The 72,089-nt window shown below is 35.7% G+C and overlaps 2 protein-coding genes across 3 annotated transcripts; one reads left to right on the plus strand and one right to left on the minus strand.

The window, feature by feature from the left end:
• The first annotated feature begins 251 nt into the window (after positions 1-251).
• LOC121409346 (retinoblastoma-like protein 1) lies at positions 252-27,693 on the plus strand. Its single transcript, XM_041601281.1, has 21 exons — positions 252-561; positions 3,176-3,309; positions 5,631-5,828; positions 6,636-6,700; positions 11,044-11,169; positions 14,241-14,401; positions 15,940-16,004; positions 16,636-16,798; positions 17,379-17,627; positions 17,926-18,057; positions 18,553-18,635; positions 20,310-20,430; positions 20,864-21,134; positions 21,981-22,127; positions 22,595-22,762; positions 24,145-24,323; positions 24,707-24,883; positions 25,339-25,507; positions 25,995-26,140; positions 26,459-26,689; positions 27,457-27,693. Exons 1-21 carry the CDS (start codon positions 421-423, stop codon positions 27,691-27,693), a joined length of 3,363 nt encoding a protein of 1,120 aa, XP_041457215.1. The 5' UTR covers positions 252-420.
• A 3,880-nt stretch (positions 27,694-31,573) lies between these two features.
• On the minus strand, positions 31,574-41,393 carry LOC121407127 (protein O-linked-mannose beta-1,4-N-acetylglucosaminyltransferase 2-like). Of its 2 annotated transcripts, none has more exons than XM_041598060.1 (3): positions 41,094-41,393; positions 35,202-35,314; positions 31,574-34,801 (listed from the first exon to the last, which is right to left on the minus strand). In XM_041598060.1, exon 3 carries the CDS (start codon positions 34,695-34,697, stop codon positions 32,853-32,855), a length of 1,845 nt encoding a protein of 614 aa, XP_041453994.1. In that variant the 5' UTR covers positions 34,698-34,801; positions 35,202-35,314; positions 41,094-41,393; the 3' UTR covers positions 31,574-32,852. The 2 variants fall into 2 exon arrangements, with proteins under 2 accessions (XP_041453994.1, XP_041453993.1); XM_041598059.1 differs by having other exon boundaries at positions 41,082-41,393.
• Between the last annotated feature and the right edge of the window lie 30,696 nt (positions 41,394-72,089).

The raw sequence follows: 72,089 nt of genomic DNA on the forward strand, positions 1-72,089 counted from the left end.
TTAGCTTATTCACTACTATCAGTCCGCGGGATGCCACTTTCTCGAGGTCAAATTGTCTATTTGGGAAATTAATCCGAATTTTATAGTAAAAATTCTTTATCATATGAAATTAGGATTGTATGGTTAGTCGAAAATGTTCATCTTGTTGTTATTCATAATAAAACTGTGAGAAAACATTCTAACTAGTTGTTTTGAGCGCGGACTGATATTGAATAATCTATGCGCAAACAGTTTCCCGCCCTTTTTAGCTTGTGATCAATTTTGCGTTGCGGGTGAACGAACCCAAATTCACCGTAGTCCCACATGCGCAATTTTGTTGCTAGGCCGATTTCATGGTGTTTATCATCGCTCAACAAGGAGGTAGAATACTCGCAATTTGTTTATGAATTTATCCCAGTTTTACCATACATTAAATGAATAATGACGGACTCGCCAGAGGAGATCATTTTGACGACAAAAGACCGATTTGAAGAATTATGTATGAGTTTAAATTTGGACGACGCCACGAAGAAAACGGCTTGGGAATCATACGAGAGGATATGCGAAAATTACACGCTAGAGGTCAGTGTTTCGTCAGTCATGTCAGTTGTTATTTTTGTTTTGTGTGTGTCGATATATGCGACAAAACAGATCAATTGCTTCCGACGTTCCCATTCCAATAGTCCCACCAATATTATGTTTTGCAATTTGCATTTCTCTTGCCTTGGTTTTGCTTTTAGTTTTACTTTTAGTCAAACAGAACAAAATCCGGCAAAATAGCCAAAGCAAAAGCCAAACATGCCAAAGTTATACTGTTTTTCAATTCTGCTCAGGCTTGAGTTAGTAGTTAAAACAGTCTAGGCCTAATTCTAAACAAAGTGGCATAGGCCCTAAATAAGACTTAACGTTTATAGACTTGATGACTGTTTTTGTTAGTGAGACTTTTAAATGGCAATATTGTCTGATTGTCAAATAAATCATGGGAAAGTTGTTTTTTTTTTGCTTACAATTAACTTTACATTATCAGGTTGTTTTAATTCTTATTCTGCTAAGCTTAGCTAAGGATGCTGTTTTTTAAGATGCAACACTAGTTTTCCTCCAGCATGGTCAACTCATTTTAAACACAGATAAGATTCTTTTTGGTCAAGCAAACATTTTGAAATTGTCTGACATCCACGCCCGCACTGTACTTGTTAGACTTTTAATTATGCATCAAGTGTTTACGACGGGGAGATCAACAGAGTACTAGTAGTACTACAGGACTACCTACCCTCCCGTATGATGATGATGAAATGAATTGATGATGATTTTGTTTGTTTGTGAGGCTGTTGTTGATATGTCTTGTAGGCCTATGCAGAGATGCCAAGTTCAAAGACCAGCTATGCGTGAGATTTTCTGTGAATCTGAGTGAGATCACAGACATTGTGTACAATATATATGGGGATAGGCTGTGATAGTTGCGTGAGACAGAGATTTGAGGGGATGAACAAGAGTAAAAAAATGCTTGAGTCTCACGCATAAATGCTTGAGTCTCACGCATAATGCGTGAGACTTGGTAGCTCTGCCTGTAAAATGGTGGACTGATATTGATAAATCTGCTGTTTTTGAGGAGTTTTTCAACATATTTTTTTGGTTGTCCTATTGACGTAGGGGATGCCGCGGAGCCAGACAAAGTGTCAGCAGAGCATATCCCTGACATAGGTCTATTAAACTTTAGACCTATATTGGTCTAGTTAAATCAAATGGCAACATTGTTTAGACTATTATCAAATAGATCTAGACAATAATGAATATTTTCATTTTATTTTATTTCTAACACTAGTAGTACATGTAGATCAAGACTATTAACCAAGAAGATATTTGTAAGTAACTTGCAAATAAGCAACTGATTTGAAAAAAAATGAAGAAAAAATGGAACCTAATTTACTTTGTAATTATGATAGACTGACCATAGCTTGTAATTTCAATTATTTTGTGAAAGTGAAAAAAGAAAAATATTTTGGACAGGATATGCTCTTCTGACTGAGACTCTTCCTTGCTTCATGGCAGGAGAACTGGAAAAAAAAATGAAGATTTCAAAAACTCTTTAGAAACTGCAAATTTTTCAGTCAATGTATGCTGTGTTTGCTGAAGACCTAAATTGAACGTTAGTGTCTGATATTTTTTGGAAAAACTAACGTTAAAGTCAGACCAAAGGTTTTAGTCTGTCTGGAATGCTTATAGCCTAAAAATATCTTTCTCCATGTATCAATGACAAATGTTTTGTTTTTTATCAAGTATAGAATTGCAAACAAAATCAGATTTGAATGGCAATAAATGAGCCCAGTTCATGTGTACCAGTATACTTTTGAAATTTGTACAATTTTCTTAGGCATATTTGCTCTATTTGTGCTGTTATTTTCCCCCTGGATTCTCTCCTACAATTTGAGTTAATATTGTTCCTAGTTATCATGATGGAGTCCATAAATTGTGATTTTGTCTAATAAAAGAAAATGTTTACAAATAAGTTAGTTGTTACTAAAATAAGAAAAGACAATACATGTAGTTGTGTCAGAACTATTTTCTGTCATCCATGTTTTAAAATTTTACTGAAGACATGTTTATCATAAATAACTGAGAATGATGGTCTAATATTAAAGAGAGGATATTTTTCATGTTCAAAGATATACTGGTACTGAGAAAGAGAAAAAGATCTGAAAAAATTGATGAATTGTCCTCATGGGGCACCTACATGTACATGTATACTGGCAGTTGATTTCATATTGAAATTTCTTTTGCTTCATATTCTTTGGTGTTTTTTAATGATTAACTTTTAACTTTGTTTTTCCCCCATTTTATAATGATATCTACTGATATGTGATTTTTACCTAATAATAAATGAATTGATGTAGTCTGCTTTTAAGAAAACCTATATGACATTGGATGAAGTCCAGTGGATGTCATGGACCTGGCCATGGAAGATTAGGCTATCTAAATACTGGGGGTGCTATGACAATGCTCAGCACCCCCAGTAACAACAGAATAATCCTCCATGGACAGGGCCATGGTGGGCTTACTCTTCAATATACATTTGGGCACACACATTTGGCTTGCCTTAGTCCAGTTGTTAAATTAACGTCTATGTAACCTTACAAACATCTTTAGGGATCATTGTACATGTATTTTCATTCCGAATTCTAATCTATTTCTGTTACAGGGAGATAAAATCCAATGGCTTTCCTGTGCCTTGTATGTGGCATGCAGACGTAGTGTAGTACCGACTGTAAGCAATGGAACAGTAGAGGGCAATGGCGTGTCTCTAACTCAACTGCTTCGCTCTGCCAAACTGAGGTAAGATGCTCTTCTAAAATCTAAATTCTCTAATCATCATGTCTTGTACTGTCAGTTAAGAATCAGTATAGGTGTAAACTATCCCCAACAAAAATGGGGGAGAAAATTATATATAAAATCTGCATGTATGTATGAATACAAAGTCGGAAAAAAAAAAGATTACTAGGTAATAAAGTAGTATACAATTATGTATGTTCCATTTTTAACCAGGGTTCGACTTTATTTTGAAAAATCTATCAACTATATGATATGATTGTAAGTACATTCGTCATTGACCCCTCAAAAATTTGTATTTTTGAACAAAGAATTTCCATTACTAATTGTTAATTTATACATGTAGCAAAATTGACCAGGGGCCTGTTTCATAAAACTTGCTACATAATTTTATGGTTTAAAGCTACCAAAATCCTGTAATTTGGATTGGCTGATACTTGTTATAGAAATTATTATAACAACATTGACATTCTGCAAAAAAATAGAGTTTTTGTCTCACCTGCATAGCAGAGTGAGACTATAGGCGCCGCTTTTCCGACGGCGTCGGCAGCGGCGTCAACATCAAATCTTAACCTTAGGTTAAGTTTTTGAAATGACATCATAGTTAAGAAAGTATATGGACCTAGTTCATGAAACTTGGCCATAATGTTAATCAAGTATTACTGAACATCCTATTAGAGTTTCATGTCACATGACCAAGGTCAAAGGTCATTTAGGGTCAATGAACTTAGACCATGTTTGGGGAATCAACATCAAAATCTTAACCTGAGGTTAAGTTTTTGAAATGTCATCATAACTTAGGAAATATATGGACCTAGGTCATTAAACTTGGACATAAGGTTGATCAAGTATCACCAAACATCCTGCATGAGTTTCATGTCACATGACCAAGGTCAAAAGTCATTTGGGGTCAATAAACTTTAGCCAATTCGGGGGTATCTATTGAATTACAATCAAAACTTTAAAAGTTTTTGGATCTGATTCATGAAACTTGGACATAAATAGTAATCAAGTATCACTCAACATCCTGTGCAAGTTTCAGGTCACATGATGAAGGTCAAAGGTCATTTAGGGTCAATAAACTGGCTGAATTGGGGGTATTTGTTGAATTATCATCATAACTTTGAAAGTATGTTGGTCTAGTTCATAAAACTCGGACATAAGAGTAATCAAGTATCACTGAACATCCTGTGTGCATTTTAGGTCACATGACGAAGGTCAAAGGTCAATTAACTTTGGCCATAATGGGGGTATCTGTTGAATTACCATCATAACTTTGCAAGTTTATTGATCTAACTTTTGAAACTTGGACATAAGAGTAATCAAGTATCACTGAATATCCTGTGCAAGTTTCAGGTCACATGGTCAAAGGTCATGTGAGGTCAATGAATTTTGGCAACATTGGGGGTATTTGTTGAATGACCATCCTATCTCTGTAAGTGTATTGGTCTAGTTCATAAAACGTGGAAATAAGTATCACTGAACATCTTGTGCGAGTTATAGTAGTTTTCAAAGTCGGCACTGCTGCTATGTTGAATCGCGTGATGCAGGTGAGACGGCAAGAGGCATTCCACTTGTCTTTTAATTGCCCCCAACTTAAGTCATAATCATCTTTGCATCTTTGTGATTGAAATCAAGCAAAAGACATGTCAATAACAATGTGGGCAAAAAGACTCTACTATTATGTTCCAATATCATGATTTGCTTTGTCTTTGATTGTGTCAAGAGAAGGATAGGGGGCAAAATAACCGAAATATGGGGTTTTATGAAAATAGTGGTAATAAATGAATTATTTATCAAGTCACCTCTAATTAATACTCTCGCTTTCCTCCATTTAATTCCTCTTTTTTCTCTCTTTTTTTTGACTATCAATTTATGACGGCTGGGCTGTTGTCATGGAAGTATATGAGTGTATTGTTTTCAAACATTTTGATTTTGACACAAAGTTGTACTCTGGGAAAGGTGAAACATCCTTTGTTTAGCTTTAAGGTTATCTTGGTCTTTGGAGATACATGTACATGTAATTCTACATGTATATAGGCCCTCTGCAAATAATTATTGTTAGATGCCCTTCGGAAATACATGTATGATAGATGGGTTTGTAGTTGCATACATGTACATAAATTACTATGTGTTGTGCATGGAAAAGAATGAACTCTGGATACATATGTTATGATTATTTAAATTCTGAGCTTAATCCTGAGGAAACAAAGAGCTGCATGTATTGCTATCCTAAATCTTTTGCTATCCTTAATCTTTTGCCACAAAAGAATTCAATCGTTCAAATTTTTTATTCTCTATATTTTTTTCTTTTTTGTCGTTGACAGTGTTATCCAGTTCTTCAACAAGATGAAAAAGTGGTCAGACATGGCCAACCTTCCGCAGCAGTTTAGAGACAAGGTGGACCGTCTGGAGAGAAACTTTGCCGTCTCAACGGTCATCTTCAAGAAATACCAGCCAATCTTTTACCATCTCTTCAAGGAAGGAGACAACACACCCAGGCCACCTAGAAGTAGAAAACATAGGTAGGTTTCTATTAATCTCTCTTCAACAACAGAAATCATTTGAATAAATAAAAAGGGTACTCAACGCTAAAAATTATATCCTTCTAAGATTCAATAAGCGAAATGCTGAAAATTTGATGACAAACTTAGACAAACTACTGGTATTGAATTTTAAAGTTAGGCAACATTTGTGAAAAGCAGTTCTATTAATGCTGTCACGAGTATGCAATAGGTGAGCTAATGATGTCATGTCCCCATTTTCCCTTTTTTATGATATGAAATCACATTATTTCATGTTTTCATATGTTTGTGTACAAATGTGTGCCCCTTGTAACAAATGAAATTCAGCAGTTATTATCTTATATAGTATACCAGTAACTAATCTTGTTAGAAATTCTAGGAGGAAATTTTATTCAACATAAACAATGAATTAGGATATGACATCATTGGCCAGCTCACTGCATATTCATGAGGACATATTTTTAGTGTTTTGTTTGTGTAATTTTACTTAATCTTCTCAAAGCATATTCAACCTGAAATATGTACTGCTTTATTAAAGAATACTATAATTTTTATATAAAAAAATATCAATAAAGATTACGGTAAAATATTGATAAAAATATGAATAAAGATGATACTAATACAATGGGAGAATTTACATGTAAATTCATGAATAAGTGAATAAGATGAATTAGTTTGATGAGGCATGATGCAAATTAACTTTACATGACTTCATGAAACAAATGGTTATTGAAATAAAACTGATTATTCCCAAATAGACTGTATATTTAATAGGTCTAACAATACTACCTGTATTTTACCCAACAGGCGACTGCCTTGTACAAGCCAAGATGTGTTTTCGTTCTGTTGGACCATCTTTGTATTAGTGAAAGGTAAGGGATATTTATACTTTGAAATGTACATGTTTTTTCCGTCATCTTAGATTCTGTTATGAAAACAGTTATGCAATGTCAATGGCTGGATAACTCAACGACACATTTGAAAAATTCAGGGAATAATTTTACTTGACAAATTTGATTAGAATTTTGGTATTAACCCTATCTAGGCTGGGATATTTTGGGATTTCCTATGGCCTGGTTGGGCCTCCCAGGCCCCCCCCCCTTAAGATCTCGGCCGTCGACCTCGCGATCGCGCCGAAAATTGGCACGCGGGTTGCCTGGGACATAATTCACAACATTGTATAAAAATTTATTTCATGCAAATTGCTATTAAGTTATTATGCTAATTTATGCGTAATTAGTATGCGAAATCATACTTTTTACTCTAACTCCCTAAATAAAGCTCCAAATGTACTAATTTTGGGTATAGAAACTCTTTGTGGTGTCCTTAGCAAGTGTACATGAAAAAAATTGTGATATCAAATCATTTTCTTATGTATTATATTGTTTTTTGCAATTTCTTATGTATTTCTTTGTTTTTGGACCTTTTGTTTTTCATTGTTTTTTCAATGAAATTTGTTGGGGACTCTTCTGTGATCATAAAAAGCATAAAATTAATACATTTAGACTAGCAAAACTAAAAATAAGTATTTATGAATTTTAGTTGGAAACACAATTTGCATTGACTTTGTACACGAAATCACGTTTTTGAGCAATTTTCGGTCTGACATGCACTTATATAATGTTGCGTAATTTCGGAACCACGTACCCGGGTGACACAAAATTGGTCTCAAAAGTTGCGCAAGACTTGAAAGTAAAAAGTCAGCGAGCGGCGCGGTCAAAAAATTTTGCACGGCAAAAATATCGCGCAATTTGTTGAGGGGGGCCTCCGAGGCCCCCCCCCCCCCCCCCGGCCTAGATAGGGTTAAGAGAAACGCTTTCAAATTAGTTTTATACATTCCAATGTAAAATCTGCTACACATATGTATAAAAAAAATATTTGTGCATTGGTCTTTGAAAAAGTAAAGTGCAAGGAAAAATTATTCTCTGAATCATTGCATGGTTTCAATTTTCTCATTGAGCCAATTGTGCACTTGCTTCCCTGTATTATTGTAGCTTGTTATGATATGCTGACTTTGTTTAGATCAAATAAAAGACAAACAATCTGGCTTGCTATTTGAGTCACAGAAAAATGGTAAAATGCTTGCAAAATCAGGAAAACTAATGTGCACCTTAAAAACTTCGCATTTTAAACAAAAATGGTTGCCTGAGGTAAATTTCTAGTAGCACCAGATACTGCTAATGTTGAGCCCGAACTAGTGTTTTTGTGGTTACTTATATAATCTTGTAGAATAGATTATTATTATTTTATTTGTATTTCTTTGTTTTTTTAACCTTTGTTTTTCCCTATGAACTTTGTCAGGACTTTTTTGCGATCATAAATAGCATAAAATAAATCTATTTGAACCAACGAAAGTAAAAAATAATCATACATTTATGACTTTTGGTTGAAAAATACAATTTGCATTGACCTTGTACATGTAATCATGTTTTTGAGCAATTTTGGGTCCTACACGCACAAACAAAATGTTGCGTAATTTCGAAACCGCGCACACACAAAAATGCGTGATGGTGTAGTGACGAAATTTCTCGAGGGGAGGCTGAAATTGACCCCCCCCCAAGTTTGATAAAGATTAATATTGCATTAGGGGCCTACAATAGGCCTTAAATGCACACTCAGACCTAACTGATGAACAAAACAAGCATGGTATACAGTACAAGTTCAGAAGAGTGTGACATATTTTATGTATTTTTTCTCATATCCAATGTGTTATTCATTATTAGATTGGGGGTAGTTCAAGTGATTATCTACATCCTGGGTCCCGTAACACAAAGGTTAGCGATTAATCGTACGCTTGATTTTAACAATTGATTATACATCGTCAATCAAAGAAAAGTGTTCTACTATTATTGCTAAGCTTTGTAAATTACAGGCCCCAGGTGTAGATAATCACTTGAACGCATCCTTGTATACATATGCCCATGATGATGATCTGTCCTACTGACCTTTCAAACACACCCATTAACGTAGTAATCTTTTTCCCAGTGTGATACTATTATTGCTCTATCTATATACTTTAATACAATTATGCATGTGTGTCCATTTGTGAGAGGAATAGCATGAAGTTGTTACAGGCTTCAGAGATCTGTTTTATTGAAATGCTGCTTTCGCAATTTGTAGGGTGTAGAGACTGTGGATTTTGTTCTGTTGTATGGCAGTGACGTATGTATTGATATTAGTAGTAGGCCTACCTATTTTGTAGGATCTGATTACATGATGCTTATCTGACCTAAACCCCAACAAAAAATTAATTTGATGTTACATGTAAATGGAGAGTTGGAGACAAATCAAACTGTTAAGATAATTGTGACAATTTTATTAAAATCAGATGTAAAAGAGAGATTTTACATGGAATTGAATTTTGAAGTTTTGCCCATTTTCACAAAATAGTTATTTTATACATGTACTGGGAAATATGTGAATATAATGTGATTATGTCACTCACTCACTATTTCTCTTGTTTATGGCTTTCTGAAAATTCCATTTTAGTATATATCTCAAATAAGCTCCTGATTTAATCATAGTTTTGAATTTTGTTATTACATGCATGGCAACAATTTTCCTTATCATATTTTAAAATACACAACCATCGTTGTGCAGATAATGGTTTTGTGAAACTGAGCAAAACTTCGAAATGATATTTTGAATTTGACAAATTTACAACATACAGTACTGTATATTTTATCTTGAGGAAAATCTTAAACGTTGAACTTGTGTATTTGGGATGGAATTGTACCTTGTTACCGAAAGAAAAATGTGCTACATGTTTATCAAATGACCATTGGTTTGGATTAGACTTATATCTGTTAGATGATGCGATATTTGTTCTGAATGAGTCTGAAGTTTTTACCCCTCATCCCAATTCCCCCTTCTCATTCACACCAAAATGTAGTATAGAAACTTCCAAGATGACAACATCCCCTGGGATGCTGTTCTTATTTACCCCTACATAATTGTCATTTGGCAAATGAAAATGGCAGATAGATATTGATAAATATTCCTGTTTGTGTGTTTTTTTTTTGTTTTTTCGAGAATTTGGTGACTTTTTTTAATTGATAGTTTCATATTACCCATTTGCTTGCCAAAGGAGGATAAATTATGATACCCCCCCCCCCAGTGTAATTAATACTCAATCTCTATCATCGATGAATCTGGAGAATCACCTTAGGCATAATTTTTTTCGGTAACAGAGATAAAAGAATTGGTCAGTCGGGGGGGGGGGGGTCAAATTTGAATTAAAAAATAAAAGTTGGCAAGTTTGAGAAGGGTCAGTTGGGTAATGGCATATGTAAATTTATATCTTATGCTGATATTGATAGTCAAATTAAGAGCATATCAAAATCTCTTAATATGTATTACTTTACAAGGCACAATATGTGTATTAATTATTGCAATTTACAAGAATGAAATTACAAAGGCTGAAATAACTTTATTACAATTATACAACAAATTGTAAAATAACCAGAATCACATTACCAAATCTAAGCCAGAGATTCATTCTCATAGGCCTGATGTACTCTGTGATTGGTCTGTTGTCAATTCACACTTGAGTGGGCGGGTCCCATTCACCAGCATGTTTCATTCATATGCAAACAATGCTAGTATCACTCTGCAGTAGTGGCGGGCATACCTGTTCATTGTCTGATCTGATATTCGCAAGTTAAGACTTGTCTAACTTTTAATGAGGTCAAAGAGATTAGTAAATATGAAACCACATGGTAAATTTCATTCACCATAAAGCCATTTACATATGCACTTCCTTCCTACTAGCATGTTAAAATACTACCGGTCTACAATAGTTTTACAAATCCTCGCTACTGGTCTGTGATTATATTTACTTCTGACTGAGGTAGCCATTTGCTATTTTACTGATAGTTTTCAGGTTTAACAAAGCAAGATCTGGGAGAATGGCATTCTTGTAGTTTATTTTAAATTTGTCTTCAGATGAACTTTGTTCTTGGCTATTAAAGTCCTTTTGGGGAATTCCATTTTCTTCAGTTTGGAATTAGAAAAAGAACAATGATTATTGTGTCATTTTGTGGCACTATGCTGAAGCAGGTAGATTCATTTCTGAAGATATTTTCCAGGTTTTTTTAAATGCTCCTAAAGTTTACTCTTTTGGCCAGGGTCGCAGTTTATTATCTGCCTGAGTGAATTCTCATTGAAAGTTCTATATTCATCAGATTTCGTTTCACCGTTTCTCTTTCTGAACCAGGTAACTTCCCAGCGATAAGTGACGATCTTGTGAATTCCTACCACCTCCTTCTGTGTAGCTTGGATCTCATGTTCGCCAATGCTGTGCTGGCAAACAGGCGTGACCTTTTGAACCCTGATTTCCAAGGTAAGTCTGAAATCAGATCCCTGACCTCGATCCAGGGTTGCCATAGAAACTTTGTGATTATTGTTATCCTTCAGGAGGGGGGGGGGGGGAGTGGGCTGGACTTACAATACACAGAAGTTTTCCCTTTTTTATCATTTTCTTAATTCTTCCAAGTTCCTTTACAAAATTATTATCATTTTTCATATTCTATAATCATCATCACCACCACCATCTGATCTTTATGATTCCCATTACTACTTACCCAGACAAAAAGTATATGATATATTTTTGGTGGCTACGTAATAGCAACTGCATAAATCTACAGGATTGGGTGAGCTTTAGAGTGGGCATTGTCTTGAGCCCTATTCATTTTCATTTTCCAGGGCTGGTTTTAAGCATTTTGGAGACGAAATAGCCCCAAGCCCCCAAGCTTTCTGCTGCTTCCACTACTTCTACAATGATGATTGAAATATTGATAACTGTTGTTGATAGTGTTGATAGGCATGTGAACATGACACAAATACTCAGAGCTTGATCCCAATAGTTCTGGATGACATTCAAACTGTGGAAAATGGTAGTCTACTGGGAGTTGTTTTAGGTGAGGTATTTTAGTAATCAAATTGCTGAGTAGCATTGTCAGACCAATCTGTTGTTATTTTCATTATTATCTTACAATTTTGATTTTGTCCATTTGAACTTTCGGGAAATTGATGTGTTGAAACCTGAAATATTCTCTTCTTTTTTTAACTTACACACAATACAAGTAGATATTTTCCCTCTTTAGGGGTATCAGTTTAAAAGATCTGACTCTTGAGTATAGCAAAGAAATACTGGAGAGGATAATATTTCATGCAGCTGTCATTGTTTAGAGCTGCAAATCTTGACAGTCACAGCTGCAAATCTTGACAATCACAATCTCATTACATTTTAACCCTAAAAAGAATGGGTTATTTTTATACTTTAATATGTAGGAGAGGGGTGGGGACTGATATTACCTCCCTCCCTGAAGTTCTAGGCTGTGAACTGCACGTCACCCACAACATTATATATTCATTTACCAGTACTGTAATTGAATTGTTTAAAAACTATTCCGATTTTAAAATTATTCACTGCTGCATGTAATTTATGCTGCAAGGAAATAAAATATTTGGCTGTAAATCTGGAAATAAAGTTATAACGCTAATTTTGGGTCTAGGCACTCGTTTTAGAAATCGTATCAAACATTTTTTTTAAGGGCAGTATGATATTTTCTCATTTTTTGTTTAAATTTTGTTATATAAATATTGAATCCATGAAATATCCAGCTATCTGTATCTTCATTATACTGAAATTGTTCCAAAATCCAGATGATTACGATAGTTTGTCAGATCAGAAATAGCTGGATAAATTTGAAAACTTGGCTGTGGTGGTAATGGGCCCAATCTGAAAGTAATTTTATCTACTGCATCCTACATGTATTTCATACAATGTTTATTTTTATAATGTAACCTTTGTCTTGTAACTGATCCTATTTGCTTGAATCCCTCCTGAGCTGCTGTATACAGTGCATGATAATTCTATGTTCTAAAAGTAGTTCACTGAGCCCTGACACAAATGAGATGAGTGTGATTGAATTATTCAATTCAAATCAATATTGACCTTCTGTTCAGTTGTAACTGATCTTGTAGGTTTGAATTGCTCTTTGGCTTATAGTCAGGGAACCAGAGTATACTCTCTCTTCTATAAGAAATAGTTATTTCAGTTTAATATATGTAGCTTTGACTCAAATGTGAGGAGCGTGATTTTCAATGCAATTCAATTCAATTACTGGTTTATTCAACATAAATATCAATAAATGATATACTGTACAGCCAAAATGCTGAATTTTAACATGTTCACAATGAAATTATGTTAAGTTCATCTGTTAGCAACGCTAAAACAAAAGGAAAACAATGGGGTAAATGGATGAAATTGTGGTAAACTTTACATAAGTAAATAAATACATTTAGTATATAAATACATTTTTAGTGCTGTTCAAATACATGAAATTGAATGTACAGAATTACTTACAGTTTAAAAAAGTAATCAAGCTGATAATATGATTAAAGTGTGATCAAGTTATTTAATTCGAATCAGATTTGATCTTAGTCTTCCAAATTGTAAGTTATTTCAATTCAGATAAATCATAGTACTTTATTTCACTTGGTACAAAGTTTTAAAAAAAATATGATGGTGTAGTCTAGAAATAAGAGGCCTAAGCATTAGCCACAAGAACAGTAACGGTAATCAATTCAATTAAAATGAACAATTTTTAAAGAATTATTTATTTGACATAGTATAAGATATTATCAAAGATAATCCATCCAGGGGGAAAAATTACATTTTGGCCCACAGTGATTTTGCTCCCCCCCCCCCAAAAAAAAATAACCTGGAATTTATTAAATTTAAAAAAAGAGCTCTGGAAAATGCCCATTCACTTCATTGTTTAGCTGATCCAACATTGCTGATTTATGCAGTAGGTTGTAGAAGGAGCCCCTAAAAAGAAAAAAAAATTGCCTGCATCTAACCCCATTTGTCCTCTATACCTGATGATCTTATTTTGAGTTAAAATCAAATATATATTCAGTCAGCACCAGCATTTTTAAAAATGACAATTTGTTGCTTTTGTTTTGCAAGAGCTGCTCACATGTGAAATAATGATAATCACAAAAAGGAATTATAATATAACCCATTTTATTCATTTAATTTTCCCTACACTTTCACAACTATTTTTCTGCCTTTATTAAAAAAAAACTTGATAAAAAGGGATTTCCCCTGTAATCATTTCTAGTATGTTTTAGATTATGTTACTTTGAGGCAAGGGAATAGGATCACATGAAAGAAAACATCCGGTACCAGCATTTCTAACTTAATATAACCCAAAAAACAAACATGGGATGAAATAAAATCGTGTTTCATATCTAGATTGTCATCGATAAAAACATGTTTTTTGGGGTTTTCTTCATGCTTACATTTTTTTTCTAAATAAAGACAAATGTTGATTAGTCTGAACATATTATTCTTTCTATTACTCAGGAAATGTTTAATGTCTGTTTCCCCCTCCCCCTCCTCAGGTCTCCCAGAGGGCTATGCTAGTCGTGATTACAGGGTGCCGTCTGAAGCCCCATGCATCATAGACAAACTCTGTGAGGTCTACGGTGGACTGGTGCTGGAGGCCAAGTCTATCAACGAACACTGGTGGAAACTTCACATACAGAAACTCATAGATGAAGAGGTAAGCAATGGTGATTCTGCTTGAAATTACACTTTTGATCAGAGGCCTGTTTCACAAAACTTGTTACAATAGCAGTAACAGTATGAAGCTGCTGCAGTCATTCATTTTGATTGGCTAGTAGTTGACCTGTAGGGGAAGGCGGGGTAAGTTGTGACAGTTTTTGCTTTTTGCATGTTAGAATTGATATGATTAATAATCTTGTCGAAATAAGTACCTTGCCTTGAAATTTAATTCTTCTGAAATATTTTCCACCTATATATAACTTTCTATCCCCACACTGAAAGTCATCGTGACCTTTGAAAAAAAACGATGTCAAATGGCTCAACTTGCCCCATATATGGGGTAAGTTTGAGCCACATTCTGGGGTAAGTTGAGCCACAAAAACTATGTACAAAATGTATGAGGGGAGAACCAGCATGTCAATTTTTTGTTTAAAGTCTTTTCTCTTGCTAATTCTCTATAAATACTAACATCCTTTAAAAGGAAAAGAGCAGTCATGTAAATTTGCTCCTTTCAGCCAGCATTTCAATCGATTTTTATGGTTTGTTTGTTTTTTAAGATACATTACCATAGGAATTACCATGGCTCAACTTGCCCCATGCTGTTTGGCTCAACTTACCCCAGTCCGAACTTAGTGTGATAATTTTGTATCCACACATTTGTTATGCATCCATCATATAAAAGACTATGACGAGAATGAAGATCCATACCTGGACTAATAAGGTTGTTATCATGTCTTTATTATTTTTGCTGAAATTCATGTTTTTCCCTCTAAAAAACTACTTTTTGTTTCAAAGTTGAAAACAATGTGGTGGGGTTAGGGGTTATGCTATGGGTCATCAATACATGACACCACCACAATGTCTGACTCATTCATTATTGGCCTGGGGCTGGTGGCTCAACTTGCCCCTATGCTCAACTTACCCCGCCTTCCCCTAATAGAAATTGTGCATTTGTTATGACAAATGTGTATGTAACAGGACCATAGTGTCATATCAATCTTGGTTAGGGTTGATATTAAAAGGAAGTGTCATATTTTTAAAATCTTCTGTTGAGATGAAAAAACAAATTGACTAATTACAATAGCATAAACTAGGTTAATGAATACCTTTAACATAGCTCTATAATACCTCTCTAATAGCTTGTAAGTTCATTCCAGGCTAGTACCTGTCTTATCATGACATGTACTGCATTTCTTCAAAACCAGGCATTTTTTGTTTAAAAGTGATCTTTAATGATATGGTGGTAAAGATAGTTGGGAATTCTTTATCTGGTGCACTCTACTCTGAATGGGATTGATTTTTTTGCGTGGGTTTTTTGTTGTTGGTGTGTACATACAAAGCACACTGTCAAATACCTGGGGGGGGGGTTTTTTCTAGATTTTGTAAGTAAATACAAAAGTATAAAATCAAAATGAATAACAATTCTTACAGGTTTACTTATGATTCTTTGTCAATAAATATTCCATCTTTCCAGATTTTACCCTCTTTGCTTTTCATCTTTTTTTTAAAATTCCTTTCAACTATCTTATCTTTCAGGATTTGGAAGGGAATCTGGAAAAGCTTTCCAATCTGCTGGATACCAATAACTTTGAGTCAAACAAGTGAGTATTCAAAGAATGTTTTTATTCAAGATTTCTCGACAAATCATGTAATAAAATGCATGTAATACATTATGTACAATTGAGTAATGGTTATATGAGGCATCCACTTGGTCTACGAGCAGTGTAAGATTGTCTAATGACAATATGGCTAATCCCACATGGTCTACTGCTATCTGTTAGGTATTATTGCTGTTCGATCCAAGTATCAATTGGTCTAATACTCACTTTGTCATTTAGTCTAATGCCAAGACTGTCTAATTTCCACTTCGTCTACTTTGTAGTGTGCACTTGGTCAAATGAAAAAAAGTCTCCATTTATTGACATTTTATCTAATCAGGTAGATTGAGTGGTGTTTCTCGCGCCCCCCTCTCTTTCTATAGAATAGAAATGAATAAAATATGTATGAATTATTATAAGAATGCATCAAATTTGAAATGATAGAAGTTAGTAATGGAAAATATTTAATTTCAGTTCATGAAGATCAAGTAAATTATGAATATATTGTGTTTGTTTATCTTTCTCAAGAGTACAGTATGTGCAAGCATTAGGACAGTACATCCTAAAAATATGATCCACTGATTTACATGTAACTAATAAGCCAATTCCTAAAATCCTGTTGTCTTCCTCGCAGCAAAAACATCTGCAAGAAATATGAGGAGTACGTTTTAACGATTGGTGACTTTGACGAGAGGATCTTCCTGGATAAGGACGCCGATGAGGAGATCGGGACACCATCAAAATCAGCTGCACTCAGGGAGACAGAGGAAGCCATGAGAAAACCAACAAGCCGAAAGGTAACTAAAAAAAATAAGTGAATAAACGCATCCCCAATGTCAGAAATACTTTGTACTCAAAAGATAATTAGCGAAAAGATACAAAGAATAGTATTTCAAAGCCATTTAAATAAATGAACTGTGATAGATCAGAAAATGTATGAAGAATTTGTGCTTTAATTTTTTTTTTCTTTTGAGCAATAAATCAATTATTTCTTTGTAGAATAAGTCCTATGAAATGAATGTTATCGAATATAAAGAGATAAAGTTAGGAAAAATTTGAGAGAAGAAAGGAAGCAAGGAATGAAGAATAATGGACATTTTTTATGTGAACGTCAAGTGAATTTGCCAAAGTGATATGAGTTTATAGCCATCAGAATATTTATGTTGTTTTTTTTTGCAGCCAATGACTTTATCTCTTCTCATCATTATTTCATGCTACTTCAATATCTGATCTTGTCTCCTGTATAGGTTTTGTTCAAACCCTATTTAAAGAAAGAAGTTTATCATTCAATTATTAATCATCATGGTCAGTGATAGAACTCTACTCATATGTTAAAATTTCTCATGCTGATTCTCCTCTTCTACCCGTCTTTCCCAGACCAAAGACCTTTGTCCAGCAACACCACTGACCAACAGACGCTACCTCAAGGAGAAAGATCTAAAGATCACACCAGTGTCCACTGCCACACAAGCGGTCAGCAAGCTGCAGGCCCTGCTAACCGGTCGTAAGCTAGAGGCCAGCGAGCTCCTGGATGGTATCTTCAAGGAATGTTCAGAGAATCCTGCGGAAGGAATCGCCAGTCGAGTCAAGGAGATGGGAGAGATCTTTTGCCAAAAGTACACCCAGGTGAGTCCATACATCTCTTACTGTCCGAAATTGATGATTCGTCAACGTTTGATTCGGTTTATAATTCACAACCCTCACCGAGAAATTCGCTTCCATGAAAAAAGATGTTTTTAGTATAAGAACAAGCCACTAATCATGCGTAAAGATCTCCAGACAGCTCTATGATACGCCACCATGTAGTCTTTTTGGAGCTTAAAATGGCAGCCTGATTTTTGCTCTGAACTCCCAACACCCAGAATGATCACCCAACACGATATCGGAAATAATCCAATATGTCTTGAATTTTGTTCTTCTGTAGGCGCATGATGAAGGAAACTCTGGATCACCTCAAGACTTTGCTAAGCGAAGGTTAAAACTAGCTGAAAGTCTTTATTACAAGGCTCTTGAGAACATCATGTTGGCGGAAAAGAAGAGATTAAAGAATCTTACAGTAAGTATGAAATCCACTGTTTTCATCATAATTATAAACAATGCCAGCTAGTGCTAAACTTTACATCTAATTACAGTGGTTTGAAATATGACATTCTTTCAAATTGCTTGTGTAAACATGATGGTGTAGTTCATTACATAAAAGCAGGATTTATCATTCAGCAATTCTTTAGTGTCCATTTCATTTTATTCTGTTCTTTCTATTTATTTTCTCTATTGAAAACATACAAACTAAAAACAAAACAAAAAGTATGGTCCCGAAGGTCATGTCCATTTTCATTTTTAACTTCAAATTTACATGAATACATCTAAGCTTTTGATTATCTGTTATCTCCACAAACTGGGAAGCAAGGTTTTATTCCTCATGTCTTGGATTGTCATTGTTACGATGTACTGTGATCCAATGAAGATGCTTCGTATTGTCAAATTTGCCTAAATTAAAATATTTTACATCTTTATATAATCAGAGACATCAAAATCTTCTTTTTTCTAATAGCATCTCCTTGAGCATGACCTGTTTCACAGATCTCTCTTTGCTTGCTGCGTGGAGGTCGTTATCTTTGCATACAACTCACAGAGGTAAGACATTAATCTAGTCTTCTGTGCATACCCTTCAGTCCAGTTAAGTGGCCTGAATGCATATTCTACAATTATTTGTGTATCGAAGGCCCTTTTGCTCAGAAAATTGAAACATCAAGTTTAATTTATTCTAGTCTTGAGTGAAGACCCACTTGTCAGTCAAACTTTCAATCAGATTGAAACAACAAGTTTTATATGTGCCAGATGTGTGTGAAGACCGACATATTTCAATCAGGGTCTGTGCGTGCAGACTATATTTAATCTGAGTAAAGCACTAATCTGATACGTCATATTGTGGATAGGAATATAGATAATGATAGACAGTCAGACCGCAGGTCCCTATGCTAATGAGCAAAAAGGCCAGATTCATCCAAATCATCTCGTGGCTGAATCCTCCTTGCAAAATCTCGTGATTCGTGAGATTTTCTTTCTTTAAGAATTTACCTGTTTTAACTTCAAGTTTAATGAAATATTTTTGCACCATCAGATAGAGTAAAAGTTACTCTTTCATATTGGTCATTTATTTTGTATACAATATTTTGTTAAATAAGTAAATTTCTGGCCTGAAAATGTGCCTCAAAACTGAATTTTCTTCCTCTGTTTTCTTTTGCAAATTGTGCAAAACTTTTTATTTTGAGCCTCAATGATATCTATATCACCATAAAGCTGAACTTCTGTACTTTCTCACAATGCAACTCTTGATATGCGGCACCTTTTAATCGGGTCAAGATCACACTTTTCCCACCAAGGTACAAGACGAGATTTCTGAAATTTTGTACTTGCATGAAATCCAGAGTTCTGATTGGCTGGATAAGGTTCACAGAACAACAGGCGCGGGGTATTTGAGGAGATTACCACATGGGAAGTGTGACCTTCCCACGAACCCAGGCACTGGGACCGTTGGAATTTGCCATTGTGTGGTCTCTTTGACCAATCAGAGTGCAGTATTCTTGTTTTCAAACTACTTTATGTACTTGGCAAATGAAAAGTGTGATCTTGACCTGATTAAACCAATTCTTATTTTGAAACCTATATCATTTTAAAGCATACATATTCAGCTTTATCATGATATAAAAATCATTTGGGCTCAAACAAAAATAAAGTGTGAAAATAGCAGCTTTTGTCAGGTGAAAATATTTATTTTGTAGCATATTTTTGATCAAACTTTTTACCTATATTACAAAATCTTTGAATAAATCCAAACACATGACATGAAAGAATGATTCTTCTTCTTTACAATGGTACCAAATTCATGAAATTCGATGCACAATTTTAGCAGCAATGACCGAATGAAAAGAGGTGTTTTGGTCCGCATCAAGCTCATTAAATATGCAAAACATCTCAAGTCATGAATATCACTTGGATGAAAGAAACCACTTTCTTGGGACCTGCAGTCTGACTGTAGAACTGAGAAACTAGGTCTATCACAATATTGATTTTCGTGTAAAGTTTTGAGTCCTGTAATGCATTTATTACACACACAAAAATTGTAACGTAGAATGAAGCAAAATATGAAAATAAAAGTAACCGGATGTGTAAAGGGTACAATATTTGAAATTAAATAAAGAATAAATGGTATTAGATCAAACAGTGAAGATTTGATTTATAGTAGGGTTTCCTTGGCTTATTGTGTTTTGTTTGATATAATTTTTCTCTGTAACTTGTTCCCCTCAGGACATTTCCATGGATACTAGAAGCATTTGAGATCCCTGCATTCCACTTTTACAAGGTCATTGAGCTCATCCTCAGAGCAGAAGAAGGACTATCAAGAGACATCGTCAAGCATCTCAACTTTGTAGGTTTTCAATTAATCTTTTTATTGATGATCTCTGGTTCACACTGCGATGAAACAAAAATTTGACCAATTTTGGTTATTTATCGTATTATCATTGAATACATGCATTTTGACGAATGAAATATGTTTTGATTCATCTTGTTAATAAAACAATATATGAATACGCTGAATATGAATTTTGTAAGAGGTTGACCTTAAATCTGGTATAAAGGCCAAATCAGCAATGAATTGAGATGACATCACTTCGATTTGAAAAAAAAATCTTTTCTCAAACATTAATTTTGGTTATATTGCCTATATAAACATATTTTAGAATCTTTGAGAGGTTATGCTTCTTTTTTTTGTAAATCTTTTTGGAACAGCTGGTTGACACACGTGTAGATAGTGTCATTAAAAAGTTAACAACCAATCATTTTGTTAATGTGTTTCTTAGATTGAGGAGTCAATTCTCCAAGACTATGCATGGCGGAACGATTCACCCCTGTGGGACCTCCTGAAGGATAGCAACCAGGGAGTGCCTACCTGCGAGGATGCCACCATACCCGGTCAGACAGATGGAGGGGTATCAGGAGGAGGAGGTGGTGTGAAGGGGGCATCCACCGGTCAAACTACCTCATCCTCAGGGTCAACGAACTCTGGTGGTCAGAGTCAAACACTCCTTTCACCCATCGTCCATAAGAGGGTTGTCCAACTGGGTGGAAGAAGTGAGTTTGCTTGATCTTTTTTCGGTCGCATTAACGAAAGTTGATAATAGATGATGAAATTAAGCTGAATATCAAGTTTGCTTGCTTTTTCTGTCATCTAAAATAGACAATATATATTGATTTTGAGATTGCTTAAAACTCCCAAAGGGGGAATTATCCCATGATTTGAATTATAGGAAATTTTGAAAAAGATGAATTTAGCATGTTCCAAGGGATGTTTTATGAACAAAGATATTTAAATCATTTCAAGATTTATGAAGAAGTAAAAAGCATTTCAACAATTTTTTTAATGATGAGGAAATGAAAGTATCTTCATTTGAAATGATAGAAGTTAGTAATGGCAAGATATATGATTTCAGTTCATGAAGATCAGAAGGATCTGAATTCTATGTTTCTTTGATAAGGGTTGTGTCAGGCCATTTCTTCTTATAATTTTTTAAGGAAAACCCATAGATAGTTATGTCAAATTTATTCTTTAGCATCACAAGATATAATTGTACATATAGAGCTGATGAATAAAAAAGTTAAGTATTTACTAAATCGGTATCTGGCTGCTTATGGCTGGGGTAGACTGTTAATTCCATGAAGTACATACCTCTGATCATCTGTATATGAGACCTTCTTGAAATTATTTGTCTCTGTTCTCTAGTTCATCTAAAAAGTTGTAATGCTCTCAAATGATTCATGGCCTGAGCTCTAGAAATAGGGGGTTGGACATTAAGCAAATTGAGTGCTTTATGAAAGTGCCTTTATACCATGTTTGCACTTTCAGTTGTTACTTTTATCAATGCTCAAAAGTGAAGAAGCTCTTTATCAAAACCACTTGGAATTATTTGTTCTTTGCAGCGGAATCTATCCTTCAGTCGCCCACCTCTGCTCACGATAGATTCAGCTCTCCATCTCCAGGCAGTGCCAGGCGTCGTCTATTCACTGCTGACGCTCCGCCGACTACATCATCAACGTCCTCGACACCAACTGAATCAACAAATAAAGGTAATATATTTGATATAGACAAATTTCCAAAGCCTCTTAAAAGGGGGAGCTCATTGAGCAACACTGTTTGTGTTATAAATAGCTAATCTTAAAATGAACATTTTTATAACTATTTGTAATATAGAAAATAAATAAGCCTATAATTATACATGTTTTGAGATGAAAAAATACTGAGTAGTGAATATTATTTGTCCAAATTAAAATTGATTTATGCATTCTGGATCGTTTTCCTGCTACTCTTGAGATTGGTTTCATCAATTACAATTCTTTGTTATACAGGAGCTTGACTGAAAAGGGCACACATTTTACTACTCAATTACTTTCATTTTCTTTCACATAGTCAAGAAGGCATGCATAATAATAAAAACTAGATCTTAAACCTTTGATTTAGTCAGCACATGCTCTGAATTGTAACAATATTCATTTCACTTTTTAATCAACCTCTACAATGATATCTTTACTTGTAGCCACACCCTCTCCAGCAGTGATCAGCCAATCATCGGCGTCGAGAGCCATGAAGTTCACTGAGATACAGTCTTTAGCAACCAGCCAATCAACATCGTCTACCTCAACGTCATCCTCGAGCAACGCCAACACTGTCCTCTCACCAAAGAAACAATTTGTTGTTGTCCATGGTACATCAATCTCTTGCTTTTTCATTTGTTTTTCCACCAAATGTAGGGCCACAGGCACTAAATTTATTGTAACCTGTCTTCACAAAATTCTACTCTTCATGCACAAGAATCGGCTCTTTACGTGTTCACATGATGGAACTGCTGTTCACTTTTCAAAAATTGTATCTTGTCTCTATATACCAATAAACTGGAAATTTGATAATTGAAAAGAGAACAAATTAAAGAGATTTGCAAAAACACATTTTGACAAAAAAAAACATTTAAAGTAGATGGAATAGCCAGTGAAAATTGAAATGGAATTGTAATTTTGGTTCTTTGTTATGAAACTATTTCTTACATGAAAAGATTATGTTAGGGTTGATGTAATATTGTACTCAGAAATAACATCAAATTCATGGAAAATTACTTAACGTCAGATTACTTGACAGAATGTAATACTGATAGGTAAACATAGCAGGAAATGTTTCTGTGATATGATGATATGCCATGCTAATACTGAAAGTTTGTTACCCTTTCGAGGGTTCATTGAACTTTGTGAGTTGAAAGCTCTTCATACAAAAGGAGGCGTGTAGTCTCCGACCCACTGATCACAGAAACAGGTTGTTTGATGACAATTATGGTGATAGTCCCAAAATTAGTTTGATAATAAAAAAATGATGAGTTTTTCTAATTTGCACTTCCTGATGAATAATCACTCAAAGGAAATGAAGGGGCATTAATTCAAGAAAACATTCAGGTGTTTCTTACAGCTGTTTGTAAGTTATGAGTGACTGTACAAATGACTGGTGATCCTTTCTTTGGCGCTGAATCATCATGTATGAATACCTGTTGTATATCATTTACCACAAGAAAAAAAAATGTCCAGTCTTTTATAGTCGCTTGTCAATTACAAACAGCTTTATGAAACACCCAGCAGAGAAAGATAAAATTAGGAGAGTATAAAATATAGTACTTGATTCTAGAATGGAATACACCATTTTGACTCTTGAATTTTTATAACATTCTATTCATTTATTATGGAATCAAACTGATACCTAACCAAAATAGAGGGTTCCATGGTAGCTGACCACATAAGTAGGTTTATTTAAGCAATAGAACTTTGATGGAGAGTCGGTAATGTAATCTCAGAAGAGTGTTTAGTGCCATCATGGGGTTTGAAGTCAAAACCCCTGGACCCAATGGCTTACAGTTGTTATTCTTGTACTTTGTTTTCATGTATTTCTTTTGAATTAAAGAATTATATTAGGAAAACTTGGATAAATTTTGGAAACATGTGCACTCTTAAAACTAGATATCTTTTTTTTTTCTTGATCTTCAGAGGTTACAGATTTGCTCTTATGTTCTTTAAATTTGTATTCTACACTCTCACTCTCTCTTCACAGGCATTCAAGGAAAGGATGGTACCGGTAACCACAGACTCATTGTCAGTCCCGTCAAGGTCATCTACACTTCCCCAGCAAAGGCCAGGACTGCAGAAGGAGAACCTGGATCCAGCACAACCATTGCAGTACCGGCCCCGAAGCCCAAGAGGACCGGGTCTGTAGGGATCTTCTTCAGGAAGGTGAGATTGGTTGTAAGGTCAAAGGTCATCTGTTGTTGAGGCCCATTGCAGAATGAGTTAGATCAAACTTAAATGCAAAAATCAAATGCTAGTTGAAATTCAACTAATGAAATGCGCATATTAGGTCCGTTAGGGATTTGCGCTTGATTTCATGAGAAGTGTTTAAACACAAATCTTTCTGCAACTGTCTCTGATCTGATTAATTTCACATTTCATATTCAATTTTTGCACGATACTAAGTTTGAAAACAACAAAGACGATCTGCTCACAATTTCTCAAGTTTCATGCTTGAATTGTTTTTCTAGCATAGCATGATTGACCATGACAACATTCCGATAATAGCATACATGCCTTATGTTTTTTTATCAATTCTTTGTTTGCAGGTGTATCATTTGATGAACGTGAGGCTCCTTGACCTTTGTCATCGTCTAAAGCTCCATGATGACCTGAGACGTAAGATCTGGACGTGTCTGGAGCATGCCATCGTTCATAAGACAGACATGATGAAAGACAGACATCTTGATCAGATCATCATGTGTACTATGTATGTCATCTGCAGGGTAAGTTTGTCACCATTGGCTATTGTTATAAGCTACCAAAATCCTGGCAACTGATTGGCACAGAGTAAATTTGTTGGTTAAAATCACAAACTATTTTGTCCTCTGAAGTCATCTAATGATTTATTCGTAATGTACTTGCTCTGGGTGATACTTGTGGTATTAATTTAGAGACAAAATATTTCTTCAAATCCCAAGTGGACTAGTCACATTAAACCATTTTGCAAAAAAAATAAAAATTAGTAGGAGAAAATTGTAAATGTTACTTTTCTTTTTTTACATCTGATTTTGATTAAATTTTCAGTGTTGTGCTTGTTTGATTTTTCTCTTTTTATTCAAATCAACTTTTTGTTAGAGAGGACCTTGCTCTTTCAGGTGTCTTCACTGTGTATTCATTTTGTAGTCGTTACTCCAATTGGAATTCATCTTTGATTATTATATTATATTTCAAAAACCAGGTGACACAGAACCAATGTTCATTCCAGGAGATCATGCGTAGCTATCGCTTCCAGCCGCAAGCATCAAGCCACGTTTACCGCAGCGTTCTCATTCACTCAAATCGTAAGAAAGACTCAAATGGCAACAGCTCCAACAGCAGTAGTAGAGGCTCGCCAGAACACAAGACAGGTTAGAAAAAAAATAAATAAATAAACATAAACTAAACTTAAAAAAAAAGGTTTGGTTTAACTTTGGATAGCCAAATTGGCGGGTAGTTAATTCAATAGTTAGCAGAAAATCAAAATACATATTGATGAAAATTTGACAATAATCCATCAAAGATTAACAGAGTTATGAATTGTTATGAATTTTTTTTTGTGTGACATCACATGCAAGCAGCCCCCCCCCCCATCAGTCAAGTAATATAAATGCCATAAAAGTTTTTTTCTGAGAAAATTGTGAATGATTGACTTACGCGTGCACTCATTATTTCGTCAGAAACATTTTATACTTGTTATAATAATAGAAATATTTCAGTCATCAAGAACCATTAAAACTGGTATTAATTGAATATGTAGTACATGACATATTGAGTACCTGCTCACATTTGATGTCACAAATTCACCAATATTATTCTCTACTTGTCTATTTTTTCTCCGCTACTATCCCCAAGCAGTTGAGACACCAATCTTGATGCGATCAGCTAGTACCTTGCCCATCCCTCAACCAAGCAGTGCTCCTCCCACTCCTACCAGGTTAGCTGGTACAGCCTCCACGTTTGAGGATGAAAACAGGGGCGACCTCATCAAATTCTACAACTCGGTAAGTCCACTGCAAGTCCTCATATCAGCTCTAAGATTAAAATGTATCATCTATTCTTATTCTTTCAATACTATATACTGCGTGAAATATGTCCATCTCCGCAAATTTTTTATTTTTTAATGTGCACTTTTTCTGTAATTTTATTTGTTTATTGTTTTTCTGTGTATGTTAGCTGTAGGGGGGTGCTTCAAGAACATCTATATGTAAACTTCCCTAACAATGCTAGAAACTTGCACATGTTCATATTTTTTTCCCATTTTTTTTTTTTTTTGATCTTGCAAAGAATAATCATCTTTTTCTTGTTCTTATAATCCACAGGTATTTCTTCAGAGGATACAGGCCTTCGCTGTTAGATTTGAAACGTCACCCAACGGGATGACTGACAGACTGGAGGCCCCGCCCCTATCGCCCCTCCCAGTACCCCGTCCTCACATGCTGTCACCGAGGAAGGTCTCCAACAGGCACCAGTTGTACGTTTCACCGCACAAACAGCGTATGACAAGCCCTAGGAGTGCGATGACCTATGTCATACAGAAGAGTCCCGCTAAGGTACGGTGACATTTATTTGCAGTTCAGTTCAAGGGAGCAACCAAATTTTGCTCTGGTCTGCTCTGAAATCGTTCTTGTAGATGCCTTGTACCTTCTTATTGCAGGCATGACATGGCACTCTCTCATGCTAAACTAGCTAGCAGATCACCAACCAGCTCTCCCAGAGAGTATACTAAGAAGTGTGGCTGCTAAGAAATCTCCCACAGAACTGCTAAAATTGAAGTAGACTTTACATTTCACAGCAGTGAAATGCCCTTCTAATTCAAGCAAGAAATGGGGGAATTATCACTTCCCTTTTTGTTAAAAAGGATCAAGTTTTCAGTTATAATTTCTGTATCGACACACATTAGAATACGTTGGTAAATACATGACAATCCCCAATTTCGCATTTTTGTGTGTGCTAATGCACATGGTTTTCTTTCAAAACTTATCCTTTGGTCAAAAAAGAAACTGATAATTTCTTCTTTTAAAAAAAAATATAATATTTTCCCTGACTGATTCTTAATCACCGCTCCCTGTTGTAGCTATTTACGCTCCATTTATTTTGAATTAGCCTGATTAAAATGATGTTACTACTGACACAATTTAATTGATAAAAATTATGTGATATGAAGTCACTTGTATACAACACTCCAAATGCAAATCCTGGAATGCTGCCACAGGCTCCTATTTCTTATTCTCAAAACTAGGTATGTTTTATCCCAGAAAATTATTCAATATTATGAAAATAATTACTCTCATTTTCTTTTGTTTTGTTGTCATTACAGGTCCTTCAAAAAATGAACACCATGGTAGTAAAGGCCACAGAACGCACCAAACGGCAACTCCTCAGCGAATCACACGAGTCACCATCCAAACGGCATTGCGGTGCCGGGGACTTCCTGCAGACACGCTTAGCAACGGTCAAGTCAGAAAGGGAATCTGCCAGTTCCCTTCCGACATCTGTAATAGACACAAACACCCAAAAAGGGGGTGGGGCATGTCTGTATTTCTGCAATGAATGATCATAGGCCCAAAGTCACATATGGGATAATGATTCTGTGATTTTATGCAGTGTATTCAGTACACTGTATTATATCATGTGCATTGAGATTTGTCCAAGAATGTATTTTGTGCTGTATGATAAAAGCGCACATTCTTTGTTTGACCTCTCCCTCAGTATAAACACTGAAATGAGTGCATTTGATACATAAATTCTGTATAAACTGTAGTTTCAAAACTTCCTTTGTGAATTCTTGCTATACAGTTTTGTAGAAATAATGTCTTGCATATTCCTAAGTACAGAACTAGTATGTTTTACATAACCTTGCTATATAAGAACATGATGAAATAGTGAGATTGAAATAGGCATTGCAATCAAATTGTTATCACATACTTGTCTTTTCTGCCAGACCATCTGGCTTTGTGCTTTAAGATTTTTAATATATTTGGAGGGAAAATGAAGAATCCTGTGATTTAAAAAAAATCTAAACCTCAGTAAAAACAAAAAAGCTATTAAAACATAAAAACATCAAAAATGTAAGCTTTTCAAATTGAACAATGTCATGAGACATGAATTTCGAAGCAAAGCATGAAGAATGAAAACAAATGACATGGCAAGCTAATTTTAATAGATACATGTACCTCCCGAGTTAAAGGTATTTTTCAAAACCTGATTTGTTTGATAGAGTTCAAATTTTAAATGGAGTTATGCTCTCCTTTCATTAAATCCTGGTCTTAAGACTGGAGCTATCCATGACCATACGCAAAGGACCCCCCAAATTTTGAAAACTTCAATCCTTCATTTTCACTGAAGAAAATGCAAAATCGTCCAATTAAAAGCATGGTTGCTTCCATCCCTCACTTTCTGCATACAGCCATGGAGCTATCTTAACAGTTTGATTTGATAGCCATTCAGCTTTCCTCAAAAGTGGATTTAATTTGTTTTGGAAGCAAGTTTTTCATATACAAACAGATGTTCTGTTTTGCATACCAAAAATTAGATTGGTATATCAACAATAAACTTCAAATGACAAGATGTATATATATTTTTCTAATGTTCATGGAGGAATCATGTGAAACAAAATTCTGCAGTTTTTATGTCAGTATTACAATTTAGGGCATTGTTGAGTATGACACAGCTTTTTCTTAAAGCAATTCACTTTCTACGTTCGATTTTCAACTGTCTGAAAAATATCTTTTTAGTGACTGATTTTAACAATGTTTTTGACCCCTCTTTTTGACAGAATATGTAATTTTATCATTTTAAGCAGAAGGCATTTGCCTCTACCAAAAGGGGCTTAGTGTTCAAGATGTTACATTTTTAAAATGTTTTTTAAACATATTTTATGTATTTTGATACTCATTTGATGGAAGAAATGAGACATAATTGTGTGGTCAACGGTAATTGTTTGGGACTTTTTTTAGAGAAGGCAGCCTTTTATCTGCGTCATTGGCTGTATTGACCTAAATCTGGAGACATGATTAGAAACACCAATGCCCAGTCGTCCATATAGCTTCATTGTTTTTGTTTTAGCATAGATTTTAGAACCCCTTCCCTTGATCTGTGTGACTTTATACTTATCAGTTGTTGGCCATTAATATTCGTAGCCAATGCTTATGTTATGTAAGTTGAATCACTTTTTACAAGTTAAGACATTAGGGAGTTTTAGATGTCACAACCTAGCCCAAGACACGGAATCTTCTCTTAATGCTGCGTATCCTTATTCATGCCTAGTAAAGCTTTTTTCCCCGAATCCGAAGATTCCTCGTCTTTGGCTAGGAATCTGAAGCTCCTTATTGACTGGTTGCAGAAAAAAAATTAATGAAATTTGTATATGAATTAAATGAATATTGAAATATCCTTTTTATTACAAAAGGACATGCAATAATTTGTATTATATGTAAATATGGTATAGTATGAGTTTATGTAGAAAGGTATAAAATGGATAACACTTGGGAAGTATTGTATGAATCCAATCCCAGTTGAAATATAGGCTAAAAAGAGAAAAAGGGTGATTAGCTTTCTTACGAGTTCTTTTTCTCTTTATCCAAATGCCAGTCCCTAAATGTAATTTATATTATATTTTTCAGATTTTTATATTTCTCTTTCTCTTTATTACTATTATTGGTACCATGTTTATCAATTTTCTCAGTTTCTACTACTGGTGAAATCTAATTGATTTTTTATTCATTTTATAAAGTATTTTATAAAATACTTTATAAAAAAGTATTTTTATCAGTATTTATTATTCTTTAAATCTAATTCTGTACTTTTTATTGGTTTTTTTCAAGCAGATTTTTACTGGGTTAGATTGTTCTGTCAGATCAGGGCATGTAAACACAGAGGTATGCAATAGATTGCAAAAATGAAAGAATTGTTCTGATTGGTTCCTGGGCAGTGTGTTGAACAAAATGCACATGCAACACTGATCTTCATTGGCTATTGTCGTTAAGCAATTCATTACAAACATTTGTCATGTATAGCTTAGGTTCAGTGTCTTTAAACATTTTAGCATGACATATTTTCTGAACACTGTTAATCATTTCTTTTTAATCTGGCAATTTATGGTGTTGCAAGTTTTGTCAGATCATTGAACTGTCATTGTAGGACATGAGGAGATGAGATGGAATCATGTTTGATAATTGATATCAATATTTTTAAAGGTTTTTTTTTTAGTATTAAAACAAAAATCATCATGTAACAATGGCATTCCTGTACTTTAAGATGATATTTGTTCAATTTTTTTATAATAGATTCATGTAAATTGTGCATCATTCTTGTTTTCATTACAGAAACGGTGTGCAGTATTCTACAGCGTTAATCATGAGTGTAAATTTACAGAAATTTCATTAAAAACTAAAGTCATGTTTATTATGTATTACTGTTGCGTAATACTATTGTGTAATAAAAAGATATTGCAGATAATTTTCAAGTAATTCTTGTTTCCGTGTTTTCAATTTTAAGTCCTCCAAATTGTTTCAATAATTCTAAAAGATGATGCCTTAACATAATATATTACAAGGGATTAACTTAATGGTTTGTTCCCAAGGTTTATTGCTCCGTTATATTAATGAGTATGCCCTGAAACTTATATGGTCATTGAATTAGATGAATTCAAATGGATGTATTTTTTTCCAATTATACATGAAAAATATTTGGTTAGTGTACCAACAAGAATAAAGATAACTGTATTTTGGAGTGTGGGGGGCATGAAACCATTTCTTAACAATTTTAAGATGTAATCTGGAGCTTTGGGGTATTTCAGGTATACACTAAATGTGATGGAGGGGCGTTTAAAGGGATTTTTTTTACTGAATAAAAAATCATTACCGAGAGAAGGCACTAGATATCCTCAAATTAACATTCAAATTTTTACCAAAAAAAAAAAAAGATTATTTAACAGTCATTACACTTTTGTTCATTAGAATATTAGATAAACATAATTCAGCTATTGAACCTTTACCAAAACTTTTTTTCTAAGCAGCTAAGAAAAACAGATTCTAAATTTTTCCCTTACTGTCTTTGTACTGTAATAAAATGACCTTGCAATATTTATCTGATAAAGCACGAGTAACGGCCCATAAAGCAAATCTAAGTAATCAATTGTGCAATTGATTTATCTTGTTAGTGAATATCTGTTTATATAATTCAATAAAGCAGCAAAGGGGATAAATTTGTGGATTTTTTCCAGTCATCAGAACTTGAAGAATGCCATGTCTTCAATGAAAAGGGCATCACATCATACAATGAGCAAATATTTTATTCACAAACTCTTGCACATTTTTCTCTCCTTTCAATTGGATATCTTCCCCCCCCCCCCTTCACATAACTCTCTCCCTTGCTTCCTACTCCCTCTGTCCCCCTCAACTCCTTTTCTTTTTTCTCTACCCCCCAGGCTTTATGAGAAAATATGTAGATCAGTGACAATCAAAATCAAAACTTAATAAATATGAATTTTGCATTAGCATTTCAATCATACCTTATGCTTTTAGGGACCATACATCACTAAACACAAACTGCTTTGAAAAAAAACTTTGCAACTGAATCACTTGCAGCTTGATACATGTGGAAATTAAAAGATTAGGGAAAAAAATGGAGGGGGTTGGTGTTCATCCTGGATACCCTTTTTCTACTTTTTTTTCATTCAAGAATCTACTATCAAAGATACTGAATATTATCATTTTAAACACACAAATATAAAATTGTTATAAGCAACATTTGTAAAGCACTTCTTTCTAGGCACATCCTAAAATGTGCCTATATATGAAGTGGTGATTTTGCACTACTTCTTTAATAGTGCTCAGAGATTCATCGTCTACGACACCTAATCAAAGTATCTTTGGAAAGTTGTACTCTAAATTCTCTAATAATATCTTTTCATTATCACTTCTCAGATGTTTTTTTTTTCCCCTAAAAGTTAATGATTAAAGCCATTTGCTTTTTTAAACCACAAATACAATGAAGAAAAAGTTCAATCATGCACAATTAATTCATTATGAAAATCATTTTATAAAACAATTATTCTGAACCCTGTTGCAATAAGTGTTGCAATCAAATCAGCTCCAGAAATCAAATGCAACTTTACTTTCAACCATGCATATTTCAGAATTGTGCATGATCTTTTTAATTGCAAATGAATGTACCTCTTTCTGAAACAGCCCCTTTGTTTCTCATCATGGATGAGAATAAGGTGCTACAATTTTATAAATTGAATTCTAAAATACTGATATCCAACAAATCAGATTGATCAGACACAGGAATATTAAGCCGTAACAATCAAGTAATTTATTTTTGTAATATTCGTGTATTAATTCATTTATTTCCACATTGAAATTGAGGTATCTTCTGGACCTGTAAATATATTCTTAAGATGATATGGATAGTTCGCTGATAGTTAATTTTATTCCAGAGGAAAAAAGAAACTAGGTAATGAGCTTTCTAATAACATCCAAAATAAAATAATTCTAATTTTGACAATCCTAAAATTTTCTCCAAAGCCAATCGAGCTGGGTATCCAAAGCATCCTTTAATTTCTTGACACTCAATCTAACATGAGGATATTATTTAATGAAGCATGTATAGTCAAACGGGTACTGGTCAAAATATTGCACAAAACTGATATCTTTCATTTTCTTTCCATCAATGTTTTATGAGTGAACGTAGTGGAAAGTAATTGACTTTTCAGTTCTCAATGTAAGGACAAGAGGTGATTGCTACATACGGCCCAGCCATATCGCCTGCTATACATCTCACCCATGCGAAGTACACATGACTATTCTTGAAATTTCCTTTGAATAAATGAGAGGTCATGGACAATCTAAACGCCCCTGCATATAAGTCACCCATCCCCTGTTCTTGAATCATCACCTCGTATTCCACTGTGATGGGGTAACCAGCTTTTGTAGTCTTCTGAATGAAAGGAATGTTCCAAGGTGGTTTCCATGACAACAGAAGGCCAACTCCATAATCATCATCATCACTTGATGCACTCCCAGATGAAAGAGGAATAGTGGAGCAGGAAAGCTCAAGGACAGCTCCAGGCTGGAAGGGTACTTTCCTAATCTCCTCCTTGACATCTCTTTCATCAGATTTTTGAAGAGCATCTCTGACTGATTCCACAAAACTGTTGATATCGACTATGGTGTCCTGATAGATCCTAAACAACCATGCCGGATCATTGCAACATAGGTGAGGAGGAACCTCTGAACTTTCTAAGATCTGATCCCGGATTTCTGACTCTAGGTGCATGATGCCTCCGAGGTCCGGCTCTGCATCAGGGTACGTGACTGTGTTATTCTCAAGAATGTTTCTCCATGTTTGGTAAATGATGTTCATTCCCTTTAGGTGAGCCAATGTCCTGTAAGGTGTGTAGTTGTCTGGATTCACTGCATAAGGAAAGATCTCAACTAATATCGAACCTGGAGGAAGGAAGATGGACATTGAGAGCAAGGATCCATGGACACCAATTAAACCTTTAGAGCAAGATATCAATCCTATAAGTTCTGATAAGGAATGCGTCTCTAAACTTGCTACAACGACAAGTGCGTCAAAATGTTGTGCCAGTGCTAAACTTAATTCCACTTCATTCAGAATGAGCCTATTACTTCTCCTCGACAGAATAACAAACATATTCTCAATTTCAGTTTCTGTTTGGGATTCACAAGTAGGGGTGTTTAATTTGGATTTGTAAAAGGATGTAAACAATCTGATTTCTTTAGAGGTGACAGCAATGTCTTTCAGAGGACCTTGAGGGACATCAAAACCATATTGATACCAGGTGGTCAACTTGCTGAGTCCTACATGCACTTCTTCAAAACAGGTCAAACCTGATGAATCATCTTGAGATAATTGATGAGTAAGAATAGGCATCTCTTTTGAAATGTGCTTATAAAGATGAAAATAGGGCCCTTCTTCCTGGCCGTCATTGATGAGTAGCGTTGCATCTTTTATATCAGATCGCATATTGAGAAGACCCAGCTGAAGCTGAGTGTAAAAGACAGGTAAGAGATCATCATGAAACACGTGCATAAGATTACCGGTGTTGAAACGATTGAAAAGCAGGTACTTTCCTTCCTGATAAGAGATATTCTTCATTGATTGCACAGCAGAACTTGGAACATCCACATAACCAAAGTACTGGGTGTTATGATCTGGTACAGAAGATAGATCAGCAAGAGCTGGCTGCTGGCGATCATCCGGGATCCCTGCACTAATGGAGTGTGGAGCATGCAGGAAAACAAACTCATTGTATTCGGAGTGGTAGCAAAGATTGTGGAAAATGCAACGCCTGTCAACATTAGTTGTACCGTGACACCAGCCACTGCTGCCCCAATCTTCAAGATATGCCACCCAATTCTGGGAACTGTTGGCATTGTTTCTTTCTTGACTGGTTAGAGGACTGGTGTCACTAAACTCTTCAGTTGTAGTCACAAAGGCGGCAAGCTGTTGCTTAAGATGAAGGCAGTAGTACACACTGCATGCTAGCAGAGGTATCAAGATTGTAAGCAAGACTGTTGACACATCCATTCCTTGTCTTGACAATAACTGTCATCAGTCCCGAGTCAAATGAAGGATTCTTTAGTTGATCATGTGAAGAAACTCAAATTTTTAAGAAAGGCATGATCCAAGATCTGTGACGTACAAAATATGAAAAGAAAAAAGTGAATTATTCCTTTACATAACCACATATCTAAAAGTATCATAAAGTGACATCAATAAACAAAAATTATTTTGACAGTGGGAGTGATGTTGCTGGGTGTAGAGTAGGAGCACATAGGAAAAGCCTCATCAGTATTCTTCAAGGAAAATCTCACTTTCGGGAAAAACAAAATCAGCATCTAGCCTGTAATTCGCAACTTGCATTATAAAGGCTAGGTGCCTATATTTTTTTCCTCATAAAAGAACCTTTAGATATAGTGAAAGATATAGTGACACTTAATCTTGGTTTTACACTTACAGACTTTCCTGTGAAATCAGTGTTTATTGCAACTACTTTCATTAATCATTGATTATACAAAAAAAAACACTTACTCAGACAATATTCCAACCATCTTCAAAGATCACTTGCATAACGTCTCAGCTAATGACATTGTACAAAATGCCACTGCTAGGAATAGAGTTCACCAGCACAAGAAGCATGAGGTCTGTATGAAAAATAAAAATGAGAAATGCTTGTGACAATAAAGATATATGAAATCTGACCAAAAAAAAACAACAACCAAATGTCCAAGAAAATCTAGGAGAGGAAAGGCTGCCAGTGCCATTGAGAAAAGAGATCCTCTGTTGCACTAAATTTGTAACAGAGCTAAAGTTTACTTGACAAATTTGAATAGTCTTTTTGGTAATAAAAGAAAAGCTCTCAAATAAGTTCTGTAGATATAAAAAACTGCTACAAAAAGATAATGTTACATGGGAAGGGAACATTCTCTGCCCTGTGCATTTAAGAATGTTGTTGAAAGCAAGTTTTGTTGAGTGATCTTTTCCAAGCCTACAAAATGATCCTGTATTATGAAAATTGGATAAGATGTAAGAATGTTACAACACGAAAATAAATATAATTTCACATTTGTTGGTAAAGAAGCCTAGTGAATATTCAAATAAGTGAATCTAACTCACTGCTTAACAAAAGTTTCATATATATTTTCTGTATTTGTTAGTATAGGTGAATGTACATGCATCCATGTTTTAAAGTATATCCATGGATCCATGGTATATCAGAACAAACCTCAAATGCTGGGAGGTCTGTATAGTTGTATGCATTTTCACAATATCAAAATCACTAGTTTTCTGTGTACACATACCTAATATACATGAAAACATTGGCCGTGTTTCACAGTTTTAAAGGTAGGATCAATTTTTAGAATTACATCAATTGATTAAGTATTATATCATTATGTAATATGTATTAAAAATAGTCTTCCATAAGTGTCGAAGACAAAGAGAGGAAAATTTACGACTTATTAAAATAGTTTAAGTGGTACTCTAGGTGGGCTAATGATGTCATGTTGTGACTTTATAGTTTTTCTTATGTTAATTTTAAAGAGAAGGAAGAGCAAGATGCAATAGAAAGAATTTCTGAAACAGAGATGATTTAACATCCTGATATTCAAAGCCATGTGACTTCTCAGGACAACAAAGAAATGTCACCACTGCCTCAGGCAATGCTCATCAATACCCAAGGCCAGGGGCTGCTGTTCAAGAAAATTAAAAATTCTGTCTGTAGCCTCTGGAAATGTTGATTCCCCAAATCCAAGAGAATGCATTAAAAGCATGATGTCACCATCAGTTACAAAAGACATGGTTCCACCATGCCTTCCATCTCTGTCTCCTTTTGGTGAAATTCATCCAACCGCATCAAGCAAAGACACCAAAAGAAACTCGACAGGAAATCCAGCCTTGCTTCAATCAAGCCTTTCCAAAGAAGGCAATGTTCAGAACATTTCAGAAAGTGCTTATGATTATGAAGCAGCACATCAAACTCAAGATGTAGACATAGAGTGCAGCATGACAGCAATTATCAATGCAGGTAAATCTTGACCTGGTGGAAATCCTTTCTAAGATGAGGATGAGCAAAGTAAATGCAGAATGATAACACCTCTTCTTGAGGACATTATAAGAGGATCCAACAACTGTGTTAGAAATTTGCATCCAACCACAACCAGAGACATTTGTTGTGGATGGCATGCCTGCAGTCACGATTCCAGAAAACCTTATTTATTTCATGAAAAACAATAACATATTTTTGAGGGACCTACATACAAGGCTTGCTTTTAATATAGGTTCCACCACTTTTGTTTTTTCAAAAATATTGTACTTAGTCATTGAATACTTTGTTATTTTTGTAGATATGTTTATTTTTTCAACTTTATATGTAATTCCATTATTCTTTGTTTATCAATGATGTTTTATTATGAATTGTAAAAGACAAGAGTGGAAAAAAAATAAATTCAAATCAAATCAAACCTAAAGAATGTAAGAGTAGGAACATACTAGTCAAATAGAAAGAGAACTTTGGGCAGTGCTACACGACTGAAAAAGGGAAAGTTAGTGACCTCCTGTAGAAAATAAAGCTTTTATTGTAATTGCTCTAAATTTTAAGGGAAGAGACCATTCAAATCAGAACTTCAGCCAAGAAGATTGAATTGCAATATGAATTGCAATAAAGGACAAGAGGCATTGGATCAGAAAACACGCTGACCTCAAAGGAGAACTTGGGAAGAAGAACCAAAGGCAAGTATCACCTGCCAGCTCCACAAAAACCAGTTCAAAAGATTGAACCTTTGCCAGAGGATGTTCCTTTCTACTCTTGGGATTACAGAGAGGCAGGTAAGGACTGTCAATAAGCAAAGGCTTCATGTGGCATCTTACAAGAAGACAAACGTGGGGGAAGACAGTCTAAGGAGAAAGATGCCATGCTGCGAGCAGGTGTGGAAGCCCATATCAAGCGGTTTCCACGTAAATTTACCTACATAAATCTCCAGATTCATATAATGTCTGACATGTGAAAGCAGCAGCAGTATTCAAGTATCCAGGCAAGTATTCCAAGACCTGAAACTGAAGTTTCACAAGCTCAAGAAAGATACCTTACATAGCTTTTGCGAAACTTGTCACCATGGGATCCCAATGGAAAGGGAAAGAATCAGAGAAATTTATCTCAAGCATACAACCAAAAAAAAAACTTAAACAAAAAAGTTAAACACGAATGTGTACCATATGTGTTTGATTTTCAGCAAGTGATCTACCTACCTAAATCAGCAAGATCAGAGTTATTCTACAAGGGGCACCTGACTGACCTGAGTGACTTCAACTTCACAATCTTTGAACTTGCAAGATTTTTTTTTTCTCTCATAACGGTACTACAAAGCAAGGTGCATGTGAAATCACTTAATTCCTATATATATACTACTTGCATTCCCGTTGATTGAAAGGGTGGGACTATTTGCGGATGGGTGTGTTGGTAAAAAAAACAAACAAACAAACAAACAGAATCACTGCAAGCATGCTGCAGTTTTCTTGTGCAGCACTCATCCTCTATCAGAGTTATCACCATGAACTACTTTGTGACAAACCATGGACAGTCATGAGGGTGATTCAATTCATAGTGTGATATAGCCATATATGAACCATGTAGCTGAAATTATGATCCCAGGATCACAATTAGCCAGCATAATTTGCATGGCAAGTCTAACCTCATCCATACCCTGTGAGGGAAGTTAACAACAGAGGATATCAGAGACTGGAAGATATTCAGTCAACACAAGAGGCATTCCGTCTTCTTGAGTCATACGGCAGTCAATTCATTGCCTGGACACAAATCATGGCTTTCCAGTTCACCGAGAACTCTACAAAAGACATCAACATCAAAGTGTCCATTGTGATATCATTAATACCATCAGAGTTGGCAGAATCCACAGAAATGACAAACAAGCAATAGTGTCGGAAAACCTACACAAAAATAGGCCAGTAAAGGTACCTCAAGTAAAAATAAATACAAACTAAATCAAACCTAAAGAATGTAAGAGTAGGAACATATTAGTTAAAGAGAAAGAGAACTTTGGGCAGTGCTACACGACTAAAGAAAGAAAGTTAGTGCCCCCCTGCAGAACATCAAACTTTGAGTTTAATTGCTCTAAATTTGAGAAAGAAATCTTTCAACTCAAGTCAGAACTTCAGCCAAGAAGATTGCAATATGAAATGCATATTTTGAACTTGGCAACATACAGGACAAGAGGCATTGGATTGGAAAACACACTGACCTCAAAGGAGAACTTGGGAAGAAGAACCAAAGGCAAGTATCACCATTACCTACATACATGTATACATGAACTACTTTGTGACAAACCATGGACAGTCTTGAGGATGATTCAATTCATAGTGTGATACAGCCACATATGAACCATGTAGCTTATATCATGATCCCATGATTACAATTAGCCAGCATCATTTGCATGGCAAGAGTCTAACCTCATCCATACCCTGTTAGGGAAGTAACAACAGAGGATATCAGAGACTGGAAGATATTCAGTCAACACAAGTGGCATTGCGTCTTCTTGAGTCAATTATCGGTCAACTCATTGACTGGACACAAGTCATGGCTCTCCAGTGAAGTTGTATCCCATTTACAAGATTTAATTAGGGCTAGATCTTTCAGAAGTAGAAATTTCAGGGGCGAAAGTTTCGTTTTTTTGCGGTACACGCACATGAATGGGACGCAATCCCAGGCTCCGTGGAGAGTACGCATTTGTTAGTTAATGATTTTTTACTTTCTAGGAGCCTCCTAGCTAGTTACAACTGGACTCAGGCCACCAATATCAATTTCCAGGTGGAACATTTACGGGGTCTCATAATGTATTTACTCACTACTAAGAAGTACTAGACCAAGTATTACGGTACTTCGTCCTTGCCATGCCCAATAGTGTATTCATTATGCCTCAGCTATGAAGCTCTTGAATTAGTTAGATTCAACTTTGTTACGTCTTTAATACGAGCAAGGTCAAGGAACTACCTAATATGTACATGTGCTGGGGCCAATTGCATGAAAGGGTCTTTACAAGAACTGCTTTCGTGTCACCCATTTATCATGATGCACCATGTGAAATTAAATGCAAACATATTTCATTTATCTGTTAAAGTAAACAAAATCTTTCGGGGACTCAGTTACATAATTATGAGGGGAGCAATAAAAAGCTCTCCTTAAACTTTTAAGGGGAGCATTAGGGGAGAACTAAAAAAAGCTCTTCTTTGACTCTACAGGAATAACCGTCGTTTCTGGGGATTTATTCAACAATTTCTGGTGAGCCAACGCAGTTCAGCGGAACAACCAAAATACAGAGACTGAAGATTTTGGTCTATTCTTTGACATACAAGGGGAGCTCCTTGTCCAATTTCAAAATGGATGGCAGAATGTACAACACCATATGAAGTTACAACCCACAACCAATGGAGACAAACAATCAGATATAGATCTGATCTATCAGATGCAATATATATCTCATTGAACTTTTGAATGTCATTCTTGCAAGTGTGTTTAATAATTGTGCACAATTGTGTTATTTAAAAAACCTTGACGGCGAATGAAATTTTCAAGGACTGGAACAGTTTGATCATTGACCGACACTCTTGTTAAGCAATTGCTGACGCGAGTGATAAATCACTCTACCAACTGAGTGATCACTCTCATTCCCGTTAAAACTGAGTCCCTGATCTTTGTTAAAAAATGATGTAATATGAAATCGTATACAAATTGATTTAAACAGTGTTAAATGCTACAAGTTTTATTTGTTTATCATACATTTAAAGAAATATCCCGCATACAGCGCTTAAAAGATGAGCGACACGAAAGGGTCTTTGCAAGGACCGTCTTTCTGCACCATGTTGCATTTTAAATAAATCATCTGCAAACATATTTTATTCGTCTGTTAAAATAATCAAATTGTTTGTTTATAAAATGATGTGATATATCATGACATTGTATAAAATTTGATTTAACAGCACCCTAACAAATCTTATTTTTTATCATGAATTTCAGAAATACCCCGCTTATAGCGTATCACAAAACTAAAAGATGGGTGACACGAAAGGGTCTTTCCAAGGACCATCTTTCGTGTCGCCCATCTTTTATGATACGCTTTAGGCAGGGTGTTTCTGAAATTTATGATAAAGAATGAGATTTGTCGTTAGTTACCTTTTAAATCAAATTTTATACAATTTCATGATACTGGTATATCACATTTTATAAACAAATATTTTTTTTTAATTTAACGGACGAATGAAATATGTTTGCAGATGATTTATTTAAAATGCGTTTCACATGGCGCATCATAAAAGATGGGCGACACGAAAGACGGTCCTTTCAAAGACCCTTTTGTGCAATGGCCCCTGGTTGTTGTTTTTTTCTGCGTGATCACGTACAGTAGTCAGTACCGGAATATCGCAGAGTGGTAGCATCCTCGTCTCCCCGTAGCTCTGGCGGAGGCGGGCTCTAACTGCTAACACTCACAAGTCACAACAGTTCCAGCTCAGAATATCGTCAAATCACAATCGTTTTAAGTCATTTAATCTAGTCGCCATTGCAATGGTCGAAGAAAATGGGTTTAGTTGATCAGATCTAACGTTAGAAATTGATCTCTGTGACGATTGGTGATTGTAACAAAATGACGAATCGAAACAAAAGTTCAAAGTCAAACGAGTGCTCATTTTCTGGTAACACAGTGCATGCAGTGCTAATTGAGTGGGGGCGCACTTCATTTTTTCATGTTTTCATTACACATTTTTTGGTATATCGTATCAAGAAACCTCTCTATTCAAGCCGCAGAACGGTTTTCAAAGTGGGAGGTGGGGGCTGACCATGCAAAAAAAAAAATAATAATCATATGGTCATTTTTACGTTTTTGTACACGGTTTTGGAAAAAGCGGGGGGGGGGGGGGCTGAAGCCATATCTTGTCCCCTAAAATATTTACCTCATTACGCCACTGCCTGTTGATACCACGATGGTCGGTATTTAGCTCTTCCTCCCCCCCCCCCCTCCGATCGGCCACTGACCCTGTTACGCCCACTGATCTTGGGGAGAGATCAGTGGTTACGCCCCTGTCCTGGTGCACAATCATGATCCGAGCACGGTGGGGAAAACAAAGACAAATGACTGGTGACGTAAACATTACAGGAATATGGCTTCATAATATTTTGATGATTACTCTAGTTTCACTGATGATGTCCAAGGTTGTATTTGACTTCTGAAGAAACATTGTACGTGATCAGACTGAAGTAATTAATATCAATAGTAGCTAGGCCTAATGTCCATTTAACAGTCTACTGGGGTCGGTAACATAAAGCTTAGCAATCATCTTTATGATTGATTGCATTGACTACAATGTACACTCATCAAATATAGTGAAGATCAAGCATACGATTAAAAGAAAACCTTTGTATTACAGAACCCTGGGCCCAGTCTTACAAAGAGTTACGATTGATTCAATCAACCATATAAAGAAGCAAGCAACGTCAACATCTAAAATGTGTTCAAAATATTTTCTAGATTTGATGTACACTGTTATCTTGACAACTCGATATTTAGGTGGTCTGTCTATGACAGATCACCTCTTAATTTCGTCAGAATTTTCTTTATTTATTTATTTATTTATTTATTTTTACGGATTTTCTTGTCGCCAAGTTATCTCAAAATAGACTTGATCAATTTCATTGAATTTCATGTCATCTATAGGATCTGTCATGGACACGTCAAAATAAGCTTTTCAAGGTCATCACGTCATGATGACGTCATCTAGGCGCCATTTTGTAAAATCACATTATCAATCACATCTCCATTATCAATTATCAAAAATCAATCAAATTTACATCACATCAACTTCAGGTCAAGGGTCATTAGGTCATGTCATCAGAGGTCACCTGGAGGTCACGACGCGCGCGTACGCGCGCGTCAAAATTTAAAAATGCTCAAAATCACTTTTTGACCAAACAAGAGTACGTTTTAGGTCATTCTAAGCATTTCAAAAATTTGCGCGCGCGCACGCATGCGTGCGCGTTTCCGCGCGTAACGCCTAAACGCAACACAAAATCACCGTTTTTTTTACATCATTTCATTGATAATAAAATTCTGAACAATTTGATACCTTGATCAACCTTCTACGACCATTAATAACGAAATTAACACCCGTTAAAGTTTGCAGCACGTGTGCGCGCGAGCTCTCACTATAGGCCATATATGGGCAAAAACATGCCTATTGAAAATTCACTGTAGCTCTTTAAATAATCCGTTGACCCCCAATTTTTTTTTCATATATCGATAGAGTATGAGTTGTAGATTTGATTTCATGTCATCAATGTCCCTAAATTATATCGTGACGTCATCAAAATGGCGCCTAAACTAAAAATTTCATTTTTTCAAAAATGACGTCATCAAATTTATGCAAATTTGGTTGTAACTTCTCGAATATAGATCGTTTTTCGCCCAGATTTCGATATGTTGTAGTTTAGAATGTACTCTTTCTCCTCAGTAAACATGAATATTCGTTTTGAGAAACGCATCATTGCGTAAAACAGCGATGAAAAGAGGCATGTCATTTTTCCTCATTTTGCGTGTAATCTCTATGGGACATGACTTTTTCTCAAAACCAGATTCGACATTCCTCTATTTCGTGAGCCATATCTCCATTTTTTCTTGTCAGTTTTCTTTAAGCTTTTAGTATGTTGTAGCTGAGATTCTAAGCTTTCGGAAGTGTGCCCTTTATTTTTTGATCAGATGCCGGGATCATGCCCGTATTTCACTTGCAAAATTGGACTTGTAATTCTCAAAATTGCTTACGTGTATTCTCTATGGGGAATATCGTGGCTTTGACTGCTTTCTAAAGGGCGCGGGTTCGAGTCCTGGGGTGAACAAGATGAATTTTTTTTCACTTTTTTTTCTTTTTGCCGCTTCTTACATGATCCTTTATGATAATTTAAAGGTATAAAAGTTTAAATTTAGCAAGATAAAACAGATTATAATTACTTTTTTCATATCACATGTATTTTGCGTGTAATCTCTATGGGACATGACCTTTTCTCAAAACTAGATTCGACATTCCTCTATTTCGTGAGCTATATCTCCATTGTTTCTTGTCAGTTTTCCCTGAATTTTTAGTATGTTGTAGCCGAGATTCTAAGCTTTCGAAAATATGCCCTCCATTTTTTGATCAGATGCCGGGATCATGCCCGTATTTCGCTTACAAAATTGGAATTGTAATTCTCAAATTTGCTTACGTGTAATCTCTATGGGGAATATGCTAGCTCAATGGATAACGCATTTGACGTGTTCGTCCGTATTGCTGACGTGTAGGTCCGTGTTCCTGACGTGGTGGTCCGTGTAGCTGACGTGTAGGTCCGTGTTGCTGACGTATTGGTCCGTGTTGACGACGTGCTCTGCCGGCATGATCCGTGTAGATCCGTGTGAAGCTACCGTGTTGATGCCGTGTTCACAGTCATCTGGGGCAAAACTATCCCGGACCTCCCCGGATCATGCCGGCATTGCCGTGTTGATCCGTGAGGTATAATCATCTATCTTGTATGTATCTGTTTGAAGATGTATGTCTGACGATTGTCATCACCACATCAATAATCACATTTAGTAATGGTCAAAACTTATTCTTAGGATGTCTACGATCAAGATTATCAATGATATCTAAATGATTTATTTCATACATCAGCCGACACTGAATGACAAATCATGACAGACCACCTAATTCGTCCGCATGACGAATTAAATTCTAGTTTTCTCTTTGTTTTCGTAGGACATTGAGCAAATTTCCTATAGAAAAAAATCTGTCATTGACAGATTTCCATGTAGGGCCTACTTGAGGTTGATCAGAACAATTGTAATTCTTTGTAAGACGGGGCCCAGATGCTTTTGAACTGTAGGTCTTTTCCTGCCTTTTCGTGATCATAATTATGTTTGTATTGTTTCATTATCTCCGAGATAATGAAGCGATACAAACATTATCATGACTCGCAGTCATGATAATGGAGTTTAATCTACAATGCTCTTTTATCCTGCTTTCAAATAAATGGAAATGCTATATGCATTATTGGTAACTAGGTGTGAACTTGGTTAAAAAAAAAAAAAAAAAAAAATGATGGTTTACCATGGACCTATAATGTCCATGCATGGTTAACCATACCAATGCGTGTTTTTGTTTTCTTTTACAATTAAAAAGTTTGAGTTTCTATCCAATATTTGAAAACATGCATGTTTGTTGAGAAAAACGTTAGGTAAGAGCATGCTTCATGGGCACATTTTTTTTTTACTCAACAAAACAACCCTCATCCCCTTTCTACTCAATACTGGGTAAATTCTAACTCAACTTTTTCATCGTGCAAGGGGGATGCTCTTTTCATGATTAATGACGTAATATACGTCTTTAATCATGTAAAGAGCGTCAGTAACAGACGTCACATTGACGAAATGAATTTTAATGGCTTCAAAGTGAAATTACAATGTATATTGTCCGACGTGTATGAATTTTTTTCTTTTTCATGATAATCTGAAGTCATAAATTATAAAAAAAATAGTCGGATTAGCTACACGTCGGGTGTTTCCGTAAAATGGTTTAATTGATTTTATGGCTTCAAAACATGTTTTTCATATACAGCAAGTTTCTATAAGACAAATACTTAAATTTATGAGCCTGCTTTTTTTGGGGGGGGATGACCCTGGAAAAATTACACAAGTTTTTTTATGTTAGACTTTTCATCCACATGTGATCTGACTGATTTAGGTTTTGAATATTGTGCCAATTTTGATGTGAAAATATCGCTTTATTATGGATCGCTCGCTTCATTCCTCCCTTTCTTCGACTCTCTCTCCCCTCATTCTTTCTTTCTTTCCTTATCTCTCTCTCTCTCTCTCTCTCTCTCTCATCTTTCAGAAACAACGAAAATCATCTTGAAATATATTTGCCCCCTTCACATGTGTTAAGTTTTGTCAAATATTTTTCAAGGTTTTTTAGTCTGCCTTTATTGAGAATTCAATCCATTTTTCATTAATTAATTAATTAAACAAACATTTATTTTCTTCCATTACACAAATTTCTACATTTTTCTTAAAACGAAGGTAAAGGCCAGTGAGTATTTTTATAAGTGTTTTACATAAATAAATTTTTATGTTTTGCTTGCTGTACGACAATTTAAAAAAAAAGAATAAAAAAGACCCATGTTTTGAAAGTTATTCAATTCGGAATTCAATACAGCTTTACAGCATGACGTAACAAAAGAAAAAAAATACATAGAAACTTGATATTTTCATAAATTGTACATTGTCATACATTTCCTTTTCACAAAAGAAATATTTTTCAAATAAATAAATGATTGTCTGTTGCATGCAGTTTAACATTAAAAGAAACTAATCATAAAAAGACATGCCACACTTCGACACCTAAATAAAGGAAAGTGTCTCAAGCAAGTCATTTTTTATTTTAGCACTAAAGCCAAATTCTATAAAAGAAGTTTATCTTACAAATAAATATGAACAGAGAAATTGATTAATGGTGTAATTCTGAAAGTTTTGTTTGAATATAAAAAAATAGATTAAAATGTAAAAAGTAATGATGAATTAGTATTGCTAATAATTGAGTTGTATAACAAAATCCTATGTATTTTTTTTACTTAAACTAAGGGATATAATGTATTCAGCTCTTATAGGTCCTTTTGTTGTAGGTTCCAGGTTCTAGTGATAGGTGATTATTCCCAGGCCCACCACTAGGATCACTTTTATTTTGTTACTCTTTGAGAGAGGTTGTGTTCTGAGGAGCAAGGAAGATATTTGATAGTCATTTCAGCCAAAAGAAATATAGATTCTTCCATCTAAAAGGTTATTTTGGTCTGTATTTTTATCCAGAATTCGTTGTGATAATTCCATCAAACATTTCTGTTGGTAGATTAAGCATGATATTCCACTGTGCATGAGTTTTTAATAATTTTCGGCTTTAAATAATTATCACAATAATATTGCAGTGATGAAATGGGTGTATTTTAGTATCATTCAAAAGTGAATTATGTCAACTTTTTAAGATTGATACATTTACTGATGATTTTGTTGATAAGAAAGACTATCGATCGAATGATTATTAATAAAAGTAATATTTTTAATGTTGAAAATTAGGATTTGCCATTTTGGATGATGGAAATTATTCTGGGGTAAGAAGCCTTCGGTTTTTGTCAGCTCTGAGCCATGATGCTATATCTGAGTATTCAACCTTAATTTCCTAAGTTTTTCTCATGCGACAGGGTCGAAAGCACCTATTCTCCGGTGACGCCATTCTTTGACATTCTTCGTAGATCTTCAGAATTCGTCGATATTTGTCATTCTACGTCATCGGTCTTAAAGATCATTGGATATCCGTTATTCCAGTCAACTTGTCGTCATTTTCATTTACATCATTGGACATTTGAACTGCATCCATTATTAATCAGGAAAGTCCTTTAATTCAATAAACCCTTTAATATTGTCCAGACAAATTATCATTTCTCCCATCTCATATCGAATTTTTTTTTTTCATTCCAAAACTGAATTTCTCAACCGATAAAATCAAACTTTTTTTTTATTTAATTGAAAGTCAATATCATTTATATGTGAAATTATGTTGTATTGATTGTTGAAATTTTCATTGAAAGAAATCTGATTTGGAAACGAAATGATGTAATAAACAACTTTAAACTGGAATAATTGTGAGGTTGTTGATGTGATGTGGGGTGTTTGGTGACCCAATCGTTTAGGTAAATAAAAAACCCAGGTTTGATCCTGGCTAACAGGTGTATGCGATGTCGGGTTTATACTCTGATCTAAAGTTGTGGTTTCGCTATATATGGATAGCCAATTGTGACACAAGTTCGATACATGGTAGGTTCGATTTATTAGCTTATCTGTTAATCAGTATGATCATTCATAAATGTGTGGGAATAATAACCAAATAGTTCTTCGACTTATATACTAGAGCACAGACTGCACATTAAACATAATAATTAAGAACATTATTAATTTTTGACGTTCTCGACTTCCCATCATTTTAACACATGCAGAGCTAGACAGAAGTTAAACCACGGACTTACAACGATATATAAATATATGTCATGAGCACATAATTATATATACCCAGAAATTGTATGTTCTAGTAAATAATTTGATACCATATATATACCCCTATCAATCATTTTTCACTCCTCCTTCTTCGCCTTCTGTTTTGCCAACCTATGATTTTGGAGGCACACCCCGTACGCCAATGCTTATGTTTACCACCAAAGAACAAATGAAAGAGCATTTCTATATCACAGTTATTCGAGGAGCAGATAAGAATTTGAGCTTTTCTATCAATAACCGTACCATGCCAAGCTTTTTACGAGGGAAAATTCATACACATGACATGATAGAAAGAGTTAAAATTTACATCAAACAGAAAAAAAAAATAATGAAAAATAATGAAAAAATGAACGAGAAAAGCGTGAATATAATTATAATGTAAAAATAAAAATATTTGATTATTGCATAGAAGTTTGTAAAATAAACACCAACCATGCAACCGATATTGCCCTTTCCACGAACAATAATGTATTGCACGCGTTATTTACTCCCGGTTAAGTACTTTTTAATTATGTATTTGCATAACATTTAATATGTTTTTTGGCGAAGATATTATGAAATTCTGTAGGACCTATATGGATGGATGACTGATTTACATATCGTCGCTAAATGGTTTGACGTCTCTCTGCCGAGTAAGTGACTGGCGCGTGTAATCTGGAAAGATTGAAGAGCGCCATCATATTCAACTATTTTGATACTTCTACTACCACTGTGAACTGTGGTATTAAGACTGACACAAGTTCAGTGGCGGATCCAGAGGGGGGCGCCCCGGGCGCGCGCCCCCCCCTATTTTCGCCGGATTTTTTTTTTTTTTTGGATGGTTATATTTACTGGATTGGTACAATGTAGTCAATTTCAAGGGCTAGATCTAGTCAAAACTACATTTTAACTTACGCTCATGGCCTTTGTGTTCGCACAAATGCACCTCTGTCATACTGTATTGCAATATGTAAATTCCGGAATTCCAGGGCGCGCAAGTCGATTGGTTGGAAAGTTGCACCACTTGTAATCGGGAGTTGCAGTGCAGTGACCAGTGCCGGACCAGTGTGAAGATGTTGGATTGGATATCATTTTTTCCCGAAATTTTGTGTTTTTTGTAACATGCGTTTGTCCGTCTTTATGGCAAATACATAAATTGTAAGTAACAGATCGCGAGAGAAAGTGTCAACGATGCGAATGATGTCTATCCCCGAGATTATTCTTCACTCAAAGATGAAGCCCTGTATCGGGCGCCACGTGCGCAGCATTATCATTCTGCCTTGGTCATGTACGTTTTCACTGAAATGTATAGGTCAGACATATTTGTATTTAATGTAAACTAACTTTTACACTTTCTGGTAGATTCAGAGGCATATTATCCAGGGCGCCCCAACCATAGGCGGATCCAGGGGGGGGGGCCCGAGGGGCCCGGCCCCCCCCCCCCCTATTGGCGGAGCAAAAAAAAGAAAAAAAGGGGAAAAGGAAGGAAAAATGAAAAAAGGAAAAGAGAGGAGAAAAGAAGGAAGGCAAGCATAAGAGGAGGAAGATGAGTGAATAAAATAAGATAAGGGGAATTAAGACTTGGAAATTTTTTTTTTTAAATCTTTCATGTCGGGATATAAAATTTTCGCTCGCGCTTTGCGCTCGCATTGCCTTTTAGGTGATATCTTGCTCAATATGGACCTTAAAATATCAAATTCTGAAGTCAATATACAAAACATAATTTCAGCTGGGAAATTGAACTTTCATTATTTTGTTTTATTCACAAATTGATTTTTTAAAAGTGTAAAAAATTCTGTTTTATGGTCTGAATATTAACAATTTCTGCTTGCGCTGCGCGCTCGCAAAATTTGATTTGTCAGGTACCTATTATTTTCCTGTATTCCATGAAGTTCTCAAAATATCCCTATTTAGGTCAGATTGTCAAAACGTATCAGCTAGCGCTGCACGCTTGCATTTTGATTAGTGAGTTATGTATATCTCAAAATTAATTCTAAAACAAACTACTTAAAATCACCATTTGATGACAATTAATCATAAATTTCTGCTCGCGATTTGCGCTCGCATTGATAGATTTTAAACTCGTGCATCTTATGCATAATTACAAAAGTGCTTAAATGTCCAATTTTCAGGCCATAATATTAATAGATTTTGCGCTCTCATGCTTAGGAAGAGAAATAGGAAGATAGTCATCATTTTCTTATGATGACATAATGTCCTTATAGAACATCCCGGTCCTATGTCAAAACTCAAAGTAACAATAATTGAAAATATCAGCTCTGTTTTAACTGTGATCCTTCTTCACCTCACAATTTTTCCACAAAGTGCTTGCAATACAGAGCTTAAAGTGACCCCTTTTCAGATCTGAATATTATATATTTTTAGCTCGCGCTTTGCGCTCGCTTTATTGATTTTCATGGTAAAAAAAAGGTATTTAGAATACCCAAATTCTAGGTCGATATCTCAAACACACGTTTATTCAGATACGCACCTTGTTCTCCATTTAAATAATTATCCAGTTTCAGATAACAATATAAAAAATTGTCTGCTCGCGCTTTGTGCTCGCATTATTAATGTATGAAAATTTCCAATAGCTTAACCTTTTCATGATTTACAAAACATGAATAGAGTGTCCAGAATTTTTCCGCTCGCGCTTCGCGCTCGCATCAATATTGTTCAGTTTTTGTCTCATCCTTTCCACGATTACAAAAAGTGCTTGAAATTTCCATTATTCAGGTAGAAATGTCAAAAATTTCAGCTCGCGCTTCGCGCTCGCAATATTTGAATGTTGAAATATGTAACGTCTTCATGGCTAAGTTCAAGCAGTCCATAACAAATACGTTTTCGATCAGCTCAAAACGTATATAAAAATTTTCCGCTCGCGCTCTGCGCTCGCATTATTAATGTAAGGAAGATCCCCACTTCCTCATCCTTTTCATGATTTACAAAACTTGAATAGAGTGTCTCGTCCAGTAGGTCTAAATCACGAAATTTTTTGCTCACGCTTCGCGCTCGCACTAATCGTTTAGTTATATACCTATTCTGTTAAGTTACAAAAAGTGCTTAGAATTTCCATTCCTTAGGTAAAAATGTCAAAAAATTTCAGCTCGCGCTTCGCGCTCGCATTATTTGATTTTTAAAAATATTTAACGTCTTCATGGCTAACTGCAAGCAAGTCCTTAACAGTACCTTTTCCATCAGTTCATTTTTGCTCGCGCTTCACGTTCGTAATAATTATTCACTTGCATACACATCTTTTTTCAGGATTGCCCAGAATGTTCAAAACTTTTAGAAAAAAGTAAATAAGATTCCCAAAAAAAAAATAGCTCGCGCTTCGCGCTCGCATTATATAAATAATGATTATGGTATTATATATTTATGTTCATTCATAAGAATAAAGCTAAGAAGTGACTAATATGACTACCCCTTTAAAGATACCAAAAATCCCGGCAAATATCATATTCGAGTGGCCGATCGGGGAAAATATGGCTGAAAAAAAAATTCCGGGCCCCCCTATTGGCGAAGGCTGGATCCGCCCCTGCCCCCAACTAAGTTTCGCCGAAGCAATCATTCCAACGAATTATCAAGGAGCAAAATTGTATATTCTCAATCACCAGTCGACCCCACTCCGCGTTTGCTGTGTATAGGCAGCTATATGTCAGCGTAAGGAGCGAAGATTTTATGTGACGGGGGGGGGGGGGGGGGTGGGGGTTGGGGGGGAGAATAAAAATACTTTCGTGCAAGCAAGTGAAGAGCCTTTGCCAAATGTATGTTTTGAATGACCGCTTATACGGTGTGTGACTGGAAACCAGCTCCTAAATGAGTCAGTATGTGTCTTTTAGTCATGAAGTTACAGTGATTTAAGTGTGCATTTTTCTTCTAAAGGTGCTCTCAAAATACGACTTTTGGACATGATTTTTTGAAAAAGTCCTTGCCGTGGGAGGGGGGTATCCCCCCTCCCACACCCTCCCCCCGCTCGGTCGCTTCGCTCCCTCGCCGCTGGCGCCCCCTCTATTTCAAAATCCTGGATCCGCCCCTGAAGTTGGTGTTAAAAGAGGACCACACCCTAAGGAATAAAATTACACCCTAGAGATTGAACATAAAACCAAAGAGTGCAAATGTAACAACCAAGGTGTTCAACTAACACTGTCAATTTAACACCGGTGTAAAATAACTGGTGTGGTCCTCTATGTACACCGGTTAACACCACAGTTTTTGGCTGCGTTATTATGTTTTTTATTCCCCCCCGTCCCTCGTCTGGATTTTTCAAATAGATTTGAAACAACGAGAGGCCCGATGGCTTGTGGTGAAATGTTGGGAATAATAGAGAAATGCTCCGAACCCGGTCTGAAAAAAAGATATACCACTTATCGTTATTCCTGCATAACGGCCTGTAAAAGTGAATGTGTCTGCTTCTTGGTTGGAAATACATTTCATAAGATCATTATTCAAGGAAGTAGAAAGAGGTGTGTGTCTACTGTGTGAGATGAATAAGTGTATAGGGTTTTCTAAACAAATACCGGTAACTACTAACGTCCAGATCTAAACTAATAAAAGCATCATCGGAAAAGGTATAAATTTATACTTTATATTTGTCTCCCATGAAAGTAGACAGTTTGCAGCTTCAAATATTACAATATATATATATATATACATATATATATATATATATATATATATATATATATATATATGTATATAGCCAATAATCATATTGAGTGCATGGGTCAATTCGCCTCTAAATTATCAGCCAGGGCCTAAATCACCATGGAGATACATCTCCATGCCTTGGTCACCTATATAGCAATTTTCTGACTGAATTTCCCGCGCAAATTTCATTATTCAAAGTCTGTTGTTTGATTTTTATGAATGAAAACCCAAATGGCCATTCGATCATTGATTGCAAGACAAGAAAGAGGGGGGGAATTGAGCACCTGTAAAATTCCCGCCAATTTCAGAACGCGAGAAGAAAGGCTGAAAAACTATCATTTCTCCCCCAACATATCGGTTAGGCATAATACAAGTAAACTGGGAAGGGGCAGGAAAGAGAAAGGAAAGAAAAAAAGTGGGGGAAAACAATTGTTTTTGTTCGGAAAAGCCATATTATAGTAGTAGGCACGTGTGGGGATTAGATGAAGGGTGGGGACGAGGCGAGCGTTTCTTGCACCTGCCGCAGGCGGCCGGAGAACAATTATTCATTCATAAAATATAAATCAAGATTTGGAGTAAGAGCTCGGGAGTGCGTGGCTGCAATGAACACGGCAGCCGAACCTTTCCGAAATGCATGTAAATAAAAAAATAGCGTATGGGAATGGGAAAGAATAATAGCTGGTGCTCGTGTGTCGCCTATTCATGCCGATGTATGACAATGCTGGTCGAATCGGGGCCAAGAAGCTGGGGCTATTATCCGACCAGGGATTGTGTCTATTTTACTAGACGGGCGACAATAAAGAGACAAACAAGTTCGTCAATTTGGAGAGCTTGCGAGGCAGGCGATGCGAGCAGGTGCAGCTCGCTCGAGCCCGTCGGATCCCTCATCAACATCTCCCAGCCGCACGCTTGGACGGTGCATCGGATCGCGACAGTCTTGCAGAGGAATGCAACGCCGTATCTTCAGGCATCTCCCAAACTCGGCATCTCGCTTCTCTCCGCCACATGCTACCCCTCACGAGCCAGACAAAACAACAAAACACCATAACCTTTCTTTTTCTCCCCATCGAGGAAGGAATAAAGCGGGGATCACCGTTACACCTGCCAGTCGAATAGGACTGACCTCTCGTCAATAGAACCCCGATTTGGGATCTATTGTTATCCGGCACGTGGCAGAAGGATAACCCCCTTTTCTGTCAGATTTACCAAAGTTTTGCTATCTTCTGACGATCGGGGTAAAAAAAATGAAAAGTTGTGAACAGAAAATAAACCCGCAAAACCACGAGCACGAGCGAACGAATGCCTCTCATTTTATTAATGTCACCTGTTGCGCGCCCTATACGTTTCTTACGTTATTTCTTACAAACAAAAAGCTCACGAATAATGGCTAGCTAATAGAGTATGAAAGAAGGAATGAAAACTCGTGCTTCTTTCATAATAATTTGTGATTTACGGCTTGAGATGCACACAAATAAAAGAGAAGTTCGAGCTTTGGAATGAGGTGGTAATGAATTGTTATTTTGGAACATTGCACGCGTGCGTTTAGCGTTGCCTCCAGTTCACCTCCAGTGCATGCCTTAACAAGCCCACCCCCCCCCCCTTTCTCCCAGGTTTAAAAAAAAGAGCGAAACACATTGGGGCATACACTGTCCTTAAAGAATGATTTATTTAAATATCGGAATAAATCAAATTGCAAAACAGATATCCCTTTGTCAAGAGAAACGGGTTCTTAAAATATTGCCCTTTCGTTGTGATGTATTTTCTCTATTCACAGTTTTCATGCATGCATTATATAGTGAAGGAAATCATCAAAATTGCAATCATTGGTTGGTGATTTTGTAGGTGTGGCTATTGGCAAGAGCAGGGATACAGAGGACAAGGGCGACTACCCTCGCTTTTGTACATAATATATTGATAATGTGTGTTTTTCTAGGGAAGAAGATGAAGAAAGGATGAAAAGGGAGCAAAACGGAAATGAGTCAGATAGCACTTGTTTATTGTTTAGTTGAGAAAAAAAATAGTCACGCTTAGGACGCCCCCCACCACTAAAAAAAAGATACCCTGGCTATTGGTCATCACCTTCTCTTTCTGTGCACCCCCCCCCCCTTGCTAATTATTTTGAAATTAGAACGTTATGTAGTGTTCGACGACAAGATAAGTTCTCATCGATTTTTCAAAGAGTATATTTTATGACAAACAAAACAAACACGATTTGCTGACCATCATTTCCATTTCCAACATGAAAAAAAAATGTGCACCTGTTCTTTATAAACAATAACTTGTATAAAACACTCAATCTTTAATATGGAACCTGATTATAATTTATACCCGCAAAATGAAACGATTGCGTAATATAGCAGCATTCAAGTCTTTATGATGTCTAGAAATATATGGGTATTCGAAAACAACTCCACTTGTATTAATAATGGTTTCTTTTGACTGATAAAGAAGATTTTATTGTGTAATGAGCAAACTGGCCATATCCAAGCGTCTTCTAAGCCTACAGATGGATACACTAATCACTCTAAGGCTTCATTTTTATATTCTATATTTTAATTTCAAAGGAGAGAATCATTAACCACCGGGGAATCGTTTCATTTCATAATTATGGCATCGTTTCATGCTGGACATTATTTCCTGCCACGCACGGATTTTTTTTCTTTTCTTTCCAAAGTAAATCTCGAAGTCGGGCAGGTGAAAAGGGAAAACAGAGAAGAGGAAAAAGTATTTAAAAAAGTGTCTCAAAAGAAAAAAGCTGAGAGGAAAAGGGAGACCAAATACTCGAGCTTCGGACAGAGTCGGCTAATCCCTGGCACGCGAGGGCGCGTGCGTACTAATAACCACTGTTATTATTCCCGACCTCAAAATAATAGCAGACCCTTAGCATGTTTTTGAGGTCAGCGTTAAATCTCATCCCATCACCCCATCTGCTCGTCCGAAGAAAGTTGTCATTCTTTATATTGACATGGTGTGTCGTGACCTAAGGACAGATTGGGGGTTGGACAGTGGTCAACAAAGATGATGGAGATGTCTATCCTTGGGAGAGATTTTGACGTGTTTTTATAAGAACATATTGAATTTCTGGAATAAGATTAAATCGAGCTTTTTTACTCTCGAATCGTGCTTTTTAATTGAATATTATCAAAAGCTACCAAACACTGAAAATAGATATAACCGTTATTGTTTTTGTTTTTTTAATATAATCAAATGTTTTCGGTCTCTTTTTTTTTCTTTATACAAGTTGAGATTACAACGTCGGTGTATTCAAATCGCAAAACCGCAAAGACTTTCAAACTTCATTTTGTGGCTAACAAAATTTAACAACAAATCGGTTAATATTTTGACTTTCCATTATCTGCTAGTTTGTCATGATCTATAGTACTTCTAAAGGAGATTTAGAAATTTTAATCTTTTCCAAAAAAAACTCAAAATATAAATATGGACAGTTATATTAATTTTCTGATGTGTACCAAAGATAATGATATCTTAAAATGCAGCGATATGATTTTTTTTTCCACCCCTTTATTATGGTTAGGAATTGATTTATTTCAACTATTTCAATGCTAAAATACATTGCAGTGTACAATGCATACCTGCGAAAAATGACTTTGGCAAAAAAAAATCATATTTACAAAATGAGAAATTATAGCAAATTTTTCATGAAGGATGAAAAAGTTGATAAAGATTTAAAAGTGAGAAATAAGAGGGAGAGATAGCGACAAAAATGATAAAGCTCAAAAGTATAAGTGAATAACTGCAGACAAGATTAATTAAAGGAAAGCAGCAAAACAGGGTGCCAGACTAAATGCAAAAAAAAGTGGAATAGTTGTCTCAATCTTTCTCGTAGATGGTGTGTGTGTGCGCGCGAAGCAAGCAATGTGGTCAGACATCACTGGCACAATGACCCACCGAACAAAAGGCCTCAGCGGGGCGGGGTGATGGCGGGGAAAAGATTCGACATGCAAGCGACAGGTGCCGAAGAACAAGGGGCAAAAAGCGCGCGCGCGCGGAGCTGGACAGACGATTTTGGGTTCAAGTATAAAAGTTGTAAGACGATTAAAGGGGAATGAAACCTTTGGAACAAGTAGGCTTGTGTCGAAACAGAAAAATCAAAGAATAAGAACAAAGAAAGTTTGAAAAAAATCGGACAAATAATGAGAAAGTTATGAGCATTTGAATATTGCAATCTCTAATGCTACATGGAGATCCTTCCATTGGCAACACGGCAAGGATGTGTGATGTCACACATGAACAACTTTCCCTTTGATGGACTATGAAATACCCTGAAAATGTGTCTTTTTGCTTTTTCGTATGGTGATACAAACTCTTTATCCATGATGTATTCTTTAAAAATCTGTATTACATGCCCTCCTATAGAAAGAATACATGTTCTACTGATAGATGTAATAAAAGAGGCAATTTAAGTGAAATATATACTAAAGTAATGGGGAGAGTTGTTCAAGAGTGACATCACACATCTTTGTCGCATTGCCAATGTGAGGATCTCCATAGCATTAGTGATCGCAATATTCAAAAGCTCATAACTTTCTCATTATTTGTCCGATTTTTCTCAAACTTTCGTTGATCTGTTCTTTGATTTTTCTGTTTTCACACAAGCTATCTTGGTCCAAAGGTTTCATTCTCCTTTAAGGAATAAGGCGGATCAGTACAAGTGCGTACGGACGCGGTTTAAAAACAACAATTAAGTTTTCTCTAATCCATATGTCATGAAAAAAAAAGAAAGACATTGGCCCGAATTCACAAAGGTGGACTAAAGTTATACCGGGGTTAAATTTAGTCGGGGGTTAGCTAATACCCGGTATAAAGTTAGTACCTAGGTACTAACTTTAGTCCATGGATTAAAATGACGTCAAATGACGCGTTTTATACCCCGGGTATAACTTTAGTCCACCTTTGTGAATTCGGGCCATTAACCATATCAACAGCGCGTATAATTCTTTAACTTTTTTTTTTGGTTGAAGTAGGTATTTTGTGCAGTGAAGTGCTGTGCTTTGACCAAATGAGATTATTGTGGTCATTCCCTAATCGGACATAATGGCAAAAAAAAAATCGTCGTCACATGTTTTTATAACTCAGCTGCTTTAGTTTGGGGGCGATGTGGTTTTGATAGTCACTGGCGTAATACAGGCGGTATGGAGAAAAGAGTGGGCTGTAATATTAGGAAAGAATAATGACCCTCGAAAGTTTTTTTAATTATTATGTTTAATCCCGCTTACCTTCTGTTGTACTCTAGAGCCTGAATCCATTTTTAGGAGGACCGGACCCCCCACCCACCCCTCTCTATATCTACATGGAAATCAATTTTTTGGTTCCACTAGCAGTTTATCAATGGTTGTTTTAAAAAAAATAAGTGTGATGAATATCTTTGAAAAGGATTTGTAGAATTTTATTCATGTCCTCTTATTTATAGTGTAAAAAGCCAGGCGTACGCATCGAAGACACTCTTTTTTTTTGGGGGGGGGCCTGCATGCTTGCTTGTCATTTTTTCTGAACAAAAAAAATCCCCCTTGGCGCCCATCCATGCCATCACCATCATCATTAATAATAATAATCCGCATTATATAGCGCTTAATACATCGGAACGACGTCTCTAAGCGCTTTACAGACTATTACCCCGGTCATCGGATCCTTGCATGCCCGCATACAATGTATGCACCTTCTCCACTCCCTGGGGAGCATTCCAACAAGAGTTCCAAGACTCAATTGCTAGGCATACTACATAGGCTTTCACATCCTACCGGGTACCCATTTAACACCTGGATGGAGAGTGGCATAGTGTGGATTAACACCTTGCCAAAGGGTGCTAGGCCATGGTGGGATTCGAACACACGACCCTCTGATTACAAGGCGAGAGTCAGAATCGCTACACCACGACGCTTCATTATCATCATCGCCACATCAAATATCGTCACATCATCACCACCGCCACCACTATCATCTACACCATAATCACTTTGCCACTCTCCATCCAGGTGTTAAATGGGTACCTGGTAGGATGTGAAAGCCCATGTAGTATGACTAGCAATTGAGTCTTGGAACTCTTGTTGGAATGCTCCGCAGGGAGTTGTTTGCTTGTAAATATAATAGTTCTAATTAGCTTATTTTCTGGACACCATGGAAGACCAGCAGTGTCGTGCCTGTCACAGCTGAATATGGGTTATCCAGCCGATTCCATTTTGTTGTTTCTCTCACTCTTATATATGTATGTATTGTCTTTTTTTAATGTATTCTGGATCGGAAAAATAAATACTACTACTACTATCATCATCAGCAGGAGCAGCCACACCCTTCTCATCGTGCTCCCATTCAACACTAGCCTCAACAGCACCACCACCATCACCATTATCATTACCATACATCACCACCACCACCACCACCATCATCATTATAATCATTACCGTACATCACCACCACCACCACCACCACCATCATCACCATAATCATTACCATACATCACCACTACCACCATCATCACCATAATCATTACCATACATCACCACCAATAATCATTACCATACATCATCACCACCATCACCATAATCATTACCATACATCACCAAAACCACCATCACCACCAATAATTATTACCATACATCACCACCACCACCACCATCATCACCATAATCATTACCATACATCACCACCAATAATCATTACCATACATCACCAAAACCACCATCACCACCAATAATCATTACCATACATCATCACCACCATCACCATAATCATTACCATACATCACCAAAACCACCATCACCACCAATAATTATTACCATACATCACCACCACCACCATCATCACCATAATCATTACCATACATCACCACCAATAATCATTACCATACATCACCAAAACCACCATCACCACCAATAATCATTACCATACATCATCACCACCATCGCCATAATCATTACCATACATCACCACCACCACCATCATCACCATAATCATTACCATACATCACCACCACCACTATCATCACCATAATCATTACCATACATCACCACCACCACCATCATCACCATAATCATGGCCATACATCACCAAAACCACCGACATCACCATAATCATTACCATACATTACCACCACCATCATCACCATAATCATTACCATACATCACCACCACCACCATCATCACCATAATCATTACCATACATCACCACCACCACCACCATCATCACCATAATCATTACCATACATCACCACAACCACCATCACCACCAATAATCATTACCATACATCACCACCATCATCACCATAATCATTACCATACATCACCACCACCACCATCATCACCATAATCATTACCATACATCACCACCACCACCACCATCATCACCATAATCATTGCCATACATCACCACCACCACCATCATCACCATAATCATTACCATACATCACCACCACCACCACCACCACCATCATCACCATAATCATTGCCATACATCACCACCACCATCACCATAATCATTACTATACATCACCACCACTATCATCACCATAATCATTACAATACATCACCACCACCAACACCACCATCAACAACAATCACAACAAACACAATTTAGCCATATATTTTCTTGAAGTTCAATGTGGCGAAAAAGTTATTTGTTTAAACAACTTGATTTATCCTTGTCTTTCTTCGGATGAACGACGCTTTTAACAATCAGATGAATCAAAGCCAACAACAATTAATCAACAACAGAAAGTTGGCATCAAAAACCAACTTTTCAAAATCGATAACAATTCTTAAAGAAACAATGTCCATCTATTATTAAGAACAGCCTCATTTTGAGTCTTCAAAAGAACTATAAATAGGCCTTTTTTATTTACACGATGGATATTTGTTTAAATCAACCTTGGCCTCACAATAATCTTGGCAGAACATTTCAATCTTAAAAGAACACGCTAACAAATCCATCGTTAATTGATTACAGAGTGGGGATCGTTTTATGAGTCCTCCTACTTTTAATGAACAATGATATTAGTATAAAAACACTGTATTGCAGTGAACATCATCGTAATAACATTAAATCCCTTTTGTTCCCGCGCTAATTATAAACAGATGAAATGTATGTGTAATACCGACCTGCTGAAATTTCAAAAAGTAAAGATAACGACCTGAATAATACCAGGGAGTTGGGACAGATAATACCATCCCCTCAGTATTTTTTTTTCTGTCTCTCTCTAAAACCCTCTGGTCAGTGTATTAACTTTCGATTTTCATCTTAAAAAATAATTATAATATATATTTATGTATATAATATTCAAAGGGAACACGCTAAAACCGACCTATAAAGAAAAAGAAAGTTAAGGAGGATTGGGTCATTCCAATTATAAAGGGCAAATTATAATCCCAAAATCGGGAAAATGCCAACAATTATCATTGTTAATAAATTGCACCTATGTAGTATGACCTCCCCATTTTATTGACTAATTCTGGATGTAGGGGAAGGCGGGGTAAGTTGAGCATAGGGGCAAGTTGAGCCACCAGCCCCAGGCCAATAATGAATGAGTCAGACATTGTGGTGGTGTCATGTATTGATGACCCATAGTGTAACCCCTAACCCCACCACATTGTTTCCAACTTTAAAACAAAAAGTAGTTTTTTAGAGGGGAAAATGTGAATTTCAGCCAAAAAAGTAAAAAAGAGTGTGAAATAGATAAGTGCTTTATAAACACACACGTCTTTAAATATAATAAAGACATGATAACAACATTATTAGTCCAGGTATGGATCTTCATTCTTGTCATAGTCTTTTATATGATGGATGCATAATAAATGTGTGGATACAAAATTATCGCACTAAGTTCGGACTGGGGTAAGTTGAGCCAAACAGCATGGGGTAAGTTGAGCCATGGTAATTCCTATGGTAATGTATCTTAAGAAACAAAAAAACCATAAAAGTCGATTTAAATGCAGGTTCAAAGGAGCAAATTGACATGACTGCTCTTTTCCTTTTACAGAATGTTAGAATTTATAGAGAATTAGCAAGTGAAAAGACTTTAAACAAAAAATTGACATGCTGGTTCTCCCCCATACATTTTGTACATAGTTTTTGTGGCTCAAATTACCCCAGAAGGTGGCTCAAACTTACCCCATATATGGGGCAAGTTGAGCCATTTGACATCGGTTTTTTCAAAGGTCACGATGACTTTCAGTGTTGGGGTAGAAAGTTATATATAGGTGGAAAATATTTCAGAAGAATGAAATTTCAAGGCAAGGTACTTATTTCGACAAGATTATTAATCATATCAATTCTAACATGCAAAAAGCAAAAACTGTCACAACTTACCCCGCCTTCCCCTACTTTCCTTGATTCTTTAATTAACTTATGGGTGTAATTTGAAAGTGTTCTGTCCAAAAGATATTTCAGGGGAAAGGGTCAGTTGATTTTTTTTTATAAAATGGTTTCCCACTTTATTTGGGATCTTCGCTGAAATCAGTTCACACCTTAAATCCTGGCTTCCCCCCTCAATCAGCTCATGTGGGATGTGCATGGGAGGGGCATTCAAATGTTCTGTGGTTGAATTCTGAGTCTGCGTGTATCTTTCTTTAGGCATTAAAAAAAATCATATTTCCGATTCTAGCACTTAATTAAGATTATTTTTAATAAACTCCATGTTCAGACACGTCAGTTGACCAGCCATATAACTGTTGAGCAGAATCTGATATTCAATTACTAAGTATTTGTTATCTAATTTCAGTTCAGCGTGTACTTTCTTAATGACCAATATCACGATCTAGTTACACTTGATTGGGGTAGAATTTCTCTCTCCTTTTACAAGTTTAAGCGACGATTTCAACACGGTTGTTGCAAAAGGTTAGCTGGACAGGTGTAGGAATCATTTGGGATTTTTTTTTTGGGGGGGGTCGTTTTTCAAAGTTATTTCTAGAAATTTTTCCCGATACTGGGTTGTTATACCAGAGGTTACACAAAAATAGAAGTAGGAAAGTTTTCGTTTTGTGACCAATTAAACACAATAATCGCGAGCTATTATATTTTAGAGACTTGCCAATTCCTACTGCGTAAAGCTAATTGTCGTCATTATCAAATATTCTTTTCCGATATTGATAGGGACATAAACACATTAAATTTTCAAATATGACATAGGTCATTATTTATGATTTTATATCATTAGGGAAACTTAATATGTTATCTATTTTGTATTATTTCTTCATAACCAAAATTCATTATATTGCCTTTAAATTTTAATGATTTAATCTTACCTATTTTCAGTGTCATGTGTTTTATCCGTGAACCCGGACAGAAAGTTTAAATGCATAATCAATTAATTAAGTGATTGTACTAATAAGATAATTGTTCCATATCGAATGTCGAATTACAATAATCGCTGGGGACTGTTATTTCATAGGCTGACGGGACGACACGCCTGTAATTTTCGGACATCAGATCTAAGAATTCAATTAGACGCTGACCACAAGCTGGTTATGGTGTCAGGGTTAGGGGGTATGATACCTTCTTGGTCAGTGGTTCTGGTATATTGGTATCAGAAAAAATGTGATGTCTGTTTTGACATTCTTATTGAACTTCAGAAAAGGTGTCTCTACAAAGAGTATCCGGTTATGCTATGTGAAATATTGCATGATAATTGTTCGAACCTATCCCAATATGACTTGTGATACATGTCACTCTTAAGAATGTTGGGCAACAACAATTGGTTAAAACTTTATCCAATTCTGGGTAGTTTTAAACCAATAATACGTGCATTGGGAAAAAACTACAGGTTGAAAACTACTAGAGTTGGATAATTTTTTCAACAAATTGTCGTTTTGCAGTATGTTGCCCAACATCTAAAGAGTGTAGCCTTATTCGAAACTCGATATTCTTTTAATTCATATCACAGTAATGAGGTGAAGAAAAGGCCCCTTGCATGCCCCTAGCCCTCGATCTATCTAAACACCCCTTCACCCCCCCCCCCCCCCCCCCCCCTCCCCTATCCATCTTCCTTCACCTCTCCTGTGTCTCCTCCTTAAACTTTTCGCTCGCCGCCACTCCGCCTTAAATCACATCATTTCCAATTTAATTTTATTTTCACCATAGCAATATAAAAAGATTGTTCCGTCACAAGTCTTTTGACCAATAACACAGATCAACAAGCTTAGAGGTAGAGTCGTAATGATCCCCTACTTCCTGAAAACAAACAATGACAGAGGCAAAATTTCCTGTTTAGATCATCGTGAAAAAAAATCATTTTCCATTTGCCGATCGACTTTTATATCATTCTACAGCAAAACTTCGCATAAACCACTTGGCTGTTTTATCTTATTCTTTTATTTCAATATTATATTTTTCAGGTGGTGTCTTTTTTTTATTAGACTGAACCAGATACAGAGCTATTCCATACTTCAAGATACAGCATATAAGTTTGGGTTTTGAAATCAAATTTCTTTTGTCGTTCCTTTCCATTTTTTATCTCTGTAAAAATTTATTTCAACTTTTTTTATTGGAATTGGAGATTGGAGGGGGGGGGGGGACTGGACATTGATGGGTACTTAATTCCTGATCAACAATGACTATGAATTAAGACACACCGAACTTACGAGCCAAGTTTCTGCGACTTGTACAAGTATCGGAAGTATGACGTCATCTAAAAATAACAGGACAGACAAACTTTGTTTGTTACGATAAAAAGGGGGTAGTCCACTATTCATAACGTATCGCAGGTAAGGTAATATTAAACAAAACATTGATTAATACTGAAGTCGTTAAGGTGATTAATATTCGATATTTCAGGAAGTACTTTTATTTGGAGTTTTTCTGCAATTAATGAAAATCTTGTGGTAATTGGCAAAAGTTTCACAAACTATTAGTCCAACGATATAAATATTCTTAATCTTTCATCCTCTCAATAAAATGGCAATTATCTTCAATTGAAAGATGCAAATCAATGTCAAAACTTTTTGTACTCATGAATGAACTCGTGTAAAAATGAACACCAAACAACGAACCAGAACCATTTGCAATATGCAGAACTAAATAGCCATGAAGAATGATTATCATCTCTGAACCATATCAATGCATGATTTAAGTAAATCATCTTTCGATTCAAGCAATAAAACTCTGCTTCACTTTGTCATCATATTACATAGAAAAGGGATTGAGGACAGAAGTGATGGAGATGATAATTATATAGAGAGGGGGGTGAAAATAGCGGTAAAGGATGGAAAAAAGAGGGACATTTCATCGTGGAGAATGACATGATGATTAATGATTTAGGTGAAAATGTGAACAAAGTATACCTTCGATCATTCAATGATACATTGACAGAGAGAGAGAGGGAGAGATGGGGGGGGGGCTGGGAAGAAGGAGGGAGGGGAGAGAGAAGGGGTAAGAGGGTGGGGGTATTGTGCGTTATTTGTATTAAAAAAATCATATGGAAGCCACATAGATTATAATTAATGATAAAATAAACAAAAATGATCGTGCTTCGTGGTTATATTTTCATGGGCATAACAAGAAAAAAAAATTGGCAAATCATTTTCCCCAACAGCTGAAGATTACACAGACACTGGGCGTGCGTGTTACATAAATAAAATTAATATGAAACGGAAAAAAATTATCAACCTGCGTTGCGTTCACGGTCATTTCTCATGCAAGTTGATCTATTGTTATGCACTGGCATCGGCGAGTGCCATACAAAGAAGCTTGCCAAGTTATATTTTCTTTTTTTTCTCTCTTTCTTTGGAAAAAAATATGAAATCCATTCTCTATGCATTTCGAGGGAAAAGAGATGTTTTTGTGACAAGATTGTGATGGTCTAGACCATCTGTTGAGGTTCGGATGTAGATTTTAGGGATTATATCAGTGAGCAGTTGTAAAAAGATATGCTGTACTTGACGACAATACATCGTTTTCTATTAGGTTGATATGACGAAACATGTGCTACTGTTGTACTGTGAACTACAAGTGTTTTTAAGAGGTTCTGATTAAGGGTAAAACTAATTTGTGATTTGAGCTTAAGTAGTCAATTTCCATATGTTTTTGACAGCCCGTTTAAAGGTAAAATTAATATGATCATTACTAACAAATAATTTATTTCTTACAATGAGACATGTAGTTAAACATTCAATTTAATAGATTCGTATCATTGATTTGTAGACAGAATATTGCGCGCAAATACAAAACATAGCGTTGAGAACTTTACAAATAAAAATGTTACAATAATCAATATTATATTTTACATCAATCATTCATAAGAAAATATGCATTTCTTAATCGCACTCTAATTAAAGTTCGTTTGTTAACTAAGATAGCGCGGAAATGTGTATATTTGATATACCTTGTAAATATAACTGATTTTTAAAACTCCAGAAAACAATATTAATTGTGTAACCATGGGAACAATCATTGTATTTCACTTGAAACATGGCTACCCAAGCGTTTGATAGGTCGAAACAAAATGGCTTGTTCTACCTGACCTCATGATGAAAATTCCACTCTTTCAAAGAATAATATTTATGGAAGTAAGAACCCTGGTAAAGTGTTCTTCACAAAGATAAAAGATAAATAAAAAACAGAAGCAATATTACTACATGTAAGTTACATAATCTCCTATCCAATGAAATAAATTAAACAACTATGAAAAGTCAAACACAGCCAATTCAATATAGATATGTAAAATATATGGTCATAATCTCAATACAAGACATGCACGCATACCAGCATAAGTTTTTTCATCTTATTGTGATATTGCTTAAATATGAATCATACTTCTTGAGGAATCAGGTGAAAAGTAAATTAGCTATGGCAATTCACAGCATGTCAAAACTTGAGCTTGAGTTTTAATCATACAGTTGCTGTATTAACCTTCTCGATATAAGAAACAAGACGTAAATTCAACCAATAGGCCTCAAATTCAAATTTGAGGTCTACAAAATTTTATGAATCTGTGCCAAACAAGTGCCAATAATTTCATGGTCATTATAATATATTGAAAAGTTATTTTGCACAATAATTAACTGGGATTGGGGAGTTGGCAGATTGGATATATGCAGAGTAAATGAGTGAAATAGAATGTGAAGAAGAAGCGAGAGAAATAAGGGGGATAAGACCTGTTATATACCTCGATCACCAAATAATCATTATAAACAAATCTTATATAATTATCTACATGGGCCGCGGAACCAGGGGGCTGGGGGCTATTGGAGGCTAGGTTTTTTTCCAAAACGTTTTTTAAAAGCTTGAAATGACCATCTGAATGTGATTTGTTTGCACGGTCAGCACGCCCCACTTCGTTCCGTGGCCCCTGATTCTGGGAACCAGGCGAGGAAGACAAAGGTTCGAGTCTCAAGCATGGGCGTCAAACCAAAACCTGCCCGGCCTTTCAAGAGGCGCGCACCCTCTTCTGATAAGGCTAATTTTGAAGTTTCTATATAATTTTCCAATAGTGTCTATTTCCTTTTATCATATTATAATTTGAATTTGGTAGGTAAATGCGTCAATAGTCCACTCACAAGCTGCAGGTGAGCACAATTACTGAAAAGAATAAATCTTCAAAACGAATATTGCACTAAAATAAGAAATATGTCGCAACAAAACATGTCATAAAAAAAATTGACACTGGGAAAGAGAACGAATGTTTTGACAGGTCAGTCCTATATATAAACCGACGGGCTTATAAAAGAAGTACAATCATACCAAATAGATAATTATCCCTTTCTCGATTGACCGCGTTTTATTTAAACCTTACGTGTTTTGACCTAACCAAAAATAGGGCAGTCGACATGGGTTCAATATCTGACATGATTTTGTTTGTGTTTTGCGAAAAAGTGAGGTAATTTGAGGTAATTTCAAGTTCGGATTGCAAGGGTATAATACTGAGAAGCAATGATGATATATTGTCGAATAATATTATGAAAATGAGGTTATCTGTAAATTAAGAAGTGCATGAACCAGCCACTCTATAGAAAAGTTAAGGATTTTATTTTCTTTCAGCATGAATTTCACTTTTAACACTGCTTGAAAAATATTATGAATTCATATTTTGTACTCGCCCGCTCGTCTTTGATTTAATAGTTTAAAATAATAGACATTTAAGAGTTTATTTGGTATGATTTTTGAATCCTGATATTCAAGTTTTATTCAATTTCATTTGAAGATTGAACAGGTTGTTATTCTCATACCATATAGCATGACTTGGTATAGTAATACCTAGATTTACTTTGAACAAACATTCATACAGTGTCAGTTATCAGGTAAAGTTACTCTAATTTTGTAGTGAAAAGGTCCTAAATTCAATTCAATGAAATAAGAAAAAAGGGTTAAAGTCATATCAGCATACATTATCACTATCAAACAACCTATAGCGCTACGTATATTTGGACCTTTTTGTACAGTAAGTACTCTTATTCTTACAATATCACTCATTGAGTTTTTGAATTACCAACTTGAAATAAAAGTGTATTTCTTTTAAAAATACGAAAAACGAGTAAAGTGATCATCCTGTATTATAATTATCAATCTACAAATTGCTGTGTATATTCACAGGAAACAATTTAGATTAACAAGGCCAATTTCACATTCAAATTCATACGCATTAATCTAATTAATCCTTGTTGGGCGAAAGTTAGATCGTTAATTGATTTGTACAGGTAAACTGTCACATAACATGAATAATCATGTCACATAATATGAATAATCATTACGAGACTTTTTATACTATATGTGGACCAAAAAAGAAACCCGTATTTAGACATGCTAGAGCTAGATTTTGTTTCGATTATAATTAAACATTGATAGTAAGAACTGAAGAATAAAATCTTATCTTTGATTCGAAACCAAAAAAAGGTAATGTATTGTTCAAACAAAAAACACTGGGAAATCACATATGCCTTAATTCACTCATATTAAGAGATTAGCGAAAGAAACTGAACAAAGAACTATATAGAGGCATCCTTCTCTTGCGCGAGGCCATATTAATAATCTCAACCATTTTTTCTGCTCAACTTGGTTTTGACATTGAATTTTCAAACTCTTCTTGTTCATCTATGGTGAACCATTCATATCATTATTTGATATCAAAATAAAGAAAAAAAAATGAATGTTAAGATTATGTAAATGACAGATCGTAAATTGCTTGACCATGTTGGATAATGTAAGTGGAATTCCATGTTTCCTTCTTTTTGCGGGACACACCGTTAAACACAACGACAGAAGCATCAAAGATTAAACATTTGCATTTGAATTATAGGTACATTATATACGTTGATATGAAAATGAATAACTAATTAATGAAAATATCAACAAGTGCCAATATTCGACAGATATAAATGTCGTCACTTCCGGTCGTTATTATTTCACTTGGCTGTCTGCTTTGTTTCTCTTAGAGCGTAACGCTGACCATGACCAGACCGACAACAAATCTCAACACGCTAATTAAAAACTTCGGTCATTGGACATCTGCATGATGTCAACAAAACAATGATAATAATTATAACTACAAAATTAGGAAATGGGTTTGAACTGCTTTGTGTCCCCGACCCACTTCTGAGGAGATAGTTTGGAAGATACCAAAATTGAGGTGTGTTTTTTTATTATTGAATTGTCATTTTTCTTGTTTCTTCGGATTTTTAGATGTGTCTAAATGAAAAAATATATATATAGTTTATTGATAAAATTGATATCAAAATTTTCATGCGGAGGTGTTTTTTTAACGAAAGTTTTATTACCATTAATGCATGGGTTTATCATTCCAGTCTGGCAGTGGACTAATTCGTGTATCGATTGATTGATCGATATATTGATTGATTTGTTTATTGATAATTTGATTCATATAGTTTTTGGTTGTTTTAATGAATATTTTATCGATTGATTTAACAAATTTACTGATTGATTATGGTTGGTTGGTTGATCGATTTAATTATTTATCAATGAATAACTTACTGACTGATAGTTTGGTTGATTGTTTTAATTGATTGGTTGGTTTATTAATTGATTAAATGAACGAATGAATTAATGAATGAATGAAGAATGAATAGATGGATGGATGGATGAAAGAATGAATGAATGACGAATGAATGAATGAATTAATGAATGAATGATGAATGAATGAATGAATGAATGAAGAATGAATAAATGAATGAATAAATGAATGAATGAAGAATGAATGAATGAAGAATGAAGATTAAAAATCCGTGAATGAATGATTTACTGATTGATTGATTGATTGATTGATCGGTTGGATGGTTGGTTGGTTGGTGGGTGGGTTGGTTGGTGGGTGGGTGGGTTGATTGGTTGGTTGGTGGGTGGGTGGGTTGGTTGGTGGGTTGGTGGGTTGGTTGGTTGGTGGGTTGGTTGGTTGGGTTGGTTGGTTGGTGGGTTGGTTGGTTGGTTGATGGGTTGGTTGGTGGGTTTGTGAGTTAGTTGGTTGGTGGGTGAGTGGGTGGGTGAGTGGGTTGGTTGGTTGTTTGGTGGTTTGGTTGGTGGTTGGATGGATGGATGGATGGATGGGCGTAATGACTGATGACTGATTGGGCAATGGGCTATTTGGCCAATGATAAGTTTCAGAAAGTCAATCAGGTTAACTGATTTATGAAATGACATCAAAATCACAATTGATTGAAAGACGACATACACCTCGCTGTGAGGTGTGCTTCATCTTTTAAAAGCAATTATTCAATTGATGCATCTCAGAATAGATACGTCATTGATTGAGAAACAAAGAATTCCAATGATTACATTATGTGATTATCAAATAGCATGTCAACTTGCGGATGGTGACAATAAAAAGAACAGCGCGAATAGCCACGGTTTGTTTTTGAACGTACGTTTATTGACCTTTTGATTTGACCGCGAGAGAAAGCAGGAATTGCTCTGACAATAATTATGCTCGGGTTTATATCACTATAGGACTAAATACAGTTGGTCTACTTCTCAGAGAGAGTCATATAACAGGTGGGCTAAACTCATTCGGTCTACCGGCAAATTGGTAAAATTACCGTATGGTCTATCCATGCATGTGCTTAGTCTAATTCCCATCTGGTCTCATGTTCAGTTGGTCTGATTTCTGCTTCTTTTTACTTATTATTTCAACTTTTTTTTTCAAATGAAAATTTTGGTCGTAAACAGAATAATAATAACAGTTTAACCCAAGTGGATGATAGACGAAATGGATAGAGACCATCTGGGAATTACGGTAGACGAAATGTTAAATGGACTAAAAAAATGGCATTTCACTCAAAGTTATTAGCATGATTAGACGTACTGGTTGTAGATACAATGTGATTAAACCTGTTGGGACGAGACTAATCGGGCAGGGGTCAAAGTGGTTTTAAAATTGTCCCCAAATATTATTACTTGTGCTAGGGCAATGCATTTTTTCAGTGTTCGTTGGGAAAAAATATTAAATTGAATAGCCTTCATAAAAAAAGCTTGATTTCTACTAAAATAATTATGAAGGAAATCATTAAGATTTCTAAGCAGAAATCTACTTGGTCTATACTCTCACAAATTAAAAAATATATATGACTGATAGTCAGTGTGATGGGACCAAGGAGATAAAATTGTAACGCCTTGGTATGTCAGGAAGACCTCGAGCAATCAACTACATCTATATTTTCGGTATATAATTCATAATAATGGGTGAATTGACTGAGACTGGTCGAAGCAACACTTTCAAACTTTGTAATGGGTAGTCAAACACCTACAGTGCCCCACGATTATAATATTTTATGAGATATTATCGATCCCCAGAATCATTATCGCCATTATCTTAATTTTGTCATTATCATCAATATCATTATCATCGTTGTCACCATTAATCATCATCATCTTCATTGGCATCATTATCATTTCTTCCGATCGAATGTCTTCAGAATCAATGCCAATTACATTTTGTGCCCATTGGAATAATGATGTTCCTACAATGTTCAAAGCAGGGCGAACAGATCTATTTCTACGTCATCATCTCATGACCCTTGTAACAATGCGACACTTCCTTTCCCCTTTTATGTTTCTTGTGTCGCAAAGTCATTGGCGTGCCCCCCAAGGTCGCGGAATATTGTATTTTCGGGGGTTTGGGGATGGGGGGATCATCGGCTGTGGAGGGCAACGCCCTCAAATCCCGTGCTCCAGGATTAATGAAGCCACCTGCCTGGAATTCAATGCCAAACATACATGCATGCATGTATCAGGTAGAACTGCCCTCAGCGTGAAGACGTCACCTTGCGTCGCGCTAATGATCGGATCACCTAGGCTAGATAATGAATATAATCCATGGTGTATCTCATGTTTGTGAGAAGAATATCGGATAGAAACCGGATGTGATACACGCTTCATTCAAAATGTTTGAATCAAATTAGAGAGGGAAAAGGTTGGAGGGGTAATGCAAAAGAATAATAAAAACATAAATATTTCTTTAATTTCCGATAGTTATTATATGAGTAAAATACGTCCCTATCCCAAGCGATAAGGAAGAAAAATGTCCTTTGTTTTTATATATGATATTAATACCATCATTTATTATATTTTTAATTACTTGTTAAAATTTTCGAAGGAGGGGGTTCGTCAACATAATTTTCACCGAGACCACCACGCACTAAGAAATAAAGGTTCAAAATTGAACCCCGAAAGGTTGATGCAACACTCAGCACCCTATACGGGTTCAAAAATTGAACCC

The sequence above is a fragment of the Lytechinus variegatus genome, chromosome 2, assembly GCF_018143015.1.
Source record: "Lytechinus variegatus isolate NC3 chromosome 2, Lvar_3.0, whole genome shotgun sequence".
In the NCBI taxonomy this organism is placed as follows: Eukaryota; Metazoa; Echinodermata; class Echinoidea; order Temnopleuroida; family Toxopneustidae; genus Lytechinus; species Lytechinus variegatus.

Bases quoted from the DNA above. Each gene is read 5' to 3' on its own strand.
- LOC121409346 (XM_041601281.1), top strand. From the start codon at position 421: ATGACGGACTCGCCAGAGGAGATCATTTTGACGACAAAAGACCGATTT. The intron at 22,128-22,594 runs GTAATATATTTG...CTTTACTTGTAG, and splicing joins AACTGAATCAACAAATAAAG to CCACACCCTCTCCAGCAGTG. The intron at 26,690-27,456 runs GTACGGTGACAT...TTGTCATTACAG, and splicing joins TACAGAAGAGTCCCGCTAAG to GTCCTTCAAAAAATGAACAC.
- LOC121407127 (XM_041598060.1), bottom strand. From the start codon at position 34,697: ATGGATGTGTCAACAGTCTTGCTTACAATCTTGATACCTCTGCTAGCA.